Genomic DNA, 71,537 nt, shown 5'->3' on the forward strand with positions numbered 1-71,537 from the left:
GAGATTAAATAGAAGAAAATACAAACATGCATTAAAGCAGGAACTGCACACCTAGCCATCAAACATTTATTAAAGTATCTTGATGCATGCTCAATCATCCAGGAAAGTAAATCTCCAAAAGTTGATTCTGTTCATCTGGACGCAGCGTTTTGTGGGAGAAACGTTTGGTCACTCATCCAGGTGACTTCTTTAGTCTCAGCTGACTGCAGGTTTCAAACTTATAAACAGTACATTTGCATGATGACTGAAACCAGCCCACTGAGGGAACAATGGGCTGGGAGGCCAGTTCCTTAGTCTTAATTATGCAAATTCTCATGACCATTGATCAACAACCACTGACTGTTCCAGAAACACTTCCCTTGTGCTTTTGGAAATCTGTTTTTTCCTATTTCCGTTGTGTTTTGTATGCTTTTGCTGCGTTTTTCTTAGTGCTGGTGTTTTCTCAAGTTGCAGTCTGTTTGGCCTCTCAGGGCCACCGTATAAAACAGTGTGATCATCGAACATTTTAGTGCAAAGAATAACAAACCCATTGGACTCACAATACCTCCCATGCTTATTTACTCTCCATCTCTTTCAGACAGTTACTTAGACAAACTAGCCTGTTCACATTTTCAGGGCAGCTCTTTTTTGTTACTATGTGACCTGTAAGTGAGAAGAGTCTGTCACATGGGACAGAAGTGGCAGGACTAATCAGATACTTACAGGCCAGGACAGACAGCTGTGGGTGGTCTCTGTTCGACTGGACCACCACTGCAGCGGGCAGTCTGTGTCGCTGATGGTGGATTCTGCTCTGTACAAACTCAGGGCCCCGTTACGCAGAGCTTCCTCATCTGAGTCTGAAGACAATGAAGAGAGGAGGACGATCTTTCTTTGCTGGCTCCTTTGTGGTGGCATTTTTACACTGTTCCTGCAGCAGGGCCTCAAGGCTGGTTCAAACTTCTTCTTGCTCTCCCCTTACAAGCAACTTTAAAACCTTAAAGTGTGGGTTAGTAGGGGAATTTTTTAATGTATGTATATGCTCGAACCGGCAACCTTCTGATTACAAGGCGAACGCCCAACTCTTGAGCCACGATCGCCCTTAATTAAGCGAAACAAAACAGTCAGATAAGTCAAACTTTGCTCAACTCATTCTTCTTGCTTCCTCCACTTCACTAATGTTGAATTTTTTCGCAGCTGCTCTATTCCCATGTTGTTGCAGTATATGAATGACTAACCTCGTATTGTGGAGGGATTATCTCAGTTGTTCTCCTGACTGAAGTTTGGTCTGTTTACAGCATCCTGCCATGAGATTACATTTGTCCCTAACCATCTGTACGTTTGAATTTTTTCACAAATCTCTCAGTCAGAACATGCTATATCGTGTTGACTCGGAAACTAGCGAGCTAACTTCCTGCTAACCTCTTACTCCTTTAAATTTGATAAATTCTGTTTTCATGGATGCCTGGATGTTAAACTTAATTGTTACACCTGGTAAAGCAGCAACGCTGATCATTTTATTAAAGATGAAAGAATTAAGACAGTTTTTAACTCTCAGTGATGCTGCAGTGTTCGTTTGACTTTGGGACCTGAAGCCCCAGATTACTCCGCGAGGCTCCTGACTTCGGTAGCCGTAATGCTCCAACAACCCATCCAGCGGTGCGGCTTTGTAGCTTATCAAAGTCGTACTAAAACATTTTTTAACAGATTTTTGAGAGCCGTGTAGCACATAAAATCAGTTCAAGGTCAGTAAGCACAAACAGAATTCATGCATAAGGCGCGCTGTCAATTTTTGAGAAAATTAAAGGATTTTAAGTGCGCCTTATAGTGTGGAAAACATGGTACTTCCTGTTTTATTTTATCTCTAAAAACTGAGGTTATAAACTAACATATAAATAAAAATGGAAAAACAAATGTATATTTGAAACAGCACCCGGCTGACGTCTTTGCACAAGTGTTTTCATGATCAGACTGAAAGATCCCACAGTGAGTGCAGTGGGATTTGTGTTAATAAGGAAATCCTCTTCCTCCTTTACATGACAGGAAAAGGGTGTAGGACCTCTGAAACGTGGTTTGCAGTCACTTCTGCACTGATCTGTGAACATGAAGACATCGGCTGGTTTCTGGATCCTGGCTGTGCTGCTCTTAGCTGCAACCAGCTTCTCTCAACCAGATGGAGAGTGGGAGGAGATGTGGCGATCTTCAATTTGTATAAAATACAGCATGTTAAAAATGCTGCCTACTCACCCTGAGAGGAGAAATCATCTGAGAGCACTTCAGATACTGCAGGAGTCTGACTCTGTCTGTCTTTTCTTACTTACTGCAGAATGAAGAACTGAGAATGTGAGAAAGACACCTGGAGAATAATCCACAGTGTCCACTTTCAGTTTCAGTTGCTGTGACGAGATCCTCGGTGATGCTGCCAGTTTCCCTGGTGGTCTACTCTTTTTTTTTTTTTTTGCATCAGACACAAAAGCTTCAGAGGCTGTTGGATTGGTGTGCAGACAACACCTCGGACCTCAATACCAGCAAGACAAAAGAGCTGGTGGTCGACTTTAGAAGGAGGAAGTCTGAGCTGCAGCCCAGACTGAATTATAAAGCTAATAAACATGATCATGACTCGAGTACAGGAGGTGAAAATACTTTGATCATGCATGTTCAATTATAAGATTAAAACACTGGAAAACCTGCAGCTAACCAAATAAATACCTATTTTTTTTAGCCATAATGATTAATGTTTAGTAGGAAATGTTTAATATCTCATGAAAAGCAGAGGCTACATTCATACTCTCATGTGTGTTATGCGCTGTGCTGGTTTCCTTTTCACAGCTATGACACTCACTGCACTCACTTAGTAAACCACAAAGAGTAGAGAAAAGTAAAAGAGTAACACCGTCGAATAGTTTGTGTCACTTCACTGATCTGTGAACATGGAGACGTCGGCTGGTTTCTGGCTCCTGGCTGTGCTGCTCTTAGCTGCAACCAGCTTCTCTCAGGATCAGACTGTGAAGTACTTCAAAGTTGGTGACACACTCCAGCTCAGCCCTCAGCCGGTCTCTGAACAGATCTACAGCGTCGTGTGGAAATACGGCAAGAACCTGCTGGCTGAGTGGGTGAAAGACCAGATTCCTCTGACATATTGCAGCAAGTTTAAAGGACGAACCACTGTGAACACTGACACAGGAGTGTTGGAGATCAGGGACATGACTGCAGCGGACACTAGACTGTATTCAGTGGAGATCAACAACCAAGTCCAGAGTCAGGTATATCAGATTGTGGAGATCGAAGCAGTGCCCCAGCCTGAGGTGAAAGTGACGCCGCTGTTGTGTAATTCAACCTCAGAGAGCTGTAAACTGGTGTGTGACGGAGTCATTAACAAAGCCGGGCCTGTCGAGTACTTCTGGAAGAAGGATGAAGGAGAGTGGGATCAGTCAGGAAAGGAGATGGAGATCCTGAATGATGGCGAAACACAGCGTGTGAAAACTTTCTCCTGCAGGATGAAGAACCTGGTGAGTGAGAGCGACAGCGAGCCCATCGATAATCCGCTCTACCAGGAGAAAACCCCCGACTGTGGACTCTGTGTCACACTTTCAGGTGCTGTGATGAGATCCTTGGCGATCCTGACTCCGTGTTGGGCGGCTGTGTGTTTGTGGACAAAACGAAAGACTCTTCGTAAATGCACAAACACACACAGCTGAAGCTGAACCACCGCCTTAATTTCCTGGTGTAGTGTGTTGATAATATTTTGCCTTTTAAAGCTGACGTTCAATAATTCTGTTGTAATAATTATCAGATAAAGCTCAGTTTGGTCTGTCCTGTGCAGACTGTTTGCTGTGGTGGTTTTTACAAGCTTGGGTTTCTGTTGTAACAGCTTGGTTTGGCTTCATCGAGGAGTCAGCTGTTAAACACAAAGTGTCCTCTCCTGATCTAACAGTGTCCTCAGAGAGAGAACAGCTCCACTCTAGAGTTTTATTTGTGTGGCCCAGATCACACATACAGGTTCAAACAGCTTCACTGGCAAAAAATGTGTCTAAAACAATTTCCTTTCTGAAGCTGAAAAACGGTTCATTATTCGAAGCTTGTCAACACAGCGCTCTTTGGTGACATCTGGTGGCCAAACATATGAAGCGCAGCTTGAATCTACAACATAGTGAACTGCTTCATTATGATTTCCCACAGAGCTGAAGTGACAGCTTCTGTTTAACATCATGACAGTTCTGTGTGAGATCGGGCTGATGTGCTGCTTTGAGCATGTGTAAAAAAATGATGTCTATTTTAATAATAACTAATTTCAATGAATAAACCTTCCTTCTTTAAACATGTGCCGTGTTCTGCCTTTGCTTTGACTTCTTGCAGTTTTTTTTACCAATAAGAAAATCTCTTTATATAACAATGTACAACACAGTCTTATAATAAACTGGAAGTATGCTTGTGCTGTGGGGTCCCTGCAGCCATGTGATAATGTAATTAACCAGTGGTTATACGTGTATGGGTGGTTAGCACTGTTGCCTCACAGCAAGAAGGTCCTGAGTTCAATTCGTCCACCAGGCCAGGGTCTTTCTATGTGGAGTTTGCATGTTCTCCCCGTGTTTGCGTGGGTTCTCTCCGGGTACTCCAGACACGCATGCAGTTAGTAGAAACTGTGTGTGAGTGGCTGTCTGTGTCTATGCTCCCTGCGAACCTGGAAAGGATAAACAGCTGGACGTATAATGTGGTTCTTAAGTACATTTTAGACCTGGGAACAGATTTGCTCATGAACTGGTTTTTATTTAGGAGCGTCCTCTCTTCCTGGCTTAAAAAACAGGAACAGGGTGCAGGACCTCTGACGCTGCTGTTACTTCTGCACTGATCTGTGAACATGGAGACATCAGCTTAACCAGCTTCTCTCAGTCTGTAAAGAAGTGCTTTAAGGTTGGCGACACTGTGGTCCTCAAACCTCTCAGTATCTCTGGACTGACCACCAGCATCTGTCTGTGTATCTGCTCTGCTGCCTGCTCTGAGCACAGGAATAAAATCTTTTATTAGACTTTTGTTCAAACACCTGGTTAACTCCAGCAGGTCATCAAGGTTACTGACAGCTTATTCTGAAACCGTGAACACTGCTTCATGCCAAACATCTCTGGATCGAATCTGGAAGTTGTTATCTGAACACAACTCGACCAAGAGCTGATCTAATAACTCCTGCTGTTTGTTTGAACAGCCCTCAGGATTGGGATTTCCTGGAGTTTAAAAACACTGTAGTACCAAAGAGCCAAAAGTCACACCCCACCACAAACACACTGATGTAAAGGAACATGCAACAAACACCAAATTACCTTCTATCCACTTTTACAACCAGTAGAACTTAATCTGGTTTGTGAATTCGGGATTGGCACCAGACAGGAACATTTACAGCGGGGCAGTCAGCTTACTCAGTCTACTTCTTCATATAATCACAGACACTATATTCATGTCCTCATGTGTGTTATGCACTGGGCTGACTTCCTTGTCACAACTGTTTTCATGATCATGCTTCCCACAAAAGAAAACCACAAAGATTAGAGAAAAGGAAGCTTTAAGACTGCTGCAAAGACTCACTTCTGCACTGATCTGTGAACATGGAGACGTCGGCTGGTTTCTGGCTCCTGGCTGTGCTGCTCTTAGCTGCAACCAGCTTCTCTCAGGATCAGACTGTGAAGTACTTCAAAGTTGGTGACACACTCCAGCTCAGCCCTCAGCCGGTCTCTGAACAGATCTACAGCGTCGTGTGGAAATACGGCAAGAACCTGCTGGCTGAGTGGGTGAAAGACCAGATTCCTCTGACATATTACAGCAAGTTTATTGGCAGAACCACTCTGAACACTAGCACAGGAGTGTTGGAGATCAGGGACATGACTGCAGCGGACACTGGAGTGTATTCAGTGGAGATCAACAACCAGGTCCAGAGTCAGGTTTATAAGACAGTGGCGGTCGAAGCAGTGCCTCAGCCTGAGGTGAGTGTGATGCCGCTGTTGTGTAACTCAACCTCAGAGAGCTGCACGCTGAGCTGTGACGGAGACGTCAGCGCTGCTGGGCCTGTCGAGTATTTCTGGAAGATCGGAGATGGAGAGTGGAAGCAGTCAGGAACGAACATGGAGATCATCAATAATGAGGAAACACAGCGTGTCCCAACTTTCTCCTGCAGGATGAAGAATCGAGTAAGTGAGAGAGAAAGCAAACCTCTCTTTAATCCACTCTTCCAAATAAAACCTGCAGACTGTGGACACTGGATTATAGTTTTAGGTGCTGTGATGAGATCTCTGGCGATCGTGGCGCTCTTTGTTGCCGTCGTCTACTTTTTGTGCCAGAAACTTCCTTCTGTCTGTGTCTGTAAACACAGAAAAGGTCATAATGATGCAGTTTAATGTTGACCATCACCTTTGGTTTCCTGGTGAAGACTAAAGCACGTCAGTCCTGAAAGTTCACATTTATTTGCTCATAAAACTGTTCTGCTTATTTTCTATAGCAGTGATAATCACCAGGCTGTCATGGCCATGGTCTGCCATGTTTGTAGTTTTCTCTGTTCTTGTGCCTTTTACAGTATTTGTATTTGTCTGTTTCCCCTCTTTAACAGTAAGTATTAAAAGCTGACGTTTGTTCATCGTCTCTGCCTCCAGCGTCTTTGCTTCATCAAACAGAATCAAGTTTGATAAAAAAATCGATGATTGAAGAGAAATGCTTTGTGATGCAGTCTAACATCATTATGGCTTTTAAAAATTTGACTAAAGCAACACCTGGAAACATTTGCAACCAGTCTTTTTCCTCCAATCAGAAACAAGATTGAATGATAACGCTCACACTGCACATGCTCAGTGAGACCTGCCACATTTATTTAAAAAAGTGCAAAACTAGATTTTTGAGCTCCATTTTTCTTCTTAAGTTCTTGAACTTCTTCAGGAGGATCCTGAGGAGTTCGAGGTGACGAAGCTGTGACTTCTGTCTCCACCACTGCTCAGACTTCCTAATGTGGGTCTTTAAAGCGGGGCTGTTATCTCATGGCGGTCAGTCAAGGCTCTGACATCAGCCTTCAGTGGTTCAGAGGGATTATAAAAAGGTTTTTGGGACTTCCCCTTCACAAATGTTTTCATGATGAGGCTCACCACACATCTACTGAAGGAAACCACAGGAAGCACTGAAGGGAAAAAGATACCTGCTGATCTGTTTCCGACCCTCACCTGTAGTCATGAGCTCTGGGTGATGATGGATACAAGCAGGGGGTGAGCTTCCTGGTGGCTTGTTTGTAGTTTTAAAGCTGTTGTGGTTCTGGGTCCTGTTTTTGAGTTTTGTATCTTGTAAATAATTAATCGTTTGTTGTGTTTAGACTTCTCAGTGTTTTTCATGTTTCCTGTTTTATTTTGAAAGTGTCTTGTCTCTTCTGTATTCATGAGGAGGGTCCGTCATCATCCCAGTTCCTCCCAGTTTAGGTTTTCTGTTTTAGTTGTCTTGCAGGGGGACGAGCTGCCTGTGAGCCTTCTTGCATTTGTAAAGCAGATTCAGCAGCAGAAACACAAATGTGTGTGTGTGTGTGTGTGTGTGTGTGTGTGTGTGTGTGTGTGTTATTGGGAAGCTTCTCTGGGAAATAACTTTATCTGTTTATCTGTTCTAATTCTGAAATGTTGGGAGAGCAAAAGCCAGAGCAGCTGTAGCTGTGTGAGGGAGGCAGGATTAGGACCCGATTAGCAGGACGTGGGCTCAAAGCAGCTTTACTGCAGGACTACAAAGACCTACAGCACATACAAGACAAAGGCTCCTGACATGTGTCATCACAACACCATGCACAGCTGTGTGCACTCTTTATATTTCAGCTTGGATGGCTAATATTAGAGTGTTCAATTATAAACTACATTTAGTGTTAAGTAAAATGTGGAAAAAGACGCGTACAGACAGTGCACAGCAGCTCTGCATCTCAGCCCAAACACTGCACCTTCTTATATCTTACTGAGGCAACTGTTTCTGGTAAATCACTGTCATGCAGTGGTGAAAACCCGAGTACAAGTGTGCAAACTCAGTTAGCTCCTTTTGCGTGTTGAATTGTCTTCCTGAGTGAAAATGTTTACGTTTTTCTTGCTAAGGTTGTTGCATGCTGCAGTGTCAGTGAGGCTCAGTGTGAGGGGGTGCTTGGCCAGGAAGCTTGAGGCAGAGGTGAGAAGTTTTGCTGCACATCAAAGTTTCCCTGAAGCAGAAACAAAATAACTATTTGAATTTGGGGTTTGACTTCTTTCCAGTTTTCGCCACAGGTCTCACCGCAGTCACTGAAGGGAAACACAGCAGTGCAGAGAGTGGTTCAAGCCCTTGCATACATCTGTCACTTCAGTGCTGATTGGTGGACATGCTGTTTGCTGCACTGAACTCTTCTGGAGCCCAGATTTTTCTCTCATACTTCAAGGTTGGTGGCACACTGGTCCTCAGTCCTGCCTGGGCCTACGGTAAAAACCTGCTGGCTGAGTGGGTGAAAGGCTCGATTCCTCTGAGATATTAAAGCAGATTTAAAGGCCGCTCAGACCTGAACACGACCACCGGGGTGTTGGAAATCCACAACATGACTGCAGCGGATACTGGAGTGTATTCAGTGGAGATCAACAACCAGGTCCAGTGTTGGTTTATCAGACTGTGGAGATCAAAGATGTGCCCCAGCCTGAGGTGAGGGTGCAGCCGCCAGCGTGTCGCGTGAACTCAGAGGACTGAGCTGTGATGGAGACGCTGATCAAAATGGGCCTGTTGAGTACTTCTGGAAGAAGGATGATGGAGAGTGGGAGCAGTCAGGAAAGAAGATGGAGATCCTCAATAATGAGGAAACAGCGTGTGAAAACTTTCTCCTGCAGGATGAAGAACCTGGTGAGTGAGAGCGACAGCGAGCCCATCGATAATCCGCTCTACCAGGAGAAAACCCCGGCTGTGGACTCTGTGTCACACTTTCAGGGGCTGTGATGAGATCCTTGGCGATCCTGACTCCGTGTTGGGCGGCTGTGTGTTTGTGGACAAAACGAAAGACTCTTCGTAAATGCACAAACACACACAGCTGAAGCTGAACCACCGCCTTAATTTCCTGCTGTAGATAAAAGTGAATATTTTACTTTTTAAAGCAAAATAGTTATCAGATAAAGTCTGTTTGCTGTGGTTGTTTTACAAGCTTGGGTTTCTGTTGTAACAGCTTGGTGTGGCTTCATCAAGGAGTCAGCTGTTATACACAGTGTCCTCTCCTGCAGCAGCAGTGTCCACAGAGAGAACAGCTCCACTCTAGAGTTTTATTTGTGTGGCCCAGATCACACATACAGGTACAAAAAGCTTCACTGGCAAAACACAGTATTTAAATCAATGAAAAACAATTTAGAAACAATTTCAAACAAATAAAAACCAGAAATGTTTGCAAAATATAAAGATGCATACAGACACAGAAGAACAGAAAGGAAGCAAAGCTGGTGCTGCTCTCACTGCAGACTGCAGCTTAGTTACAGCTCTGCATCCTCCAAGTACGAGTCTGTTGTGTTTGTCAGAATTTATTTGAATTAAAACTGAAAAACAAAACCGAGAAGTACCAAATAACTGTGATACAAAGCAGAAAAAATACTATGATTGAGTCAAAATTTGAAAATGCTGCAATGATTCAGTGAAATGTACAAACGCAGAAGTGCAGCACACAAGGTGAACGAGTTTGTACAACTCTAACAAGCTTGAAACTGAATCTTTGTTGTGAGCAGCTCTGTCAGCATCCTCGGGATGACGTCTCCAGGCTTCTTCTTTGTTCTGGTCCCTGTCAGGATGATCCCACACTGCTTCAGTCAGGCTGAGGTCGGCTCTGTGGAGGCCCTTCCATGACTGTTGGTGTCCTGCGGTGTGTTATTATATCCACGTGTGCTTTCACTGCACTGAAGTGTGTTTGCTGGAACAGGAAGCTGCTGGTATTGTATGGCAGATCAAAATATGATGGAACTTTCTGTGTTAATAATTCATATCTCCAACAGCCATACTGACTATAATCTGAGCCAAACACGTCAGATGTGGGTTCATCTCTCCGTCAGACCTGTTCCTCTGATCTTCGGTCCAGTTGACAGCCGTCCTTCACTGGATCCTCTCATCACCAACGATGATGACACCGCCTACAGAGATGAGATCCAGCGGCTGTCAGATTGGTGTAACTACAATAACCTCACCCTAAACACCAAGAAAACCAAGGAAGTGGTCATGGACTTCTGCAGAACAAGAACTGATCCCCCTCCCCTCTCCATGAAAGGTGACTATGTGGAGAGGGTGTCCTCCTTTAAGTTCCTCGGCACCCACATATCTGAGGACCGATCTTGGTCCACAAACACATGAGCCCTGGTGAAGAAAGCCCAGCAGCGCCTCCATTTTCTGAGGGTCCTGAGATGGAACAGGCTGCAGACTGACCTCCTGTCCTTCTGCCGTGCCACTATCGAGAGCATGCTGGTGCACGCCATCCCTGTGCGGTACGCTAGTTGCACAACAGCTGACAAGAAGAGCCTACAGAGGGTCATCAGAAGTGCAGAGAAGCTGTCCACTCCCCTCACTGGACTTATTTATTTATTTATTATATTATATAACTGCCCTTGTATGCAGCCCCACAATGTTTCTGTTTCAGTGTTTCTTACACATACACCATGTGTATAGTTCACTCACATATACGTTTTCTCTTCTTTACTTTTGCACCTTTGTGGTCCAGCTACCCAAATTTTGCTCTAAGTCTCTCAGGTCCTGTGTCAGGTCTTTGCTGGATGCTTTCCTCTTTCTGAAAGACGTGACCTTCGCTGCTCATCTGCTGTAGAAAGTTTTTAGACCTCACACATCTTCTTTTGTCCAGTTTCCTCAGATTTTTTAACAACGTGGTGCACACCTTTATAAATGTGTGTTGGTGCAAAAGTGTTATTTTATCTCAAAGTGTGTTATCTTTGGCTCAAGACTTTTGCACAGCACTCCAAAGCACTAAAAGAAAACGGATTCCCCCAGAATCCCCAAACATGGTTTTAACCAACAGCCCTCATTCATGGTTCTGTGAGTGTTTCACTGATGAGCTGTGGGAGGTTAACAGGTTACTGTGAGAGTGAAAGAGCAGGAGGTTATGCAGAGCGGTTGGGCCAGTCTGTCTTTGCAGCCAGTGTTTCCTGATTGAAGGTAAAGATAGCACATTCTCTGGTTTCCTGTGCAGCATTTTTCCTGGCTGAGTGGATGGAAGACGCCATTGACCTTGTTGATCTCTCTGCAAGAGTGACCTGGTCAATATGCCAGCAGACATTAAGGATAAACAATCAGATTTGACTGATGAACTATGAAAGATCAGGACAGCATCATTGTAGTTTTGATTTTTTCATTAGTTTTACTTCATTTTGAATTATTATTTTTGTTTCAGTTAGTTGCTCATATCAGTTTAGTTTTTATTGTTCCAAAACATTTAGTTTGTGTGAGTAATGCTGAGTGTATTTGTCAGGACTGGATCCTCCTTGTGATTTCTGGCTTGATAAATTTGACCACAATGACAAAAGCTCAGGTGATTTCTCGAATAGTATAATTTCAGTTTTTTTCTAGATTGTTAAAAGCACACAGAGCATAGTTCTGCCAGGCGCTTGCTCAAATGGTGATCATCTGATTACAGGGTTTCTCCATCTTTGTATTAATATAACGTCTTACCTTACAACATACTGTGTCTTGAGACAGTTGTTGTTGTGATTTAATGCTATATAAACAAAAATTGAACTAAATGTTTTCCAGTCTAGTCTTCAGATTAGTATTCGTTAACTGTAATAACTCTGAGTTTGTTTGAGTGTTTGTGTGCCTTTTTTTAATGGGGTCAACAAAGGTTTGAGGTGCAGTTACACAGATTGACCACAGGGTGTCACTGTAAACCTCTTCAGCGAATCAAAACACAGTTGTGGTGAATGACGTCATTGTTGGGGAATTTTCAAGATGGCGCTGGACTGTGGCCGGGATGCCACTGCTGCTGCGACTAGCTAACAGTTGGGGGATTTAATTAATCTTCTGCCCGGTGGCGACGCAAGAAAGCGGCCGTGAAGCGTTCCTTTGTCTGCATTAAACACCTGAGACGGAAATGTTGCGCCGGGTGTGTGTCAGGTAGCGTTAAACCGGCTCTGAAAATGCAGGTAGCCCCTTCCTCCAAGAACAACAAAACCTGCTGCTGCGGAGCTCGGCCCACCGGGCAGGGGGACTCGTTGCAGGAACTTACGCCCGCGGCAGAGGCTCGCTTGGCGGACTGAGAAGTCATGGAGACTGTGAGGGAGAACGGAGGGTCGTTCGGAGTCGACTTGAACGAGAACGAAGAGGGAGAAAGAGGTGGCGGAGCGGGGAAATCAGCACTCAGAGACCGCAGCATCGCGCTGCTAGCCGGGGTCAGCGCGGTGCAAGACGCTGGGAAGGCTTTCACCGGCCTCGGCAGGGATGTAAACACTGACGCCTCCTTGAAAGGGAAGATAATGCTGGAGAGGCTGTTCCCCGGCCAGGTTTCCGGGGTCTGCGGGGACCACAGTGGCCTGAACGGGTTCACTGAGGAGGAGCTGTCGGTGGTCGAGTTGGAAGTAGGAGGAGGGCTTGGCCTTGAGGGCACCACAGCTGCTTCCTGTCCAGCTGTGTTCTCAGTGGAGAAGATGCGGGGGGACAGCAAAGAAGAAGCCCGGGACTCAGACTGTGTTAGCCCGGGGGGAGAGGCCACAGGAGGCGGGTGTATCAGGACTGCTCTGCCCGGCCATGAGCTGGTATGCGCGGTGAGGGAGCACCGGCGGAACTGCGCCTGCACCGCGGGGGTAAACATGCCCAACGGGGCTGCTGACAGCTGTGAGGGGGAGGCAGGGTTATTTCCCACCCAGCAGCTTTGCGTTTGCGACTGTGAAGAAGTGAAAGTGGCCAACGGGGGTTTCCACACACATGACCAGGACCTGGACTCGGGCTGCTCACCTGAAAACACCCCTGACTGTCAGTTTAAATCGAAGTCTAGGCATGAGAAGAGGGTAGGGTCCCCTGGATTAAGTGCCAAATCCCCCTCTCCCTGCCCTTCATCCAGTGGCAGCCCGCTCTCTGAGCGCAACACCAGGGATGAAGAGGAGGTGGAGGACGATGAGGAGGGTTTCAGTGACCCCAGCTCACCTCCCGTCAGGCCGCAGAGTCTGAGGACTAACCCCAACGTGGCCGTGTCCCTCAGCTGTGACGCCACCCCGCTGTCCCCAGAGGATGAGGAGGATGGGGGCTTTTATTTTGAAGGGTACGACGAAGACCTGAGGGGCGTTTTGGAGGCGGGTCGCCGGCAGAGCGCTCCGGACACGCTCCCGGACCTGAACCAGGACAGCTCGGACCCCAAGCAGATGCCAAAGAGGTTCGGCATCGCAGATTTCTTCACCAGGTAAAATGATCACGTGGTCTGCGGGGCAATAAAGAGTGCACGTGCTAACTCCCAAGGACCCCCTCCCTCCTCGTATGGTCTTAAGGCTTTAGTCTTACTACTGTATTAAAATATAAGTAAACAACACGAAGACAACTGAAAAGGATAAAATACAAGGTTTTAATTCTCAGTCAATCCAGGCTCAATTATTTTAGTAAAGAAGCTCATAATTTAAAGAATAAAACAGAAAAAAATAAAGATTTAAAAGCTGATTGGACTTTAGTTAGCGTTATTAAAATACATTTTACATATAGGAAATACCTTCTTTTATTTACTTATCTGTCCTTAAGATTCATGGAAATAAACAACATAAGGCTGAAAAATATAAAACACACTTTTATTAATTTGTGCTTCCAAATGCAGATTTTAGGAAATAAAGCTCATGATGTACAGATTTAAATGCTCGGTGATGAAGATGCATCCTTGCATCCAGCAGCTGTCTCCGCCTACTCTTCTCGCTCCACCTTTCCACATTAAAGGTCACTTATTGTATTAAACAGACGACCTCTCAGAGCTGCTGTCTGGGGCCTGTAACACTGTAAAATCCTGCACGTTAATCACATCTCAGTTCTGTATGTGTGACACAGCAGGCATCAGCGAGCATCGACTCAGAGCTGCCTCTTTCCCCGGGGCTTCACCGCTCCCTTTGCTCTTTTCCCGGAGCGGTTTCAGCCATTAGAGGCGATTGATCACGCCGTGTAACCACCGTGCAGCTGCCCAGATGCTGTGACTGTGTGCTGATCAGGCACGAATGAGATTACATGCTCTCAGTTCCTGAAAAGCTGATTTTTAGACGTGTCACATCGACTTTGAATAAACCCCACACGCACAGTTGGTTGAACTAAAAGGCTTTGAAACAGAGTCTGGGCTCTTTAGATGGAGCTTTTTAGCCTCTGTGCTAGAATTAAGGCAACAGAGCAGCAACACAGGAACACGTTTCCCCTTTTTAACCAAAGAAGCGAGTCACGCTGAAGCAAAAGAGAAGGTGAATAAATGAAGGAGAGGCTGAATTACTAAGCTTTAGCTCTTAATGTACAAAACCTCCAAACATATAAGAGCAAAGCTGGAGAGATTTGAGCTGTGGGTTACTGGATTATTTTCAGATTGTTGATGACTTTGTGATGATTTTGCTGCCGTCCTGACGCAGGGACAGCGCTGTCTCCCTCTCACTCTTTGCCACATAAACAGGGCAGTGACTCAGTGACCTTTGAGGTTTCACTCCTACAGTGTTGGTGCTAAAAAGCAACGCTAGTTCATAACCTGTGTGAATCTGTGTTATCTCCACCTGTTGGTCCATTATGAGCCTGCTATTGAGTGCATCCTGAATTTGATTGCTTTGTTTCGGTCTTTTATTTATTCAAACCAAGATGGCCGTTCTTTGGTCATTTTAATTTGGTTCTTGTTGTTCCAAGAAAGAGTCGAGTAGATCTTCAATGATTGCATGAGCCCCAGGCCGAGGGAAGTGGGCGCTCTCCATATTCCCAATGAAACAGGGGGAAACGCCCTCCTCCTGCTTTGTCTCGTTTTGAGATGACAGATTGATGGCGTCATTTCCCATACACGCCACACAGACCCTCTTAGCAAATATACAAGTAACCTCCTGTTGTTGGACTGGATAATGTTAGCTGACGGGACTAAACACGACATTTCAAATGAGATATAAAATCAGATAATGCGGTTTTATGTTGCATGACGTAAAGTGTTGTCCGTCTTCTCTTAAAGGGAGACGGCACTGGTCCTGCGATAAGTAATAAGTCAAAGTTTGAAGGTATATGTTGATTAAATGTTAAACTTTTGAATAAAGCAACAAAGAGAGTTAATTTGCAGAAATGGCGTGCTGGGAAAGGAGTCGTTCTTTTCAGCTCTACCAGACTCCTGACAAAAAATGATCATTTTATTTCACAGGAAACAAGAGTTTGTTTGTTTTAAAAACCAAAGGCGATTAGACAACAATCTCACACATTTGTGGAGGTAAAATTCCCGTTTTTGTGAATGGAGTCTGGTGGAATGTGATGGCTTCACATCCTCGTCAGAGTGAAGCACTGAAAACGCAGCATCCACCTTTAAATATGCAGCATACGAACACTGAAATCATTTTTTTTTTGCATTTTATTTCAGTCAGCTGTTTGTAAAGTCCCCCTCTATGTTCTGTATTCTGTTCTGGTCCTTATCACCTACTCCTGCTATGTGCAATCTTTTTTTATTGTAGTGCATCTCTTCCTGTTTTGTAACAGCTGGAAGTACACACTCGTGCTTTGCATTAAAAGTCAGATTTCCGGTCAAATACTTGACAGAATTCCTCAGTTGTTGGAGTCGGTCTTCAGACAAGAAACGATTACATTTATCAGATTGTCTGCAGTTCAACAGGAAGCACACAGGGCCTTCTCAGAAATCAGAGGAGAGCAGGTTGGGTGAGGACCTGAAAGCAGCGGCCTCCTGCAGGCTGATAGCTGAAGGGCTGTTTGTTCAGAGCTGAGAACGTCTAAGTTTGTATCTTTGCCTGAAATGCGGTCCGTTTTTTGTCATTCGACTGATTAGATTTGGTCTGGAGTCAGTTTTCTTGTTTGTCCGCTGTAACCACAACACCGCAGGTGGTTAGGACATCCAGACCCTGCTAATTTGGTCCCGATGCTGAGCCCTGCTGATTTTAATCATGCTCGGTGCGGTCTGGTGCCACGCTCATTGATTACTGCTCAGTCAGAGCCAGGAAGTGTGGATGCAGGTGTGCGCAGTATCTGTTTGAGAGTACGGAAGAGACACTCTGTCGGTAACTGATGATTAACCCAGAGCACCCAAACAGAAAGCAAACTTGAAGTCTCAAGGTTGGAGATTGATCTGCTGGCGGATATGTGCTCATCCATAACCTCGTTAGTCAAACGATCCTCGGCAGCGGTGGAAACCCGCCGGGCGCTCCGGGACATGGCTCGGTTTATCTAACAGCCCAGTTTTAGTTTGTTTTGCTGAACTTTGTGAGTGCCGTCGTTCTCTTTGGCTTCATTTGTCTCTCCTGTTGGAACAGCTAACCTCACTTCAGTGTTGGTGCTTTAGGGTTATGATCTGAAATCATGACCATTGCTGCTCCACGTTGAGTTCATATTTGCTTGAAGTCGTCTGTAAATGGCAAAAACAATCATCGTGGCTTTTTGTTGTTGTTCATCGACCGGTGTGACTCATTGAAACCAGCCGTCCACTCTGCCCCTCACACCAGAGACCACAGTCCCACACAGAACACATCATCTCTGCTTCATATGACTTTAACACTAAGATGCACTAATTCAGTATTTATTGAAGTTCTGGTGCCGAAACTACTCTGATTGTTTGTGATTTTAGGAAAAAAAGCACCAGGACATTTTGCATGCATGAACAGATGGGATCATTTTCCATCACTATTCTGCATTTTTCCACGAGAGCAGGCTGAAACATCAGAATGATAACCGTGGAATTGAATCTCTGGGGGCACGAGGCTGCACTCAGTTCACATGATTTAATATGCTGCAGATATTTGCCTTCTACAGTTACTTATAATTGCTTTGAGCAGATAAGGCTGCAGGTGAAGTTCGGTTTCCTGTTTTTATTGTGCTGTAAAGGAGGATTGCTTTGTTTCATCCTGAACTGACTGCATGATTTCCTCCCTCGTGACTTGAACAGTGACTCCAGCAGCAGAATAAAGATGTTATATTACGTTGATAGTTACTGGAAGAGCTCCAACGTTCCTCTGAGCCACACAAGGAAGTGAAAAAGAGAGAAATGCAGCAGCAGAGAGTTTCCCTAAAGTTTGGTCGCATTCAGAAACTTGAGCGTTGGATTTTTCTCTGTTTGATTAATGAAGTAGTAAAACAGTCCCCGACTGGCAGGTGCAGGAAAATTTATGTTTGTTAAATCTGCATCTGGGTCTGGGCTGGTTTTTTGGGTTGGATGCGAGCCCTGCAGCTGGCTTGAATGTCACAGCGTCTCAGAGGAAATCCAGACAGACGGAGGAGGAAGGCCAAGGGGAAAACAGCCCGGCTGGAAAAACTCCACTCTGGCCGTGTGGCCCACAGAGCTCAGGCAGGTCAGCCAGGGTCACATACAGGCAGCAGTGCTACTTTAAAGTGGACCTGTGCTGTTCCTTATTTCCTGTCACCCACCTCCTCTTCCAGAGGTGGATGTTAAAGTTAAGCTTATGTACACGTGCGTCTGGGTCAGTTTTAGTTGGTGTTTTCCCACTCAAACCTTCTGTTTGTGAGGGGCAGCCAATCAGAAGAAAGATGGCTTAAATGAAAGATTCATTTAAACTATGAAAGAGCCCAAGATTAAACAACAAGTGGAACTGCAGCTCTGAACATGCACAGCTTTGTGCTCACGTCCTGCTTCTAATCAGCTGTTGGAATAACACCGAACCAGCCTTTAATTATTTAAGGTCTTTGTTAGATGTGCTCACCTCTGCAGTTAATTATTAATGCAGTGTGTAGTGCAGCCTCAGTGTTTCACACAGAGTTGCGCTCTATTTGTGATGGCAGCACGGTGTCTTTTAAAAACAAAGTCATAAAAAGACCCTCGTATACTTTTGCAGGGATAGATAATAGATGATAAACAGCTGCGCCTCCCGTCAGTGACCCCCAGCACATCCAGGCCATCTGCTTCAGGCTGCAGCTTGCAGCAGATCAACAGAACAGAGCAAAGCTTACGCTACAAAAACTGCTCGGTTAGGTTTGTCTCAGAATAATGTTTACCCCACAATTTACTGAATTCTCTTCTACAGCCTCTGACTTCTACATCAGTCAGGACAAGCTCGGGAGAGCGCCCTGTGGAACAGGAAGTCAAGAGTCTGGGATTATTTCTGTCAAAATAAACACAAATTGATACTTGAATGGCTCCCACTACTGAAGTTTGTGAGTGAAACACTGAGGTTAGGTCTTATCACACATAAACACCCACAGAGGCTGAACGTCACAGCAGCCACAGCTTTAAACGAGGCTTCTGATCTGAGGGACAGTTTGATGTAACCAGCACAAAGCTACGCGTCAGCTGTTCTTCTGAGGAAGGAGCAGTGACAGTCTAACCTGCTGCATTTCTTCTTCTGCATGATTAATGTGCGCACTCCTCGGCGGTTTGGAGAATCCTGGCAGGACGCTGTGAATGAACATTTCACTTTCTTTGTGTTTGTGATCTTTCTTCTGTAATTACACCAGAGTCACATTGTTGCTCAGATAAAGAGCCTCTGCTGTTAGTGAGAAAGCAACTTCTCCTTTTTCTATTTCTGGAGTTTCTCTCACTTGTTACAACTGCAGCCGCAAGAGAGGAAGAAGATCAACACACAGTTCAGTTTTTAACCAAAGTCTGTCAGCATCTACGAGTTTGTTTGGTTTTAAAACTGACATCAGTGTGATAGTGGAGTTTTTCCATCAGTTATAAAGTTGTGTTTATCTGTCATTTTGGCATTAAAATAATAAAAACAAGGATTTTATTTCACAGAACTGCTAAAACACTGTTGCTTACACCGAGAAGAAAATAGTCTAGTTTTAATTACACTTAAGTCTACAATTACCTTCTATTACCTTTTAAATGACTGAAAGTTTTGAATGAGCCACAGACGCTTCAGCAATAGCATTTATCTCAGCTGAGGGAGTAAGAGCCAAGTTTTCTGTAATCAAAGTGAATGAAAGTGTAGGGACACGGCGATTGTGGCTCCGCTTATTCTTTTCAGCTGCTGCAGTGGTGCACAGACAGCTGAGCTGCAGCAGATGCAGCGTGTGGGTCTTTGAAGCTGTGAACAAACTTGACCTGCAGAGCGCGAGGTGGGATAATATTTGCTCTGCCGTCTCTTCGGAGCCGGCTCCCATGCATATCTGTGTCTGTTTGTTCTCTTCCCGCCGGCTGACCAGCAGACTCTCCCAATGAAAACTGTCGATATGGCAGCTTTTCCTAAACAGTCTTTTTTCCTTTGGCATCATCTTAAAAAACTGCTGTAGCTGCAGCATTTACCGCATTACGTCTTTGCTGCGTGTCTTTCCTCGTTTGTTTGAGGAACTGAAATCGGCCTCTGCAGCTTTTCTGACCAGAGTTTACATTCTTCACAGATGGCTGGACTTCTAATGAAATGGGAACCTGCCAGTGTGTTGAAATGTCTGAGTGATAGGGAACGCTTACAGGAATCTCTTTAAGGGGAAGACGTTTTATCAGCACACTGAAGGAGGTCAGAGGGACACTGACCATGTAACCTGTGTGAGGATGAGCAGAGTTTTATACACTGACTTTAGTACATTTAATGACGCCATGCAGAATCTGACCTTCATGAATATCTGCACAGTTACAGGCCCTCAGATATGTAGGGGGTGCAGTTTGTTTATATTCATGACTTCATAATTACAGCACATTAAGTTTTCAGTGCTGAAAAATATTAATGCTCAGTTAAAAACTAAACTTCACAATCTAAAGCCAAAGTCTGGCTAACGTGGAGCGTCGCTATGATGGGATCTGTCAGATGCAGCGGAGCAGAAAGCAGCATCGATAGTCTGCATGTTTGATCTGGTTTCTGATTATTTCAAACGGTGCCAGCTTTCAAGACTCATATCAACATGCGGAGCAGGTGCTGCTCAGGACAAGTTAGAGCAAATGAAAGGTCTCCTTTTTATCTATGTTCGATACCAGGATTCCTTCTGACTGATTTATGGAGCCTATCGCATAAAGCAGTGCACACCCTGAACAGGTCATCAGATTAGTGTGGAGCTAAAACGAATAAATAAACAATTAATGAAAAAGGTAAATAGGTACAGAAGCAATGTCACAATTTACATTAATGATGTTTTACTTTTGTGTTTAATATTAGTGATGATTCATTTTATTAGTTTCTAAGGTAGATTAGTGAAATGTCTAAAATGATTACAATTACTAAATAAAACTGTAAAGGAAACTGTAGAGTCGATCAAAAGGCATCAAATGTAAAGTTAATTTTATTCATTCATTTATTTTCCCTCCTGATTAGAAGACACCATCTCTGTCGTCGAGGCAACACTCTGACCTCTTGTCACCCTTTGAATTTGCAAAATGAAGCAGAAATAAGCAAAGAAACAAACAAGAAAATACACAAAAATACGAGGTCAAAACTGTAAATTAGGGAAGTGAAATAAAACGAGTTTATACACAAGTTAATAATAATAAGAAAATCTGTAACATTTTATAAGTTTATTAAAATACATCAGCTAATGCATAAAAACTCTTATACTTAATAATGAAGAGAAGTTTTATTTGTAACATTTTGCTTGTCCTTCATATGATTTTGAGAGATGAAGTTTATTTCCTTCCTGTTGACTCTGATACATGTTTGCTAAGCTCAGTCTGTGCTCTCTTTCAGGAGCCTGTTTTCTAGGAAACCCAAAGAGCCCAAAGCGACATCTCACAGCTCAGCAGGGTGGCGACTGTTTGGCAAGACAGCAGCCAGAGAAGGCGATACGAGCAAAGACCTCGCCTCCACGCCGACCGCGGAGCAGGTTGGCTCTTTAAACACACACAATCATATCATCATCATCCTCCTCCTCCTCCGCCCAGGGTGTTTAATCTGCTCCCAGCCACAGTCGGTCCTTTATAAGGGCATGAAACTCTCCTGGGTGAATCATCTGAGCAGAAACATGAGCTGCTATGTTGGAAAATCAGATAAACAGTGGAAGGTAGAAGCCTTAGGACTCAGAAACTGCGGGCGAGGCGTTAAACGAGCTCCGCAGGCACAATAAAGGCTCTGTTTGCTTTCAGCGTTACTCGCTGTGTGTCCTCCATGTCCACTCGAGGTCTTAACAAAAACGCTGATTATTTTAAAGCACACCCAGCTGTGTCCACCTGCAAACTCAGTTGTCCTCTTTCCTTCTGTCGGCACCTTTTCTTCATCAGTTATTGAGATTTTACGTTTTTCTGAACCGTTTGCGTTGTGGGAACACGAGCACTTCATTTTCTCAGGGCAGGCTGCAGACTGTACGTGTTCATGTTCAAGTCAGAGTTTGAAGCCTCGTCAGTGAATTCTGAATGTCTTCATGTAAATGTTGCCTCCAGCACAGAGAGGGGAAATAAGCTTCACACTGTGAGGTAAGAACTAATCATCTGCAAATAACTGACATCCAATTTATAAACGTAAACAGACTGCAAAGTGCTGCAACTCACCTGCGAATTAGCTGAGGTAAAGTCTAGCAGGCAGCTAGCAGCTATACCCACCTGTTAGTCAAAGAGGCCACACCCCCTAATAATGCAAACTTTTAGCTGTAATGCAGTTTAAACAGGTGAGATATAACCGTACCCTCAGTACAGTTGTTATTAAGCAGAAGTCACCTATAGAGACCAGAACAGTTTCTTTGCAGGACTTCTGGAGCCAGCCCCTAGTGGATGTTAGAGGAACTGCACTCTGGAGCTGTCCTGGGGGTTGCTGCCTGCTTGCTGTTGGAAAATAGAGCCATGAACACTGCGCCTGCAGTCCCATCCCATGCACTTTCTGCTTTATTTATGCACTTGAGCAAAGTTAAACTTTTTTATTTTGTTTACATTGAAGAAGCTGTGAAGCAGCTCTCAGCAGTCACATTCAGAGATCTTTAACTGGAACACCTGCTGGGGTTTTTCCTCCCATGCAGCTACGCTAAAGTCCAGTCGATGCTGGATGGAGTTTTTGCTCCGGCTTGTTTACCACAGGTTGCAAAGCTTTTTCATGCACGTTCTACCAAACCAAAGTGGGAAAGCACTTTCTCTGTGGGATCTGGCTTTGTGCATGAAGCCATTGTGACACTTTGGGGTGGCTGTAGCTCAGGCGGTAGAGCAGGTTGGTGGTTTGATTCCTAGTCTGCATGACAAATATCCTTGGGCAAGATACTAACCCCAAATTGCTCTCCGATCCATCCATCGGAGTATGAATGTGTGTGTGAATGTTAGTGAGAAAGCAAAAAATGTGCTTGTGCGAATGGGTGTGACTGGGTGAATGAACAAGTTATGTAAAGCGCTTTGAGTGCTCAGAAGAGTAGAAAAGTGCTATTTAAGAACCAGTCCGTTTACCATTTACACTGAAACAGGAAACAGCCAAACCTGAAAGCCAGGACTGTTTCCACCGAGCTGGACAAACACACTATTGTCTGAAATATCGCTGCAGCAGGAAGATGTCCCAACAACATCTGTGCTATGGAGCACGCAGCAGACTGTGACAGTCGCAATGTGAATGTCTCCCTGCTTTCTGGTACAGAGACTGCAGAGCTGCACCGGGCTGGATTTACTGGAGTCTTATTTAAGGAGCCAAACCATGATTAAACCATCAGTTAACAGTTAGCATCATTTGGCAGCTTCAGAGCTGTCCTTCTGCACTATTGAAAGGAAACAGTTTAAGTGAAGTCAGCCTTCCTCCTCCTCCTCCTCCTCCAGCAGCATTGTGTCTGACGTGTCAGCTAGCCTGAGCCAGGCCACATCTGGCCAACTCTTTTCCCGATGAATCATCTGACTGCTGCTGCCGTCATGTGAGCAGAGCGAGGGTAGAGGCCAGCAGCTGTTGGCAAAATACCTTTAAGGCTCCAATCAAAGGTCAGAGGTCACACAGTCATGCTCCATGTTACTGTGGCAGCAAAGAAAATCCCGCCAAGTGTGACGTAGTTTTTTATCCGGCAAATTGATGTGATAATGTGTGTAATTAAACTCAACTAGAGGAGGAGGCTGGTGTGTGTCTGCGTGTGTGTGTGTGTGATCATCATCTGATCAGCAACACAGGGGCACCACAGGGGACTGTCCTCTCCCCCTTCCTCTTCACCCTCTACACCACAGACTTCAGCCACTGCACAGAGACCTGCCATCTTCAGAAGTTTTCTGATGACTCTGCGGTGGTTGGATGCATCAGCAGGGATGATGAGACAGAGTACCGGGCTGTGGTCGACTCCTTTGTCACGTGGTGTGAGCAGAATCATCTGCAGCTCAACGTGGCAAAGACCAAGGAACTGATCGTGGACTTCAGGAAGACCAGGAAACACTTGACCCCTGTTTCAATCCAGGGGGTCAGTGTTGACATTGTGGAGGACTATAAATACCTTGGAGTACACATTGACAATAAACTGGACTGGGCTAAAAACACCACAGCACTTTACAGGAAGGGCCAGAGTCGTCTCTATTTTTTGAGGCGACTGAGGTCCTTCAACATCTGCCAGAAAATGCTGAGGATTTTCTATGAGTCTGTTGTGGCCAGTGCGATCCTCTATGCTGTTGCATGCTGGGGGAGCAGGCTGAGGGTCGCAGATGCCAACAGACTTAATAAACTAATCCGTAAGGCCAGTAATGTTGTGGGGACGGAGCTGGACTCCCTCAAGGTGGTGTCGGAGAGGCGGATGCTGTCCAAGATAAAGACAATGTTGGATAACACCTCCCACCCACTCCATGACATGTTGGTCAGTCACAGGAGCACGTTCAGTGAAAGACTGAGATTACCGAAAAGCACCACTGAACGACACAGGAAATCATTCCTGCCTGTGGCCATCTCCCTGTACAACGCATCCACTTAACACACTGTTTGCTGCTACAGCTACACATGTTTCTTTTCCAACTATTTATTTATGAGTGACTTATGTATGTATGTATGTATATATATGTATATATTGTACTATTCTTAGTTAGCGTATTGTCTGTCTTGTCTTAATGTTGGTTTAAAATGGAGCACTGTAACAAAAAATAATTTCCCCCAGGAATCAATAAAGTATTCTGATTCTGATCTGCCTCCGCAGCTTCAGGCTGTGTACGTGTGGATGTTGCCCAGCACACTACATCATTTTACAGACATCGTGTTGTACATAAACACAGGCAGGCTAACAGTGTTAGCATCAAGCTGGTAAACACGTGTGCAGATGCAGCTCCTCTCTGCTCTGCAGCATCTGGATTTTTACTGCTCGTAAAAACTCTCCTCAGACATAAATACCATGATTACGTGGAGCTTTTCTGTGCTCACACAGACACTCGACCTGCTGCAGACCCACTGATCTCCTGATCGTCAGTATCGCAGAATTAGGAAATCACCTTTGCGGAGGTTGAAGGATCTTATCTGTCTGAGTTCTTCATTTTTAGTTCTGTAGAGTCCAGCTAGCTGCTAACGTAAACGCTCTCATCCAAATACATCACTTCTGCTTGCTAACATGGATGCTTTTAAATGTGGAGGCACAAACCAGTGGGTGTGATGTCACTGTGGCTGCATGCATCTTTTATTTACAGTCTGTCTAACAAACCATAATATGCACGTTGCTGTAATGTAAAGGAAAGGTGAGCAGCATGTTTCACGTCAGTGTTTCCTCAGCTCCGTGTTTTTATATCTCGGCTCTTTGGAAATCACCAGGACGGTCACATGATGCGTATCTTTTTATGACTCTCACTTCATGTTGAATCTGATGACAGAGTAGCCTCAGAGGGCGACCTCTGTCTCCCTCTGCTGGCGGCATTCACGCCTGAAACCAGCTGATGAAAGACGTGTTGTTCTGTTGACCCCACAGCTGTCCTGCTCCTGTGGATAAACGGTTTATTGTACGGGCCACACACACACACACACACACACACACACACACACACACACACACACACACACACACACACACACACACACACACACACACACACACACAGAGTGATTCTCTGTGCTTAAGCTGATGAACGAACGCTCTGTTTATTCTGAAACTGCAAATAATCTGTTACAAACATTTTTACTAAATTCAGAAACGATGCTTTTACTTCCGTTTGTACTCGAGAGAATTGTGGAAAGAAAAGCACCTTCTTTACGTTTCTTCCACCTCTCATCCAAGAAGCTTTTTCAGTTCTAAGATCAATTAGTGGAGAGTGATCTCCACCATGTGCCTCCATCTCACCCTATCCCAGCATCCTCCTCTGCTACCAACCCTCTGCATGTCCTGCTTCACCACATCCATCTTCTCTGAGCTCTTCCTCCTTTCCTCCTGCTTGGCGGCTCCATCATCCTTTGTCCTGTAAATCCACTCTCCCTCTTCTGCACATGTGCAAACCCTCTCAGCTTCTCTACCTTTGTCTCCAAAGCTCGCCTGAGCTGTCCCTCTGACACTTGAAATGATCAGACCTTTGCAAAAGCAGTTTTTGGGTCTCAGAGAAGAGTGAAACTGAGCTGGAGGCAGATGTTTATCTGTGTATAAGGTGGAATGGCTTTTTATGATGTTCTCTGGGTGGCGCTTTTACAGCTCAGGAAAATAAAACTTTAAACACCCACAGCTCAGTGAGGACCGTGGGAACTGAAAAAGATGTGAGATGGCTCTGAATTTGTGTAACTGCCAAAAACACCCTGTTGAGTTGATGTTCAGGTGTAATTATTCCTCTGAGAGCGATGCTGTACTACATGATATCTGTTTCTTTCTTTAGTCTCCTCAGCAGGAGCCGATGAAGGACTCCAGCGTGCCCTCGTGTCCTCAGCGCCCCCTGCTTGCAGGGAGGAGGAAAAACCTGGAGTTTGAACCTCTTTCCACCACGGCTCTCATCTTGGAGGACCGCCCTTCGTAAGTTCTGTGGTGGCTTTAAAAATGCAGTTTTAAGAATGTGCTTTTGTGCCTGTGGTGGAAAAGACTGCAGCTGGTTCTAGATTACACGCTGTGATGTTGGAAAAGGCATAAACCTGCTGATGTGTGTACTTCTGAAGCGAGTGCATCTGCAAACAGGGGATTTTGTGTTATTCCCACGTTTAAGCTCAATGGTTCCAACTGTGAGCCGAGCGGTGTAGGGGATCCGTGCTGGTGCCGATCTTTTTACCAGTACACTCTGGAGTGTTTGAAAACCAGCCTGCATTGGTGCTGGTTTGTTTCTCACCTCAGCTGCAGCTTCTGACTCAATGTTTCCAACTTTGGGCTCAGCGGTGTTGGGAAGTCAAGTTGCTGCTGGTGTTTATTCTCTGGAACCAGCTGGAACTGGTTGTTGTTATTATTATTATTGGCAGAATGTTGCTGAATGCACTTGCAGATTAAAATGTTATATTCCAATGTTTCATAGCTGCAGAAACAGACACCTGAGTCAGTGAATGACATGTTTTATTTTTGTGAAAAGCAAATGAAAGGGCCGAATATTTCCATCACATACATGTGTGTGTATCAGTAACACATGCTTGGATATGGATTTGCATTGGAAGACCACACGTGGTCCTCCATGACTATTTTTCCTGCCTGTATGTGGAAGTCGGAGGTTCGACTGTGCAATGCAGTGAAAACACTGAAGCTTTTTATCAAAGGTTTAATATCAGTCTTTATTGTTCTTTGTCCCTCTGTGGTGAACAAAGATGAGCTAACAGTTTTACATTAGAGTCAAACTGGTGTAAAATGTCAGATTAATGAGTTTTTTCCTGAGTGAGGGGGATGCGAGGCGATCCTCGCAGCAGAAACACTTCAGGATGAGGTCACTGTCACAGAGAGACAGAGCCGCTGTGTGTGATCACCTGACAGGAAGTAAAACCAGAAAACCCCAACAAGCTTTCCAGCTGGCTGAGAGCTCGTCTGTCTGTCCTTCAGGAACCTGCCGGCTAAATCTACGGAGGAAACTCAGAGACACAAGCTGGAGTACGAGGAGATGGTGGCAGGAGCCAAGAGGAGAGGTACACACACACATACACACACACACACACTGATGTCACTGGCTGGTTCTGTTCTTGGATTTGATTGGCTCGTGCTGTTGCGTCTCCTTCAGAGCTGAAAGAAGCCCAGAGGAAGAAGCGTCAGATGAAGGAGAGACACCGGCAGGAGGACAGCATCTCCAACGCCATGGTCATCTGGAACACCGAGATCCTGCCTCACTGGGACTCCATGTACGTCTCCACCGCTGTGTGTGTGTGCGTGCGCGCGCGGGTGCTTGTGTTTATTTAATGCATTGTGTGTGTGCAGGAAGGGAACGAGGCGGGTCAGAGAGCTGTGGTGGCAGGGCCTTCCCCCCAGTGTCAGAGGAAGAGTTTGGAGCCTCGCTATCGGCAACGAGCTGAACATCACACCAGGTACAAACACGCGATCCTGGACACTCTTTTGACACTTCTGTTAAATATTAAGTACATTTTTAAATGCTGCAGTGACTGCAGCTGTTTATTTAAACCACCATGAGTCCCACAGGAACCCTAATCTGTGCTCTCTTATATGGAGAGATGGAGGCGTGCAGAGACAGTCAGTTTAGATTCTGGTTCACAAACATTTGCACAGTGGGAAGAACACAGCTGGGCGTTGCACACTTTTAATGAATCTAACGAGAATTTTGATTGCATGGTAAAAAATTGTTCTGCACACAAAACTGTGACTGAGGCTCAAAGAGATTCAAAACGATGGATTTGCATAAAAACTGAAACTCTAACCTTTAAAAGTTGCTGATTGAGTCTAATTTTCTGATTGATGGGTGTTTGTCTCGCTGCAGAGCTCTATGAGATCTTCCTCTCCAGAGCCAAAGAGAAGTGGAGGAGTTACAGCGAGACCAGCTCGGTGAACGACAGCGAGAGCGGTACGACGCCCCTCCTCTCTTTGACCCTCACAGCTCCAGTTTCAGCGACTGAAAACTACTTCTGTGTGTTTCTCCCGTTAGATGGAGGAGCATCTCTGGCTGACAGAGAGTCCAGCCTGGATCTCATCAAACTAGACATCTCCAGAACCTTCCCCTCGCTCTTCATCTTCCAGAAGGTAAACACAGATAACAGGCAGAGGACCATTCAGGTTTGCAGCACTGCAGCAGCAAATGCAGCAGTTTGATTTCTGCTACGATGAGAAAAGAATTTGGTCGGATTTTCAGACATTTGTTTTTGGACTTGTGACGTCTGTGTGGGTGTTTTTGTCCCGAGGTTCTTCAGTCTGCCTGCAACAAACAGCCAGCAGGTCAATCACATCTGTGTCTCACATGAATGTCTGCTGTGTCTTCCTCCTGCAGGGCGGTCCGTACCACGACCTCCTCCACAGCGTGCTGGGTGCCTACACGTGTTACAGGCCTGACATTGGCTATGTGAGTAAAAGCATTATGGCAGCTCTTACCAAATATTTAAAAATCATTCAGTGTCTCGTTAAGACTGATCCGAAACCAAAGCGTCTGTGGACTTTCAGGTGCAGGGCATGTCCTTCATCGCTGCTGTGCTCATCCTCAACCTGGAGGAGGCCGAGGCCTTCATCACCTTTGCCAACCTGCTCAATAAACCCTGTCAGATGGCCTTCTTCAGAGTCGACCATGAACTGGTACGCAGTCTTTGTGATATTTCATAAGAGGGAGGAGGGAAAACTCAGAAACCTCCTGAAGAACTCAGAGTTGGTTTGTGAGTAAAAGTGAAAGATTTTTACTTTTACACAAATCACTGTGAACATTTAAAACCTTTTCCTCTTTGTTCTCTCCGTTTCTGACAGATGTTGAAGTATTTTGCAGCCTTTGAGATTTTCTTCGAGGAGAATCTTCCTCGTCTCTTCAGCCACTTCCAGACCAACAGCCTGACCCCTGACCTCTATCTGATTGACTGGTGAGTTAATACAACTGAAGAAAAAAGCAGCCAAGCTGATTTTTTCTGTTATAAATTTACAGCAAATCTTTTAGATGTTTAACACAGATTAGATTGTCAGTAAGATTTATCGACTTAAAAATACCTTAAAGTTCATTTGTCTTAAAAAAAAAAAAAGACTTTGGATGTAGCTCACCTGGTTGAGCAGGTGACCCACGTAACAAAGGTCACTGCAGGTCACCACAGAGTCATGCAGAAGCTGTTTGCGTTGATTTGGTTTTAGCGGTGCATATTTCCATGCCGATCTTTCATAACTCGCCTTGAGTTGGTGTTTCATCTTCATACGCCTGCAGATTTCACTCAGCATGTCTGTCTCCCTGCAGGATCTTCACTCTGTACAGTAAGTCACTCCCTCTGGACGTGGCGTGCCGGGTGTGGGACGTCTTTTGCCGGGATGGCGAGGAGAGCTTATTCCGGACGGGTCTGGGCATCCTGCATCTGTACGAGGAAGTCCTGCTGCAGATGGACTTCATCCACATCGCGCAGTTCCTCACGCGCCTGCCGGAGGACCTGCAGTCGCACACGCTCTTCAACGCCATGGCCAGCACGCACATGATCAGCAGGAACCGCCGCTGGGCTCAGGTCAGGCTCACGGTCAGAGCGCAGGGCGAGGGCGGCGCAGCTCACTCGCAGAAAAAAAGCTAACAGCTGTGTTTCCTTCCAGGTGTTTTCTGCCTTGATGAAGGACGGAAATAAAGAGGCGGATAAAAACACGAGTCCAGCTTTGAGAAGCTAACCCCGACGCTAACTCCAGCTGTACTCAAACTAACGTCTGGCTTCGGGGATGTCGGAGCTCGCGCTAGCTCCCCCTGCCGCCGCTGACGCCAACCACAGAGGCTAGTTGTGTATCTTGAAGCTGCGTAGCCTGAAGCTAAACTCAGTCCTGGGCTCAGCTACGAAGCTTGAAGTGAAGACGAGGCAGCCGTGGAGGTGGGGGCGGAGCCGCTGACCAGTCTTGGGAAAGGAAGCGGCAGCTCCGGCGATTCCTGAAACCTCTGCTGGGACCAGAAGCGTTCGGTTACTCCTGATCTTCAGCTGCCAGTCAGTATTTCTCACAGATTGTGTTCCACAGCTGGGGAGTCACAGGTGGCTGGGAAGAAACCCTAAAAGCAGTCCGACTCGGCCATCGTTTGGCTCCTCCAGGTCGAGACGGCGCTAACACTGAGCGTCACGCCCTGCGTAATTCTCCAAGACTCTAAATCTAACTGTAGGTGCTAATGAGTTTCTCAAGGCTTCAGAAATGTCCTCTGTGGTTCACTTATTAATGTGAGTCCTTGTGGTTCGAGTTCACAAACACTCTTTTACTTTGATGCTTTTGTTGTAATATTAGCTTCAAGAATGACGGCAGTCTGCACTACTTTAATCTGCTAGCAAAACAAACTCACAACACGGGAGATTTGGGTGGAAGTAAAACTAAAGTGTTGCAGTTTACTCGCTGCTTCTCTGTCACCAGTTTTGGTGGGAGCTGCCCAGTTTGGGAGATATCTGCTGCCTTCTCAGAACTAAAATCAAAAAGCATTTTTAATATAACTCTGTCGTTCTGGGAATCAAGACCACCTTCCTTAAAAAAGGATTCATGTACCCAAACTCACTGTGAGCATGTTTCAGGATCTGTGCAGAAGGAAGCGTCGATCTGTCACGTGTCGGTCCGTTAGCTTAGCGCCCCGCTGAACAGCAGTCATTTTACCAGAACCAATCAGCAAACAACCTACAGGTGACATCACCTGCCCACACTCCCAAGTCAGCCGGCCAACGATGTGGTTTGACGCTGCTGCCCTTCATTAAAGTCAGTCTAATGTGTTTTATTAGAGCCTGTAGATGTTACCTAGCAACCACCACTAGAGTGCAGTGTGTGACAGGAAGCTGTAACCGAGCAGCACGGAGCAAAGAGGGACGGCATCCGTGCTAACCTTTAACATCAACGCTGAGCCTCGTCTGATCGGCTGTGCTCGACTTTTGTTACGTTCAAACTCGTCCACTGGTCCCACGCACAGGTTTTGTGGATTTTTGTGATTAAGTCGGTCATGATTTTTGGAAAAACACTTATAGACGATAGTCCTGACCAGACGCTCAGAGCTCCTGGGACTGAGAGCTGACGGCAAATTCAAAGCGTCACCTTCTGACGCCGCACTCTCTCCACCTCACGCTCCGTGTTCCCGTCACTTGTGCACAAGATCCTGAACTCCCTCGTTTGGTGGAAGAAGCAACAGCCTGCTGTTTTCTGGCTCATTCATTCGATTCGTGTTCAAGAGAAGGCAGCCTTTATCTGTGAAGTTAGAGCGCTCTCACCAGTCACTCGAAGGAAACCAGGGCTGAAATGGCCCTTTAAGGACGAGCAGATGGTGAAAGTGATTACAAAGGATGCAGTTAATGAAAGAGTATGTGTTTGTTTTTTTTTTTTAAACGTTAAGATAATGATTCCACTTAAGTGTTTAATACTTCTAAATATATTCTAAAGGTGGGAATATTAGTGCTGGTGTTTAAGCAAGAATTTAGAAGGACATTCGTGTTAGTATTTGACGTAATTGGCTTAAAATATCCACAAAAACCATTTTGGGTAGAGCGTAAATGTTTGTGCTGACAAATGGGGCCATCGGGGTTTTAAAGCCAGCGTTTCCCAGATCCAGATTTCCATTCAGAGCACTTTATCATGCAGCATTTAAGCCCCACAGTGAGGCCTCCAGCTCTACGGCCGCGGCTTTTAGCTTTTAGTAGTTCGGGCTTGAAAAATGACGCTTTTATAGGCTTTGCATTAGATTATTTCTTGCTTGTTTATTAAAACTTAGCTAAAAAATTTGACTGAAGTTAACAGAAGAAACTGCTGCATGTATGCAAGCAGCGTGTTTGAACCCGGAGGCCTAAAACCGAGACCAGAGGTGTTGCTGTTCACTCCCAGAAGATCCTTGAAAACATTATTTCCTTTTAAAGCAAACATCCTCCAAGTCGCCATCTTCTCAAATTTGCAGTGTTTCTTTGTCATCTCTTGTTTTGGATGAATTCGATCGTACGTTCTGATTTTCTGTGGATCAACCGTTTGGTCTACATAGATGCCAGAGGGGAAAAAAACTTGCTTCCAGCCGCTCGGGCTGAAAACTCTCTGCCGACTTTTAGACTGTTTGAAGCTGCTCGGACCAACACTCCAACGGGATAATGAAAGCAATTTTTATTTATTTTTTCTTATATTACTCGTTTTCTTTCAAAAACAAAAGTCTGCTCAAAAATCGAGTTAGTGCTGCTTTAGCCTGCCTACAGGCAACTGCAAGCCACTTTGCAACCCACCGTCACCACCTTTGCTCCACCTCCTCCATGTCGTTCCGTCTGCCAGAGCAAACAAACATAACACAACAGCGTCGTCCTGAAATAACAGGAAAAGGAGTTTGTGGTATTTATAGTGAAAAATGATTGTTTTTGGATATTAATTACTTTTTACACAGAAGAGTAACACTAATCTGAGGATGCAGATGTTACCAACACACTGACTGAACAAAGCTTCGCACTCACAGCCGTCACTAAAAACACAACAGCGCTACAATAATGAGCAGATCAGCAGCGTCTCTACAAGTTTCTACACTCTTTGTTGCTCCTTGAGCTCATGGAAACACTTCTTTGATTTCCACTCACTACATCAGCCTGATGTGTTTGCACAGCCGATTAAAGGCAGCCAGAGGTCACCACCTCCTGTGAGACGGGCAATGATGGAAATATGTGCCAAAAAATAAAATCAAGATAAAATGTGTTTCAAAAATATACTGGACTATAGAGTGAACTCTGTTTTGTGCTGCCAGACTTTTATATAATTCATGGATGGTATCTAATGGATGTAATAATAAAGTTAAGCAATCTCAACAGGTGAATTTTAATCAGTTGCTGATCTATAAACTATTCTTTGTATCAGGCGGTAAACATTTGTTTCTGCTGTGACGTTCGATGTTTTAACCTGGGAGTCTACGGCTGCTGTTGGAGCCCCTAGTGGGTGTTAGACGAAGTGCAGCAAGAAAATGAAGCTTTGTTTTTGTAAAGAGCTCGCTCTATAGTCCTCTGCACCGATCAGCAGTGAATGATTTAGGGCTCAAAATAAATGCAACCGCCATCTCGCCATGACCATCAAACTACCGACAAGCACTACTGAGGAAGTCTCCACTCAGCCTGCAGCGAATGCACAGGCCGCCACTCTTTCCATTTAAAGCTGAAAACTCACCAGAGACGACGAAGATCCCTGGATGAGGAAATGGTTCATGTCCTTTACAGGCACCAGCTAATCAGTATTTCTGAGGTGGTAAAGATGGAGGTCGTTTCCAAACTTCAGGGTTGTTGCTTCTTCTTCTCTGGTGACTGTGTCAGCGTCACACCTGTGTAACACCTGAATTCTCCACAGACAGTTATGATCAGTGTTCATTAAAACATCTGCAAAAATTATGTTTAAAAAGTTAAAAATGCAATTAGTGTTTCCTTCAGGAAAACTACAGACCGTCCCTTTAAAATGTCTGTTACCTTCCACCGAGCCTTACAACCCAGGAAGTGTCACCGCCTTTCAAAATAAAACTCGACCAAAGTGTTAATGAAGCGCTTCATTAAACACGGCTGGAAACAGAGTCATGATTTATTATTTTTAAACACACGATCATCCAGCATTTAGTTTTTTTTCACAGTGAAGCAAAGCGAAGCACCCAAAAGGTAAAAACATTCATTTCTAGTTGTTACTATTATTGTTATTATTCGTCTGCTCACAAATATTTGACCATTTTAAATCGTCAGACTTTGCAGAAGACGCAACACCAGGTTAATGCGTGTTGAAATTTGAATCTGGAACTTTATTTATAGCAGGTCTGTCCAGAATTCATCATCCTTAGAATTTGATGAGTTTTCCAGCAGATTTACTGAAAATCTGTTTGTATTTCTAACAATTATTTTTCTCATTGTTCTCAGATTAGTTCTTGACAAACGCTCCAAAATACTTTTGATGTTTTTGTTTTATTTATTTTCTTTTTAACAAACAAAGAACACATTAAAAACTCCAGTTTTCTAATTTTTTTTTTAAAATAAAGGCACTTTTTGAAGACAAACTTGTTTTTTCTACACTTTAAACACACTCAGTAACAAAGCTGCACTCAAAGCCTGTTAATGAACTTTTCTTCTACTTTTACATTAATTCCTCTCGTTTGAGATTCAATGACAAGTATTTGTTTTTGTTTGTTTTTATCTTGTAAATTTACAACTTTAATGTTCAAACTACATCAGGATTCGCCCAGCCCCTCGATTCTTTTGGTTCTTTTAAAAATGAAACCACATTTTAAACATTTTTATTAATGTCTTTTGTCTGCTTTTGCAATTTTCTCCAAAATGTCCGATAATCACCCCCTTCTTGCTTTGCCATGTAAGTGTTTATTCATCATGTAACATCTCCGTATGATTATTCTGACAGCCGAGGTTGTCCCGAACACGATCTGAATCCAACCTCATTCACGTTTTTGGGCTCGATAGAAACTTCTGGTCATTTTTAACTCAACACAAAACAAATGTGTGAAAACAAATCAGAGGAAAGTTGTATTAATGGATTTAGTTTTGATTTAAATAAAGGAAGTTAAATATGCAAGTGAAAAGCAGTTAAATATTCAGAGCTGAATGAAACAAAAGTGCAATAGAGACGTTGTTTGTGCAGTTTCATTACCCATAATCCTCAGCAGGTTGATTACATCACTCCAGATTGCTAACAAACGTTCAGATGAGACTCGATAGTGTCCCCTCTGACTCTTCAGCGTATTCCTTCTTTTTAACTTGTTTTATACTTTCATGTAAATCCATTCAGCTTGTTTCTGTTTTACTGTCAGATTTTAATATTTTAATGTACAGTTTTCTTTTGTTCCATAATGCCTTACAGGTGCTGTAAATACACTGTAAAAAATAAATCTTTTCATATAATGGCCACTAGTTAAATGTGTAAATAAATATCTCAGCAAACTCCCGCGTCTCTTTCCTCTTTACAGTTTTTTTGAAATAAATTCAAATGTTCGCCGACTTTGAGGACTTTACAGTCTTTTCTCATTGAGTAGTTGCAACTGAAGAACAAAAGTTGATGCAGAGTTAATTATAAAATATAAGAGCCTGTAGTGGTACGACTACACACCTTTGGAGCAGAAGTCATAAGTTCAATTCCCCCCTGGGGCATCAAATCCAGCTACACCTTCCCCTAAGGGACTGCTCCCATGCTTACAGATTGATGAGGTGCAACACACATGCTACAGCAAGGCAGAGCCAGGATGGGGGAGTTATCACCTCTAACAAGCCCCGTTTATTTGTTAGGTAACTGATATGACGCCTCGTCATCCTCTAGTGTTTAAAATGATGCAAGTTATTATTATAGAGTCTGTTAGTTATAACTTCAAATTTTACAGTTGAGCTTAACAAGGTGATACGTATGATAAATATGTGTGACGTTCTAGGGGTGCAACAAGAAATTGGCCCCACTCACGCACCAACCGTGAAAGGTGATCAACTAATTACCCAATCATGGAGCAGGAGTGAATTCCACCCACGGACTCAGCAGGCACTGGACTCCAGTAAGCCACACCCAGGTGTCTGTGCCTGAGAGAGAAAAGAGGGAAAACCCAGAGCAATCCTCTGGTGGGAGGAGTCACAAACAACCACAACACTGAATCATAACATATGCATGTCCGCAGATGATTTTTACTACTGCACTTTGTGATCTTTTTATCTAGAAAGGTGCTATATAAGTACAATTGTACTTACTTTTTACTTCTTCTGCATGATTTCTTTGTGTGCTGCTCAGACCACCAGATGGCGCCTGAGGACCAGTTTACTCTGACACGTCTGTAGTTCTCCGCAGCCTCCACGCATCTAAACCCACTCTGGATTTACATCTACACTTCCAGCTTTCTGCTCCACGCTCACTATAAAAATGAGGCCGTTTTTAACGTAACAAAAATCCCCAGAGAGGAAACTGTTCTGTGTCCACGTCATCATTCAAGTCAATAAGTCAACATTTACTCTGCATTTAAACAAAGACAAAAACAGAAGACGGAACCAAAAGAAACTGAACTAGGTCTTCCTCATAGCCGACACAAACATGACACGACTCCGACTGACTGACATCACCAGTAAATTCAAACCGACTCCCCAAACCTGATGAAACTCGTCACAGAACAGCAGAGCTTCAGTTAAACTTCCAGGAAGCAGGAACCATGTATTTGCACCTGTGCAGGTAAAAAGTGACAGCAGGGAAAACAGCAGGGCACCTGGAGAGGCAACAAGATGAGCCTAAAAAGAAATGGCTTGGCAGGCAGTGGTCAGACCATCATCTCCTGACCTCTCGCTGGTTTTGCTTCAGTTAGCATTAGACGAGCTTCTCCAGGACGGCACATCCACGCGTGCCGTCACCAGAAGGTTTGCCTTGTCTGCCAGCACAGTGTCACGAGTGTGGAGGAGAAGCCAGGAGACAGCCATTAAACAGCAGGAACTGCAGCAGGTCCAGTATCTGCTCCTTTACATGAGGAGGAGCCCTGCCAGCAAACGACCTCCAGCGTGCTCCTCATGGGCAACCGGTCAGACTTCATGAGGGTTTTTTCCTACTGTGAACGTCATGAATCAATAAATTGAGATGTTTGAACCTTGTGATCAAAATGTGAGTATAATGGAGACAAAGACGGCTCGGCTTTTCAAACCTGTCAGGTGAAGCCTAAGAAGAGAGATAAAGTAGATATGCTGACAACATCCGTCAGCTGAGTTTACGACTCCTACACAATCAACATCGTTTTATCTTTCCAGCCTGTCAATCATCCTAATGCATCACACAATAACTCGTTTCCATGAAGTCCAACGCCTGGAAACGGGAATTTGAAAAATTTAATAAACTTTTTGTTTTTAGCTGGAAAAAAAAAGCCTCTGTTTGTAAAATCAGAGTTACAAATGTAATTTTGAGCGCGGAGGTCACGGGAGGTGAACTCGGGAGGTGAACTCGGGTCAAAGTGGGGAAGAGGAGCGGCGCGCGCTCTCAGGTATTTCCGAAGCCTGCGGCGAACGATGCTGCGAGGGGCCTCTTGCCGCATCGGAGCGAGGGGTTAGAATCAATGTGCGGAGACATTTGGCGGCAGTCTGCGGGTTTTCCTGTGGAGGTGGGGCCGGAGGGGAAGGAGGGCCTCTGGGATGCCACAGCAGGAGGCAGGGAGGCCGAGGTCACAGCCGAGGAGGAGAATGGAGGAGAGTTTAAAGAGCAAGAGGCAAAAACACAGATTCAAATGTTACATAAATGAGCTGCGACATCTTCTTCATTTTAAATAATGTTTGGAGGCTTGTGGAGTTTCTCCTTTTAACATAACGACAAAAACAACAACCCTGCTGTCTGCACTGAGCGTGACAGCCGGCTGGTTGTAACGGTTGTAAGAACAGCGGCTCTGCAGAGGTTAATGTGGAGGGAAACCAAACAGGCTGTGGTGACGGAGTGATGAGTGCAGGACAGATGAAAGGGTGCAGGAGGAGAGATGAGTGATTCAGTCATCCAGACGTCCCAGAGGAGAGGAAACGCCGTGTTGACCGACAGTCTGCACCTCCACCTCCTGCTTCTTCATTTTCATCTCCTACAACGGTTTCCCTCTGAAATTCATAAAACATGCTTCAAAAACTGCTCGTGGTTAATCGTCCAATTATTTTTGCTTCTAATTGTGTATAAAATGGCTTTAATTCCCAAACAGTTGATGCCAAACTTTAAATCGGGTCATGGAAAAGTCACAACAGCTAATCTACTGATTTGGTTTCTGGAAATTAGACAATTTTTTAAGATTTAGTTCAATTTCATTTATATAGTTCAATGTGTTTAATATTGTGACATAGTAATCCGACAGTAAGAGTTTGCAGGATGATTTGCAGGCTGGTGGGGTTTGTGGTGGAGCAGATCATCTTTAGGTTCAGGTTTTTAAATCTTATTTTTAATGTTACTGTCACTGGAAATATCTCGGTTAACATTAAACATTAAGAATTACCGAGGGTCAGAAAAATATGGCAGTTTGGTTTAAGAGAAGACCTCAGAGTCCAACATTGTTTCAGCATCATTTTCTCGACTTCCAGTTAATGTTACCAGGTGTTGACGTGAATTACAGTTTTACTAAATTTCTCCCGAGGCAGCAGTTTTAAATGCTGAAGTGCACCTGTGTCATGTTTCTAAGTACAGAATCTCCAATAAGCGGAGTATTTCCCACAGTGGGTGTGATGCAGAGTTGAGGGTGAGCTGAGGGACAGCTAACCAGGGCGGAGCTACTCTAACCCACACCGGCTACAGGGGTCTGGCTCTCTGCAGGGTTTCCTTCAGCGGTGCAGAGCTGTGCCTCTACACCAACTAAAAGTCTGTTTGTTGCTAGCAGCATTAGCATTAGCAAGGAGTAAATAACATGTGACGTAGCTGCAGGTCGCTATAGATAGTAGTTAAGCTAAAGGTTCAGCAAACAGACCCAAAAGAGTTCAATAACTGAACACTGAGCCAAAGATTATGTGCTTGGATAAAAGTTGTGTAACTTACAGTGTGAAATAGGTCGCAACATAAAAGATGGGCAGTAATAGAGCTGGGATGATCAACTAGCAGCAGAACACCAGAATGCACTGAACCACAGGAAGTGATACAATACCACACCTGCTATTTGTTATGCGACCACCTACATTTGGATCATTTCCATGGATTTGCTTCAGCTTTAGCACCAAATCACAATATACAGTCGCTTCAAGGTTCTTTATAGTTCAATATTAGAGCGAAACCCCAACAATCCAACAACCGTTTGATGAGGAAGCACTTTGTGACAGTGGGAAGCACCTCCTGGATCCCTGGATCCAGTTTCCAGCACCCGGAACAAGAAAATGACTTGACTCATTTATCACCCTCCACATCCAGTAACTACAGTTTTTGTTGGACATGTGAGGAACTGGCTGTAGCTGTGGCACCATCAGGAACAGAGATATGGGTGTGGCTCTCCATATTGATGTCAGCCTGCTGGAAAATTGACAGTGGAGATGCAAACGTGTTATCGTGGGAGATGAAAGAAAGCCAAACATCAGATTTAAATTCTCAGCTGCCTGATGATGAATTTCCTGTTTTGACAGAGTTTCATCTGATCTATTATCTAATAACACAAACACACAATCTGATCTCGAACTTCTTGTTCACCTATTCCACTTAATATCTTTCCATGTGACCGCTCGCTGCCTTTACAGAGCAGGTTGCCGTTAATCTTCCGTACACGCTTCTCTTCACGCCGGCTTTTATCGTGAAAACAAGTTTTGCATTAGGCTCAGTCACGTCTGCACTGGCTTCCCCGTTCCCCCCCTGAGCCGTACACCTCGGCGTCCTCCTACACAAATATTCGCAGCATTAATTAAAATCCTCTCTGTCAAAGTGTGACTGACATGTATTCGCTGAGCGTGACACAAAGCTGGGAGGAAGTCATGTAAAGGTTACATTTTCCATTTATACCCGAGGCACTGAGGCTTATGTTAACAGCAGGATTATTTCTGTCAGGTGATCAGCACACAAAACAAATGAAGTCATTAGTTTGAAAACATCCACATATTTTTAAAGAAACACATCAGAATCAGCTGATTTTCACTGTACAGTAACTTCAGTATGTTTAATGAAGCCATGCAAAATTTTACCTTCATACCACAAATATTTTCAGAGTTACACGCACTCGAAGCTGTCAGTCAAATGTGGTATTTAAAATGTAATCTGACTGAATCAACACTGCGTGAGAAACAAACACCTGTTTGATCAGGTAATGGACCAGAAACCGAATTTTTACACACGTGTACAAAAAAAGGAAAATTAAATTAAATCCCAAATCACAACAACTGTTGCCTCAGGTGCTTTATATTGTAAGATAAAGACGCTACAATAATACAGAGAAAACCCAACAATCATGAGACCCCGTATGAGCAAACGCTTTGGCAACAGTGGGAAGAAAAATCTCCCTTTTAACAGGAAGAACCCTCCAGCAGAACCAGGCCCAGGGAGGGGCGGCCAACAAGGAGTGATGTGCACTACGTTGCACATTTACCAATTTTTTCTTGTAAATTTGCCGCATTCGACGTAAAGCAGTCACACACTCTTGTGTGAAGGACTTTTATTGTGAAAGGAAGAAACAGGAGAGTTTTAGAAGGGTTTCCAGTAGAGATCGGTTAACCATGTTGGATAGATTGTCTTCAATAAATCTCAAATTTAAATGTAATTTAAATGAATTCTTTTATAGAATAAAAATCCGGCCTGGAGAGTCGTCGCGCTAATAGTCCCTGGACATCACAGGCGTCGCGAATGCCAGAGAACGAGATTCACACCGTTGGAGTCTCGGGGGTGCCGACCTCCAGCCGTCGGCACCGAGACGCTTCAGGACGAAGACGAGGAGAATTGTTGGACCAAACCGAGCCACCTGCAGCCACCGTGCTGCAGGGGTCGACGTGTTCAGGTCTCGCAGCCGAAGGTTTACATGTTTAAAAGCTTCGGGGGTCGTCACCCTGAGCGCCCCACCTGTGGAAAGCCTCGAGCCTCCAACAGCGTCACAGACTAAAGCTCGAGCCGGTTTCCCATTAGGTCAGTGCTTGCCCCCAGAGGGCAATTGTTTTTAGCTCCCCTTTCCCTCCTCTCACACCAAATACCGCCGGGTCAGACGGAGGGAAAGCTGCTACGCACAGAGCTGCAATTAGACACTCCATTATATAAAGGCATATTCAGATAACAGGGGCACCAATGAGGTCAGTATGTGCCCTTTGTTGTGGGATTAATGAGTTTTTTAATAAAACAAAAAAAAATGCCCACTTCTTTATTGTCATGACCTAATGAGTGTGCCGGTGGCGCCAGGCCATGTTGGTGGGAAAGTGCCGCGGTTGTACCCGTCTCTCCGTCCTTTCCGTGCACCTGCATCCACCCCCTTCTCCCAGCGCCGGCCCGTGCTTTCCGGACCCCTCCTCCAGTGTTTGTATTCAAAGCTAGGAGCCAAACAAATGTTTAATTACCATAAAATGCTATCGGCATTTCGCCCTCTGACTCAATGAATGGCAACATAGAGCTCATTGAGGTTATCAACATGGGGACCAGTGGTCAATTGGGTCATTGATTTGGATTGTTTGACAGACCCGGAGCCAAGGCTGCAGGAGAAAGCAAAGTTCAAAAATCCCCCTCAGTTGAATCGAGAAGTTTGGCACAGAATCTGTTGGAAGGGGCTGTCAGGAGCGATTAGGGGGCATGAAAGGGCTCAGCGATCAAACGGGGCCTGTTCCAACGCTGCGCATTTAATTAGAATTTGCATGCCTTTGTTCCTGACCCTTCAGCGGGCATGATCTGATTACAAGGGTGAACAGTTACCGCCGGGGGAACGGGGAGCTTGCAACGTGCGCCCGCGCTTTTTCGCCTGGCAAAACGCGGCAGGTATTCTACGCAGGTGCAAATGGGTTGTGGGTGATGGCGACCCACGGCCGGACGCAAACTCAGAGCAGCTGGAGGGACGGAGGTGTGCGGGGGGGCAGCCGGAAAATATCCGACCCCCAAATGCTTCTGCTTCATTTCTGCCTCCTGCTGAATTGTGGGAGTTTGGGGAGGGGAGGGGCTGACTGAAGCGCTCCGTGGCCCATTAATTGGGAGGCACAGCGCCCTTTGACCCCTATGATGATGCAGGGTGACAGGGCAAATGGCGAGAGGTGATTGGCTAGCAGCTACAGCAGTTGAATCTGCCACCAGTGGTGTTTGAGGGTGGAAAAGGGCAGCGTGGACCCAAACTCTGCCCCCCCCCCCAATTCTTTGCTCCTCCATCCAGTTTTATTAGTTTTTGTGGCAGATTTTTTTCTGTCATTTTTGCAAAACTTTTCTATTAATCGATTAAATATAGATATTTTACTCTAACAGCATGGCACAAAATAATCATCCCTTAAGTCAAATTTGCATATTTATTTCCCTACTTTACTGTAACTCCTCATAGCCTTTAATGACAATCACAATTCATATTCATGTCTCATTCTGATGATAATTAATAATACCTGAAATTCATTTGTATTCCATGCTTTTTGCTGTTGTGATTGTTTAGATGATCGGGAACTGTGATGTGAAATGCTGATATTTGTTATACCAGTAATAATAAAAGTACACATTCATAATTTATACATTTATATTGTTAAGTTACCAAATTATTCCTAAAAAACCTTAATAACTGCCTTTAAGAGTCAATTATTATTAGTCGTAATATTAACAGTAACAAAGGAACTTGAATACTCAGAGTATTTATATAGATTAAGTTGTGTTAAATATTACAGAAACAACTTTTTACTCGAATATTTTGAGTTCCCGACACATTTTGAATTTATTAAACTGTTTCCAGTTAATCTGGACTTTATATGAGCATCACATATTTAATAACATGACCTTCATGATGTGAATGTTTTCCCAGTTCGTACATTTACAGATTTTCTAAGTGTATAAAATTGATTGGTTGTGGTTTTTAATCAGCTGTACTTATGAAGTTATGCAGGTTAAAAAGTGCTGCAAAATTATTTTTAAAGCGTCAGATTCATTCATGTACATGCTGGGAAAATATTCTTACTATGAGGGTAAACTTTTGCATTTGTTGTTCCACAAACACCCTCCTCCTCCTCCCGTCTCTGTCCCCCACACACATTTTGGGAATTGAGACGTCCTCTGACATGCCGTACTCGGATTTCCGGGTCACACTCAGGAAGCACAAATTAGAGAAATGAGGAAAGCCAGTAGAGTCCAGGTGGAGTGACGGCTGTCAGCACAGACAGCAAAGTGCAGAGTGATGCTCTGCTCAGAGTACAAGGAAAACTTTGTGTGTGTGAGAGTTTATTTTTAAGCAACTTTAATTCAATAAATTAGACTTTTTTTTAATGTAAATTTGATAAATTAGTAAAACTTAAAACACCTCATGTGCTCATTTAACCATTTATCAGATCTGATGCTTAGTTTAATATTCAGTGCTTTTTACTGGAAAACGCTTTTATTTCAATAATAAAGCCATAAATGTGTTTCAATAAAATGAAAACTCACTTGAAATTATTATTGCTTTGATTCACAAACCCACCACCTACTGACCAATCAGACCTCTGGGATCCTCCAGACCCTCAAGTGAGGACAGTAAGAGGGTTACGGTTACAAGCTCCGCCCCTTTTATAAGCTCGTGTCTACACTGATGACTCATCGGTCGATGAGCAGCGGGGATGGCGGCAGTGAAAAGATGATTTAATCATTTAACAGTTATTGATAACTGTGTTGAATCAAAGTATCAACACAGTTATCAATAACACCACATTTCAGGACACGGTAGGTTAACGACGAACACATTCCTCTCAGTTGTTTGCAGTTTTGTTATTCTGTCTTAAACGTTTTGGTGCATTACTCTGGAATAAATATGTTATTGCTTTGATTTTAGTTGAAGCTTTTTCAGCTGTTTCCATGATTTTTGTCTTCATGATCATTTTTTCACACTGATGTTTGTGATTTTCTTGTATCCTTGCCGGGACTGAAGGATGTGAGTAAAAACAGCTCCGGCGAGCTTTCCTGTATCAGGGAAACATGATGTGATGTGATCTGAAGGACTGGTGTGTTTTTGTGTGACGGAGGTCATTAGCGTGTTGTTTCTTTGTTAAAGTGTCTCCAGTGTGTCTGGGATGACGGCACGCACCCCATCCTCCTCCCACGTCTCTGCACCTCCACCCAGCTCTTTCTTGTTATTTATAGTATTCTTGTGTTTCTTTATGGGAGAGCTGCGCTGAATGAGAAGACTGACAATGTGACAATAAAAGCTTCTTATCCATTTTTCTCCTTAACAGATGTTTTGGTTGAAACATTTACTAAGACTTTACGTTTCGTTTCAGTGGATTTTAACTTAAGTCTGATTATTTTCATCTTCAGTACAGTAGGGCTGCTCTTTACAGTAGTAAAGATACTTTGGTGCACAAAAAGGCCGACAGGTTTTGGCCTGTGTGATGTGCAGATGTTGGTTCCTGCTGCAGGTCACGCTACTGTGCCACACGGACCAGCAAAAAGCTTTAAATATTTGTTTTTGGTTCATTATGTGCATTTTTGTCTGGACATCTGATGGAACAGGGACTCAAACTCGTGACCCATCTGTTATTGGGTTGGAGACAGGTGAGCAGAGGTGAGTCTGTCTCTTAGAGCCGGAGCTCAGAGATTCACAGCAGCGATATGCGAGACTGCAAAGCTTGGTATCAATCCAAAACCAAGCAAACACTGGGCCAGTACTGATACAGATACTGTGAACTTCTGCAGGATGGAGCAGTGTGTCAAACACATCTTTAAACTTGGGCACTGATGCAGTTGACGGCAGTAATTCGGGCGTGGCTCTGCGTCAGTATGGACAGTTACAGTTACAGGGCTGTGATGATGGCACTGCTGGAACATGTCACAACCAATGCAGGGCGCCCGCAGCAGCCTAGAAACGACGCTGCTGCAACGTGAAACAGGATCACAGCGTCTGCACCGTGCCTCGCACTCAAAGCACTTATATCTGATCTCGTCTTACGTACTCACCCCCTCGTACACTCTTCTTCAGCTTCCCCTCTGTCTGTTCCACCTGCTCGCCTGACTACCACAGGACTCAGAGCCTTTAGTTGTTCTGCCCGAGACTTTGGAATCCACTTCCACCAGACCTCCGGATCACAAACTCTCTACTTTTAAATCACATCTTCAAACCCATCTGTTCATAACTGCATCCCCTTCATCATGACTCAGTCTTAGTCCAGTTTGACCTTCTTTAGCTTTTATACTTTCATACTCGTTTACCTTATGTTTTTATTTGGTTGCACTACTGTACTCTGACCTTGAGGGTCTTTAAAGGTGCCTATAAATAAAATTATTACTATTATTGTTATTATTATTCAAAACTTTAACCAGGAAAAAAAAGGTGCTTAATGTTACTCTGTGTTAAACTGTGACACCCAGAGGTCCAGATGTTACTGCTGAATTACAGCGTTGAAGCTGCTACTCAACAAAAGTAATGCATTACAGTGGCCTGTCAGAAGTAATCCAGTACACTGCTCATTACTTTATTCCTTTGTTAGTCTTTAACATGGCCTGAGAAAAAATATAAAGCTGACATCCTTCATCCACGTGAGCTAAAAAACGGTGAAATAATTACTTTTATAACTTTACAAACTTTTCTAAACTTGCCTTCTGTCAACAAAAACAAAAGAGGAAATGAATCTGTGGAAGCATCAGACCGACGTCGCCTGCTTCACAGATAAAATGTGCTGAATCCAAATATGACTATTAGAACAGCTGATTTCTGAATCTGTATGGTTTCCAGTACATTTCATGATTTTTTAAATCATAACTTGTAAGTTTCTATATTCTAATGTGTTTATGTTCACTTCATATATGATAGTATTTCACCTTTAGTTAAACATAAGAAAAAGAAAAATGATATTAAAAACATCACAGTATTTTCTCCCCCCTCAGTTCACATTTAGAGCTCAGCCTGGCAGGTCAGGGTGGGATGATGATGATGAAGAAATGTGGATACTCAGAGACATGAATGTGTTTCTTTCATCACATTATGTCTCAACCAAACAAAATGTTTGCTGTAACAGAGCAGCAGGACAGCAAAGTACTGTCAACAGCTTATTGGGAAAGAAAATAAAAAATATGACCAATTACTGGACGTGCACGATTACTTTTTGATACTCGGATGGTCCGAGATCAGAGTAGACGTCAAAAGATCAAACAGAGATAACATAAAATTACGTTTTTTCCTTTTAAATGTAACAGTTGCAGTGGAAGGATCATTTAGGCAAAGTGAACAACTTCACAAAGAGACAAAGTTTGACTGCATCTGTTTCAGCAGCAGGTTGCTGCAGGGCCCCGGAGTCGTCTGTGGATCGCTCGACTCACATTCAGCCGTCAGCTCTGACCGTCGCTGCCATAAAGTGAGTCAGGCTGGTTCTCAGTGCAAGACGAGGTTTACGGCTAAAATCATCCGGCGTCAGGACAGAGCCGCAGTCTGTTCATGTACACGTCTTTCTTCCATTTATTTTTCATTTGAATTATAAGCAAAGAGAAGGAAAATCAACTTTTACAAAGATGCTTTGAACTACATTAAATGTATGACGTTCAAAGTTCAAGTAGTGAAGCGCCATTGTGGCCTGCTCAATAATAAAATGAACGTAATGTTTCTGTCCTTAAACTTTCCTCCTCCCTCTACATGGACCAAAGTCCGTCAGTAATTCATTGAGAGCGTACTGTACGTACAGCCACACCGGCGTCACGTCGAGCTCTGCGCTCGTGTTGTTCTGCTTCAGGTCACCGTTCCTCTCTGGGGGAATCGTGGGGGGATCATGGGATTTCATGTGATTTTTGTTAACTGTAACGTGCTTATGTATTTACGTAAACACCGCACGCGCTTGCGTCTTTGAGAGGGCCTTTCTTCGTCACTGCCCGCCATCTGTTGGAGCTGGCAGTACAACCTGCCACTGTGCTCAAAAGGTCGCAGTTCACTGTTCGGCTTTTGATTCCACCGTGTGATTTACTGATGATTCACTAGAGGGACAGATGGAGAGCCCTGGGAATCACTTTATCGCAGGTCATTTTCCAAATGACAAGGACTGACGTTGGGATGACGAAAGTTGAAATGATATGATTTTGGTCGGCGAGCTGGAAGCAACGAGGCGGAAAACGGGCTTCTTGTGCTTGGCCGCGGTTTCTGTACTCCCTGAACCCTGAAATAATGACCCTTCCTTGTTCATTAATGTCTACTTGGTCAATCATAACACATCAGAAATGAGTTTAGCATTCAGGCGCAGGACAATTGACCTTGTGTGTGCCCTTCCTCACCAGCGAGCTGTCACAGGGCTTCATCCAAATTGAGGCAATTAGCTCCGATGTGTCTCCCCATTAAGCTGAGTATCTCCACTGTGTTCTAATGACAGCAGAAAAACATGGCCTAATCATGCCCGGCGTTTCCCCAAGAGTTCACATCCACTGCTAGCCCGAACACCCATGGTGAGCTGAGAGCCGGGGTTACGAGCCCGAAACCATCTGCAACGAGGAAAATGTTCAGGAACAGCAGCAGCAGGAGGGCGACGCTCGTGAGAGGACCACAAAACAGCTCTGCAGAAGCAGAAGCAGGCCAGTTCGTGGGAGCGAAATCGACGCACGATGTTCGGGAGGAAAGTTTTCCCTGGAGTAATGTTAGTACGAGAATCTGGAGCTGCAAGTCCCAAAAATCAAACACTGAGGCTCACTGAGAGTTAAAAAACTGCCTAAATTATTTCAGCTCCAATAAACTGAGCAGTACATCAGGCTGTTCTTCCAGCTGTTAGGGGGTTAGGTTTGATATCCTGACGTCCATGAAGAAGAAGACTTATGAGGGTTAGTGATGCTGGGCTAGCTTACAGTGGGCACCATCTACAGCGCTACAGTGAAGCTAATACGAAGACAGCACAACCAGTGTTGGTTACTTGAAAATAGTAATTAGTTACTGATTACTTCACCAAGAAAGTAATCCAGTTACTTTACTGATTACATATTTTCAAAATAATTAGTTACTTAGTTACTTTTTAAAAACACGATACACAACCTGAATGCGTAATAAAGCCAAAGAGCTTTTAGCCCAATTCTACTTTTTCTGCATCATATAAAACTGAATCAAATGGAAAAGTCTCTTTTTAAAACTTGTTGTATTAGTTTTAAGGCTGCCACGATTAGTCGACAATCGTCGACGACTAATTTAATAGTCGACGCGTCGTTTGAAGCTTTGTAAGATCCCAAAAGACGCAGGAACAAGTAGCAGGATTTAAGAGTGTAATAACGGACTGAAACAGAAGATGGCAGCACTGCATGTACAAGGATGCCTGTCACTACCCGATCTGTACCGGAAACCCGATCGGTACCCCGCATGCGCGAAAGGTGTCTACTTCCGGTCGAAGCGTTTTACGATAGTTACAGGTCAGAGTATCTGTTAAGATGTTAAGAATAACAAGTATCTCTTAAAATGTTTCCGATAATGAAACATTTAATATAATGTAGACAAAAACAAAAAAATAAAAAGATAGTGACAGATCGGGTCTACCCAATCCGTACCGCGCATGTGCAGGGGTTTTCTTCTTCTTCTGTTCGTTTAATGGCAGTGTACTCCCCAGTGTACGAGGATACCGCCACCTGCTGACTGAGCGAATGAACCTTATTGTAAACTGAATTAGCGTCATTACAAACGTGTGTTAAATTTGATTTAGTGATAATCGAGTGTGTTTATGCTCGTCTGTGTGGAGAGGATTGACTGGAATAGTGATGATGATGTCCGCTATCACTGTCAATTGCCAGTAAACACTTCATCTGGCTGCTGAATCTTCACGTGACATATTATAAAGTCTGTATTATTAACTCTGTAATTAGGCGCCATTCTTCTTATTTTACGGCGCTGTTGTTCAATCGGGGAACGCTTTCTGTTGAGGAGAAAAGCAAAAATTTGTTGCGGATATGGATTATCCATTGTTTAAATGTCCCGGTAGTCGAAAAGGAGGCAGAGCTGTTGGGAAATGCTAGGAGCTAACTGGGCGCTAACCGTATCATTCAAATATATTGAATGTCGCAATGTTGGCAAAGAGAGGAAGTGACGTAAGATTTGCGCATGCGGGGTACCGATCGGGTTTCCGGTACGGATCGGGTAGTGACAATGCCAGCTGCTGTTAAACCCCGAAGAAGAAGAAGAAGCTGTGTCCCAGAATTCATAGCGCAGCCCAGCTCAGTTTCCAACAATGGCGGCAGCTAGTTAGTTTTAATATTACTCTTATTATTCTTTCTGGGTCACAAAATAAACGTTTAACATATTTTCAGGCGAGAATGTAGCTGTGTAAACCTCAAATATCTGCTCAGTTTATCAAGACACTACATATTTTCAAAAGCGCTCCGACGTTTTCGGAGACGTCTGTTACCCACTAGCTTGATAGCGAGCCGGGGGCTAGGTCACTAGAGCCGTGAGAACACCGGACTCCCGGCAAATCGTTTTCAAACCCACCGCCGTCTTTCGCTACTCAGGTTAAACATGATATACAGTGGGGCAAAAAAGTATTTAGTCAGCCACCGATTGTGCAAGTTCCCCCACCTAAAATGATGACAGAGGTCAGTAATTTGCACCAGAGGTACACTTCAACTGTGAGAGACAGAATGTGAAAAAAAAAAATCCATGAATCCACATGGTAGGATTTGTAAAGAATTTATTGGTAAATCAGGGTGGAAAATAAGTATTTGGTCAATAACAAAAATACAACTCAATACTTTGTAACATAACCTTTGTTGGCAATAACAGAGGTCAAACGTTTACTATAGGTCTTTACCTGGTTTGCACACACAGTAGCTGGTATTTTGGCCCATTCCTCCATGCAGATCTTCTCGAGAGCAGTGATGTTTTGGGGCTGTCGCCGAGCAACACGGCCTCTCAACTCCCGCCACAGATTTTCTATGGGGTTGAGGTCTGGAGACTGGCTAGGCCACTCCAGGACTTTCAAATGCTTCTTACGGAGCCACTCCTTTGTTGCCCGGGCGGTGTGTTTTGGATCATTGTCATGTTGGAAGACCCAGCCTCGTTTCATCTTCAAAGTTCTCACTGATGGAAGGAGGTTTTGGCTCAAAATCTCACGATACATGGCCCCATTCATTCTGTCCTTAACACGGATCAGTCGTCCTGTCCCCTTGGCAGAAAAACAGCCCCATAGCATGATGTTTCCACCCCCATGCTTAACAGTAGGTATGGTGTTCTTGGGATGCAACTCAGTATTCTTCTTCCTCCAAACACGACGAGTTGAGTTTATACCAAAAAGTTCTACTTTGGTTTCATCTGACCACATGACATTCTCCCAATCCTCTGCTGTATCATCCATGTGCTCTCTGGCAAACTTCAGACGGGCCTGGACATGCACTGGCTTCAGCAGCGGAACACGTCTGGCACTGCGGGATTTGATTCCCTGCCGTTGTAGTGTGTTACTGATGGTGACCTTTGTTACTTTGGTCCCAGCTCTCTGCAGGTCATTCACCAGGTCCCCCCGTGTGGTTCTGGGATCTTTGCTCACCGTTCTCATGATCATTTTGACCCCACGGGATGAGATCTTGCGTGGAGCCCCAGATCGAGGGAGATTATCAGTGGTCTTATATGTCTTCCATTTTCTGATGATTGCTCCCACAGTTGATTTTTTCACACCAAGCTGCTTGCCTATTGTAGATTCACTCTTCCCAGTCTGGTGCAGGTCTACAATACTTTTCCCGGTGTCCTTCGAAAGCTCTTTGGTCTTGGCCATGGCGGAGTTTGGAGTCTGACTGTTTGAGGCTGTGGACAGGTGTCTTTTATACAGATGATGAGTTCAAACAGGTGCCATTCATACAGGTAACGAGTGGGGGACAGAAAAGCTTCTTACAGAAGACGTTACAGGTCTGTGAGAGCCAGAGATTTTCCTTGTTTGAGGTGACCAAATACTTATTTTCCACCCTAATTTACGAATAAATTCTTTACAAATCCTACCATGTGAATTCATGGATTTTTTTTTCACATTCTGTCTCTCACAGTTGAAGTGTACCTCTGGTGCAAATTACTGACCTCTGTCATCATTTTAAGTGCGGGAACTTGCACAATCGGTGGCTGACTAAATACTTTTTTGCCCCACTGTATAAGTCACTTAGATAACTTAAAAATGTTATTGTTTGTCTTTTTTCAGTATTTTATTTGTTCCTGAGTAAATCGGTTTGGCTGAGATTAAAGTTTTTACACAGCTGAATAAACGTCAAGCAGACAGCTGATTATCAGAAGTGTGAGATGCTCGAGAATTTACTCCGGTGTCCCGTTATATTTTAGATAGCAAGGAGTTTATTAAACTTCACCGAAACAATCTGCAGATTTCATTAAAATGTAATAAACTATCATCTTGTCTTTATTTTTAGTTAGCACAGACCTTAAACACTTAAAGCTGTAAGCTAATGATAGTTATATAAGAGCAGATGCTGCAATAAGCTGTACGTTTAACGTCCAATGGATGATGATCTGATTAGTCGGCTAATCGCAAAAATAATCAGTGACTAGTCGACTATCAAAATAATAATTTGTGGCAGCCCTAATTAGTTTTAATCTTTTAACTTTATGCACATTGCATCAAGCAAAAATTAAACTATACAGCATCCCTCTGTGCTTACAGCTTTAAGACATGCTGAATACATAACGCACATGAATGGTGCTGATAAAAAACCGTGAGAAGAAGAGAATGACGATAATTATAATTAATAAGAATAATTCACCAAATTATATAAAATGTGGTGGCCCTGCAGAGCAAGTCTACCAGTAATAAAGCAGTAAAGCGGCCCAGCGTTCTGGTTTCCCTAAAAGACTAACAGGAGGGGTGGAAGTCTGAACTGGAAGCTCTCCAGCCATAACCCCGCTGCTGTAAGGTCACCATCCACCATCTGAGCGCCTAAATTGGATCTGCACTGATGAGATTCTTGTCCAGTTGACCTCATCATGTCTTCACCGTCCCATAATACACCTCGTTTTGTTCTCAAACTGTCTGAGGTGGTCGGGTTATGTAAGCTCTCTCTTTGGACTGTAGTTACACAGATTGTTGTTGAGAGAGCAATCTTTGTTTTCTCCCACTGGTTAAACTTGTGCATTGCTAGTTTGGGGTTTATTTCTGCAGCTTCAGTTCACAGATGTCCCTAAAAACTCATCACAGGCATTTGGATGGTGTTTAATGTTATTGTCCCCATCAAAGTTCTGCAGGACTGTGATCTGTGGGTCTGCAGTCACAGTAGTGGTGGCGTGATGTAAAATCATAGATCCAGTAAAATTAGAATCTGTCTAACCTGCTCGTATTTCTGATGTGGGCTGGAAACAGCAGCAACGTTTAAACATCTAGTTGTGCAAATGAACAACTGAATCTGCCAAACAGGTGACTCCCTCACGCACCAGAGCTCCTCATCTGCATTAGTAGAGTAAACTTACACTTCATTGGTTACTGTTTAACATAGTTACAATCAACCATTCACATTCACACCTGTGGGCAATTTAGGAGATGGTACCTAATAGGGCTGGGCCATATCATACCGTTCACGGTAATACCGGTGTAATTTTGGGCAACGATAGGAAAATGAAATATGGCGATAGAATATGGGTAAAACGCGCATGCGCAGTTCCTTTGTTTACATACGCACATGGCAGCGACGCAGAATGAGAAGAGCGAAAGTGGATCGTTGAATGAAACGATGAACCAGAACTGGTTTGTAAAAATGCTGCAGCTTCACTGGTGGAACTGGTTTAGCTTTCGTCCGTCAGATACACAACAAAGCACAATTTTTGGTAGAGCATGCTAGCGGGCCGCCGTTATTACCGTGTTGTTTGGAAAATACGGCGCACTTAAAATCAATCCTTTGATTTTTCTGACAGTCGACAGAGCCCCTTATAATCCCGTGCGCCTTATGTATGAACTCTGGTTGTGTTTACTGACCTCGAGACGATTTTATGTGCACGGCGCTCGAAAATCTGTCAGATGTTTCAGTACGACTTTGCTAAGCTACGAAGCCGCACCGCTTGATGGATTGTCGGAGCGTTACAGCTATCGTAGGCGGAGCCTCGCGGAGTGATACGTACTGTACTTCAACATAATATTACCGTATTGTGTGTGTATAACCTCTTTTTAAGTTCTGTGGATATTATACTTGGTTATGCTGAGGATGTGTCGGCCAGTTTCCACTGGAAATGCCTTTTGGTTAAACTGTCAGTGAGGAATTTGCACTGTTAAAGTTTATATAACTTTAATGCAGATAAAAAACAGCTGCTTGTTTCAGTGGAAATACATTGATGGGTTTTTTGCACTAATAAAGTTGAGGAGTTGTAAAGTATTTTGTCTAGTGTCAATTATATCGTCAGTTATATCGTTATCACAAATTTTCAAATATATATCGTGATAAATATTTTTGGTCATATCGCCCTGCTCTAGTACCTAACCCACCTCATAAACTTAGGTGGTTCTAAGGAGGGACGAGAGAGTCCAGACTCCCCTCAGAGGAGCTCAGTTCACAACTTGTGTGCTCGATCTCCTTCCTTTGGTTGTATGAAGCTCTTTGAGCAGCATACATGTGAAGGTACTGCAGACAAAATATTTAATGCAGGTACTTACAGTGATGAAGCCTTGTTTTGTTGCAGAGGGGAAATCCTATCCCAGGACTCTTCTTCTATTCTACAAACCAGGTGAAGATGAGAAACCTCCATTAAACCTTAGCATAAAAATAAACACAGTAAAAAGATCCAGTCAGACCTCAAACAAACAAAAAGGTGTGTGTGTGTGTGTGTGGGGGGAGAATCAGCTGTTTCATAAGAAACAGTAATTCACAACTACAGATGAAGTTTAAAAGGTAAGATCAGCTGCTCTGACCACAGCTGAGATCAGACACAAGCAAATTCTGGCACCGAAAAAACACCTGGACAGGTGATCAGGCAACTAAAAATCACAGGGTGGTTGAAGTGAACCACAAGTTAATCAGAGGGTTAAGCTAACACTGGCTATCAAAGCTAAGTTAATGCTAAATGAGTAATGTAAGCAGCTACTTGTTCAGCAAATCAATCTACCTGCCAGGCCTGCGTGCACGCTGGAGGATCCTCAGCCACCTCCAACTTTCCCTTCCAGGTCACAGAGATCCGCCTCTTAGACAATGCCATCAAAGCAATCCCCTAAAAGCTGGAAATGGAGACCTCCTGGCAGGGCCTCCTCACAGCTAGCCTCATGCTAATTACCTGCCTGTCTACAGGAAGCACCTGGAAAAAAGCAAAAGAAGCAAAACATGACTTACCCAAACATTAAGAGATGCACTCCAGAAGTCAAGCTGCCATTATTACAAATTCTTCTTCTGTATAGGGTTTACTGGCGGCTGGCAAACAGCAAAATGGTGCATTACCGCCACCAACTGGTGTGGAGTTGGACCAACATGACAAAAAAAATGTTTTAAAGCCTCTCGAACAAATGGGTCTGCCTTAAAAACCAAAATACAGCCCGATAACTTTCACTTACAGAGGTGGTGCGAAACAAATCAATCAAGGCCAACTTCACGTCCATATCGTCCAGCTTTTTGATCAGTTGTCTCCTTTCAATATCAAACCTCTGACAAGTCAATAAAACATGTTCTATTGTTTCCTGTTCCCTGCTGCAGCCACACTCCCCTGTACAGTGTTTACCTATTAAAACAATGTGCTATTTAAACCAGTGTGTCCGAATCTCAGTCGAGATATAATCGTCTCCTCTCTCCTGGTTCTTCCTGTACTTCTCATTTCCCCCCACCTTCCTTTGGATTTTATAAAACCATCGCCCTTTCCTCTCCTCCTCCCATTGCTTTCACCACCTTTCCTTCATTTTGTATCGTATTCTACTCTTGATCTCCGTCCTACTCACACTAATATCCATACCTACCATCGGTCTCCTTGTTGCGACTTTTGCTGTCCTATCTGTTTCATTTCCTACAACTCCATGATGCGCTGGTACCCATAAGAATGTGACCATAAGCCCCATCATAACAAGTCTGAACAATGTTTGCTGGATCTCTATCAGAATGTCAGTCTGCAGTCTGAGTGACAGTCTTGCAGACTGGCCAGTGACGAGCTCGAGTCTGAACATATCACAGATCTTAGTGGTTTTGTTTCTTCAATCCACTGGACTGCTAACAATACTGAAGCCATTTCACACTCCCTACCTTGATATTAAATTGCTTTCTGTCCCACTGTCCACCCAAAGCTTTTCAATTGCGTTTTCTCTTTTTCCCAGCACGGTTGGAAAACAGTTTTTGTCGGATGTTCCTGACCATGTCCTTGTAAACTTGCCCAGTAATTCAATGTCAGTTGCTCTCTTCTTAGTTGTAATGGCATTTCCCCCATTTCAACCTGTAGTGCTGCTGCAGATGTTGTTTTGAATGCGCCTGAGCAAAGTCTTAGTGCCTGATATTAGATACTATCCAACTTACGAAGACTTGTTCTGGCAGCAGAATTATATACTACACACTCATAATCCAATACTGACCTAATTAACCCAGTATATAAAGCTTTTAAAGATTTCCTATCAGCCCCCCAGTCAGTTCCCACTAAGCACCTCATTATATTCAACACTTTCTTGCATTTGTCTATTATTTTCTGAATATGTACAGTCCATGTCACCCTTTCATCAAACCACAACCCCAAAACTTAAATTGTTTTACCCTTTCTAATGCTTGTCCATATAACCTGACCCTGATGTCAACACCAACTCTTTTTCTTGTAAAAACCATTATTTATTCTTATCAGCTGAGAATTTAAAACCCCGTTTATATGACCATGTTCTATTTCTGTGATTGCCGCCTGTACTTTCTTTACCAAAAAGTCTAACCGTCGTCCTCGTGCCCACATCGCCCCATCGTCTGCAAAAAGTGAAAACCCCATCCCACCCTCTATGTTCTTAAACGCATCATTAATCAGCAGTGGAAACAATAACGGGCTAACTATGCTTCCTTCTCACGTTCCATTTTCTATTGGCAAACTCTCCGAATAATTCCTCCCAATCCTCACTATTATTCCTCGGCCTTCCAAAAAATCCTTAATCCATCTGAACATTCGACCATTTATACCCATTTCCCTCATTTTTATTAATAGACCTTCCCTCCACATCATATCATATCATATATCATACACTTTCTCTATATCAAAAAAGACCGCCAGCACACTCTCCTTACTTGTGCCTTAATATCTCATGTTTTAAACATAAAGCTGGATCCATTGTGCCCCTCCCTCTTCTGAAACCACTCTGATACTGAGCCAAATATCCTTTCTTTTCTACATAGAACACTAATCTTTCATTTATCATTCTCTCCATTATTTTGCAGACGTTGGATGTTAAATGATTACAAATCATTTTAAATAATTTTTGTAAAAGTTGAACATTTCCGCTTTTCTGGAGACAGAAATGACCTCAGTTGGATAAGGGGCGGGGCTAGAAAGTGGCACTTCAAGCCTGATTGGATATGAGAGGCGACCCTTCTTTGAGACCTAAGATCTACTCAGTTTTTTTTTTAAAGGAGCACAAACTAACTGTGCTTTTCTTTATTTCCTGTCTTATACTTCCTGTTCCACTGTTTCATATACATATCAAACGGCACCTCTAGCTCAGGTGACTCACCTGCTGAAAGGTTCATGCAGGTGCAGGTTGGCCCTCAGGCCATTCCCTGTCGTTTCCTTGGTCCAGCCTTGATCTCTTCTTTCTGAGGTCTTTTCACTATAAAAGCGAAAAACCCATCAAAGAACATGACCAAAGGTTTCAAATAATGAAGTTGGTGCACGTTTGACGCTGGCTAAGACTATTTTGAGTTTTTTCTGCATCAGTTTGTGTTGGAAATGTCTGATTAAATTAATTAAAAACGAAAAATCAGACACTAGGTAAAAGTTCAACAAGTTCTGAATGTTTAAATAAATAGTCTTTAACATTTCCAGATGCCAGTTGGAGAGTTGATTATGACTTCTGAAGAGAAGCGGACTGATTCTCTTTTGCTTGTTGTAACAACCCGATTAAATGTGTACATCTGATTCTAGTGACAAATTTAAAGCCAAACTTATTTGTACTATTTAGATAAAATCTGAATGAAAGGGTTTTACAGACGCAAAGAAAGAAAAAACTGCAAAAGACATAAAACTGCACTTATGATTTTATTGCTTTAATCACTAAATTAAAATCTACACCTCTGTGTAGAAGTGATCCCTTCACTCAGAAGCCCCACCCACCTGCTTACGAGGGACAGCCAATCATCAAGTCCCAACCTGAAAAGTAAGCTGAAAGCTGCAGTTCCTCAAATGTCCACTTGAGGCAGGATCGCTGAGCTGCACCTCTGGACCAATGGGAGTGAAGAACTGAATGACAATTTTGAACAAATTAATATTTTTGTAGCATCCGTATCACACACATCCAACAAGTCAGACAGTTGCTCAGCTGGACATGGTTTAAATACGTTGGAGGATTAAAAATCTACTTTTCAAGCAGCACCTAGTGGCCCTCGGTGGTACTGCACATTGGTTTAACTTTTCATGTTGATCTTTTTATACACTCTATGTTTTTACTAGACAAAACCCAGAGGATAAGAGCTGATTATTATCGTACCATGATCCTTTGGTTTAACTCTGTTTCTGTCTTATTAAATGCAAAGAAAGAAAGAAACTGCAAAAGACATAAAGCAGTCAGGGAAAAAAAACAGGAAGGGGGAAAGATAAAAGGTCAGTGTGTAATCTGAGTAAAAACAGCACAAAAGAGAGGGCCGAGTTAGCTTGTCGGAGTACAGCTTGTGCCTGCCTGGTTTATTTGTGCGTCTCTTTTTGTGAATGAAATAAAAGCTTGTCCTGTTTAGCGGGCTGCTAACAGTGAAAAAAAGGCTAATAGGGCTGACCTGCTGTTCACCCCGCAGCAGCAAAAACAGAATGAGGAAGAAAAACAGAGGGAAGAGGAGCCGGTATTCTTCTTGTGCACGAACGAGAAGAGCGAACGAGGGACGGGACCAGCGCCGGGTGGCGGATTAGTGAAGGTTATGCCCCTCTGAAGAATGGAGAGAGGAGGAAGAGGAGGAGGCGAGATGAAGGGAGGCTACTGTAGATAATAGAGCTGCTGCTGATGAGAACAGAGAGGAACAAAGTGCAGGGACAGAGGAGATGCACGTGTTTCACTTTGATGACGAGAAGAAATGGTCTAACAAAGCTGCACAATTATTTTCTCATATACCATAAAGTACTGTGCAAAAGTCTTGAGCTGCCCTCCCAGACTTAGTATATGTTGTTCAAGGAGGCAGACGTCCTTGGCTTGAAAGTGGTGTGGAGGAATCGTTCCCCAGGCTTCTCTGTGGACTCTGGCTGCTTTTTCACCCACTTTCAGCAAAGCTCCTTTTCAGAGGAACTACTCAACGCTGACCCATGACTCATTCAAGGCCCCGAACTCAAACCTTTCGCTGTGTCAACACATAAAAGACAGTTCAGCAAAACGACTGAGTGTCAATTCATTTCATCATAGAATTTCCTCTTGTGCGTTATTTCTGTTAGTTATTGTCTTGTTTTTAGTCAGAATAAAAGGTTGTTGGTGAAAATGATTGGTCAGTGAAACCAGCGCTGGCCCTAAAAGTGACACATCTTTGTTAGTGGCATGTTGGCCCCGCCTTTTCCTTCAGAGCTGTTTTAATTCTTTATGGCACAGATTCAACAAGGTGATGGAAACATTCCTCAGACATTTTGGTCCATGTTGATGCGACAACATCGCACAGCTACGGTAGATTTGCATCCATGATGGGAATCTCCCGTTCCACCAAATCTCAGAGGTGCTCATTTCAGATGAACCCTGAACTCTGTGTCGTGTTCAAGAAACCAGTTTGAGATGGTCCTGTGGCCTGGTGTGTTTACCTGCTGGAAGCAGCCATCAAAAGATGGTGCACTGTGGTCATAAAGGCGTGGACAAGTGTCTTCTGTTTGCAGAGGACACTTTTAGTGAACTGCTTCTCTTCAATAAATAGAAACATATCAAGTGAAAGTATCTGTAGGAGCAGAGGGAGTCAGAGAAGTGAGGGATTGTGTAAGAGAAGCTCCAAATCCAGACGGGTCTGAGAAGACTTCCTGCCGCCGCCGTTGTGTATTTGTTGTTCCAAACTTGTCAACCTAAAGCAGCCCACCTCTTCCTCCTCCTCTTCCTCCTCCATAGCTTCAGTTGCTGCAGGGATGCCAAACCAGGAAGTGACACCTTATAATAATCTCTGACATGTTGTTGTGGAAACAAGCTGTAGCACTTAATGATGGCTTCTCCTCACCCGCTGCCACCGCTGCAGTCACGCCAACTGCCTCGCCGCTTTCATCAGCTTCAAGTTGGGAAGAGAGAGGGGCTGCCAGCTACTGACAGAGCAGAGACAGCCGGGCCTGCGTGAGTGTGTGTGTGAGTGTGTGTGAGTGTGTGTTTAGGCTTTTACTCATGTTAGTATGGTTTGTGTGTGTGGTCAGTGGACAGAGCTGATCACAGAGCTGCTGCGTGATTTACTCACTCAGATATCTAAGAGCACACACACACACACACACACACGCACACACACACACACACACACACACACACACACACACACACACACACACACACACACACACACACACACACAGGCCCGGAAACAGGCAGCAGCACTTTAAGCGTTGATGTTTTAACAAGATGAACACACAGATTGCTGATCAGGCTGAACGCGTCTCTGCTGTGACAGGAAAACATGTCGGAGCCTTTCATTAGACGACAGCGTTCACATGTCTCAGAGGCATCTGAGGAAACGCAGGCGCGAACCTCAGTGTTTGAAACACTGCAAAAGATTCATATCAAAATATTAGCATGTATGACGGAGCATTAGGGACACTGGAGGTACAAATAAATAATGAAAAGGGGGCTGGCGGGATTCACAAAAACAAAAAACTCTACTCTTCCACAATGACGTCATAAAGTTTGGAGAAAAAGTGGCAGGTGGACTCAGTTTAATGAATGTAAGAGTTTGTTGTCTGCTTTAACTGCTTTACTACAAGCCAAATTCACAGAGTGCTTTGTTCCTTTCTAAAGAAGCAGGGTTCAAACCACTGACCACAAACCTCCTGAGCCACCTGCACGAGTCTCCCACTCTCACACTGATGCAGTTGTCACTAAAAGATGGCGCGCTGAAGTGTGCATTACAAATCTGCAAACTTCGGTGAGGATGTTCACCACTTTGAGCCTCCTGCATCAATGACTCACAGGCCGATATATTTAAATAGATGGGGCAGCATTAATATGTTAGCTGCACCGTGAACAGTAGTACCAGCAACGAGTAACCAGGCCTCACAGGAGGAGGACGTGAAATTAATGTGGTAAGAAAGTAGATCCATGGAGAGAGGAGAGATTCAAGGAATGACTGCTTTCACCACGAGCCACTGCTAACAGCTAAAGTGTAGCTTTACCCAACAACCTGATAAAACCCTGTTTCAATATCTATAATCAAACAATATATGCATAATATGTGTATGCATTATATATAATTTATATATAAAATGCCAGGGCTGATTTTTTTGTCCCAGCTCTGCCCTCCATCGACCCTGGAAGTAGTGCCATTAAGGATAAAGTGGACGTGCAGAAAGATCCAGTAAAGAGTCGACCACATTAGCGTCAATCAGATCAGATCTTTTACTGTGAACGTGCAGTAACACACACACACACACACACACACACACACACACACACACACACACACACACACACACACACACACACACACACACACACACAGCTCTGTGGTTAGCTGCTACCAGGCAGGCTTACTGGTGCGGAACAGAAGACCAGTAAGGAGGTCTGAGATGCTAACTGACAGGCCCAGTGTCTGAGAGGGGTGGTGGTCTTATTAGGCAGCGCTGCGTGGGCTTTGACCTCTCACACACTTCATGAGTTCACTTAATGAAGCCCCGAGCCTCAGCACCTCTTCCCCCCCCCCACACACAGCCTCACAAGTACAACAAAGGCCTGAGATTTAAGAACATTTCAAGTCAAAATCAACCCTGTGTTTCTTTTTGCTGACAGAATGAACGATGAAGAAAACTTGTATCAAGGTTCAGCATGAGTTCAGAGACGCTCTTCTGCAGACCTCGGTCGGTCATTTGAGTTGCTGTTGGTTTCCTTTCAGCTCGACGCAGTCTGGTGGTTCTCTGACGTCCACAGGGCGACGAACTCCCAGAAAACTGCTGCTCACTGCATTTTTGATCTTTTTCACAAAACTCTTGGTAAACAGCTGATCAGCAGGTTCTGAAATACGCAGAGCAACAACCATACCAAAATCACCTGTCTTCATGATTCTGATGGTTAGTTTGAGCTTCAGCAGGTCGTCTTCACCATGTGTGCATGCATTACTTAGATATTTGTGCTAATGAGCAGTAAATCGAATACCCCAAACCTACCTCGTACCTCACTAAGTGGCTGATGAGTGTTTCTGCTCATTAGGTCACTGCTGTAAAGTTGGACATTTTAACGTGCGAGTCTATGGGGGGTGCCTCGCTGCTGAGGACGGCCTCGAGTGGACGTTAGAGGAATTGCAGTTTCTGGCTTAGTGTTTCAGCCCTGGAGGTCACCCCTCCGTCTGAGCACATCCTAATTCATTAAGCAAAGCTTTGACTTCTCTGTATCTCCACTTATGACACCTTAGGCATTTTTGCTGTATATTAAATAGGACTTAGCAGCATGCCATGTCCTTCAGCCCACAGATCCATGGACACCAGCCCCCACCCTGCTGCTGGGAGAGGTGCAGCTTTATGGACACCCATCTCACTGGCAGACTAAAGTCCTCCACATTACATTATACATGAGGTGAAGGACTGTTACCTGGGGATATAAAGGAATTTAATAACTGCTCCTTTTCTGCAGGTGTGACCTCAGCGTCGGCCTCACAACCAGCTGATTTAGTTTCTCTACAATAACTTTTAGCACATTTAATAAAGCCGTGCAATTTCTTTGTAACCTGCTCTCATTTACTATAGTCAAGTATGCAAATAAGTGTCGATAAGCTTATGAAGTTTACATCAAGTCAGTTTAAATTTCAACATCAGCAAATAGGGAACAAATTTCTACCGACACCATCATCCCTTCACTCTCTAACACGGGGGTACGATTAAAGCTCTGCTCTGTTCATCGGGGTACAAGCTGCACCCTCACAGGTTCTACTTAAAGAATCAACTATTTATTGTTTTATTTTCCTACATTCATAGAAACCAAAAAGCTTCTGACTGTTATTTAAACACTTTGTATTGATCTGATCAGACCAAAGGGTTAAGCAGTGAAGCGCAGAGTGTCACGACATGACAGGAATGTTCATGAGAGCCAAACTCTGCTTTCATTTGCCTCAGGGCAACTCCGGCAGATTACTGATAATAATAATAAGAAAAAGTATACGTCTCTGTCAGCTATGTGTTGCACAATAACTGGATGATAACACGAATGAGTGATGGAGGGATGGAATATTTAACAATAACTTTAACGGCAACAGTGATCGATGATTGATTCATACAACTTATAAGGAGGAGATTTTAGAGAACGACAGAGAAATGTAAAGAAATGTCGACTAATAAAAAGAGAAATTAATCATTTAAATTACTGTAAAAACTTTATTTAGGGCTGTCAACATTAACGTGTCATCACGATTAACGCGATTACATTTTGTAAAGCATTTAACCCATGTGGAGCGCAGAATAGACAAACTGCCCGAAATGCGTTGACAGAGACATTTCAGGGATTTCAGTCATTCTGCGTTAATCGTGATGATGGATTAATCCACATTAACGCATTAACGTTGAGAGCGTATAAATGATGACACCGTTCGGGTGATGTTTACCAACTTTACTCGTAACCCGGAAGTTCCCCCACAGACAGCCTTATGGGAACAGTAGTCTATTGCTACACCTCCTCCTTTTAGCTAAAGACATACTTCATAACGACTCAAACAGCTCACAAACAGAAATGCGGAGCATCATCAAACGTGAAAATTATACACATCCCTCATTTGTTCACTTACATTTAAACGAAACACATTGTTGTAAACATCTCCAGCAGCCTAAGCCAGCTTTGAATAGGGCAGGAATGGATGCCTTCAGAGAATTACACATCCAGTTTTTCAGGAGTTCTCACCTCTCGACCAGATCTGGTAATAGTCCCTGTTGGTCTGAGGTGGCTCTTATTTCTCCTCAGAAAACCCCTGTCTGTCTCTACCACATAGGATCTGGGAGCACTGGCAGGTCCAACTGCTGCTCCAGTAGTTCCTTCAGTGGTAATCCACACTTTCTGTCCTGACGTGGTCTGACTCTATGCCTGCAGTTGTAGTGTTTTGCCTGCACACGCCTCCCCTCCTCATCTTTTTTGCGAAAAGCCTGTAGGTCAGGCCACTTTGGCACCAGCTTTGCCACAGCTTGTGGCAGCGAGGTCCGCAGGTGTCTCCCCATAAGCAACTGCGCCGGCGAGAGCCCATGTTCCAGTGGGGTGGCCCTGCACGCTAGCAGTGCTCTGCTGTAGTCACAGTCCTTTTTCCACTAGTCTTTAATGGTACGAACAGCGCGTTCTGCCTCCCCGTTGGCTTGGGGGTACCCGGGGCTGCTCGTGTGTGAACTGGTACTCTTTGGCAAAGTGCTTGAACTGTTCTGAAGAAAACTGCGGCCCGTTATCCGATACCGCAGTCTCGACAACGCCATGTCTTGCAAAGGCCTCTTTTATAGCATTAATAGTGACCTCTGCAGTTGTGTGTCTCAGTTCAGCTATCTCAATGTACCTTGAGAAAAAATCAATAATCAGCAGGAAGTGTTTCTTTGACCACTCGAACAGATCCATACCGACTTTTTGCCATGGGCGGTCGGGAACAGGAGTTGCCAGCATTGGTTCACGGCACTGTAACCTGTGTTTTTGACATGTTTCGCACTTGTCTACCATCTGACGTATTTGGGTAGAGATGCCCGACCACCACACCGACTCTTTTGCTCTGGCAAAACCTCTGCTCCCATTTGAGGTGGTATCACAAGTCTCTTCCCTTTCATGAGAAGACCATGGACTACATTGAAGTCCAGTCTGTATTGCCAGTACCCCTTTAACTCTGGATCTAGTTTACCTTTTTCTGGCCAGCCTGTCCCACATTGATACACCACCTTTCTCCACAGGTCATCCATTGCCTGCGCCGACTTAATCTCCTCCAGCCTTTTATCTGTGGCTGGGAGATGGGAAACTACACAGTCCACGAAAACCTCCACCTCTTTTTCCAGCTGAAGATCCTCAGCAGAAGGAGGCCCCGCCAGCGGTGCTCGTGAGAGGGCATCAGCAGTGACGAGGTTCTTCCCTGGAACATGGACAATGGTGAAAGTAAAGCGCAGCAGCCTGAGGCGGAATCTCAGGATGCGTGGAGGCAGGTCGTCCAGGCCTCTTGTGCTCAGAAGAGGGACCAGGGGTTTGTGATCCGTGATTAGAGTGAACTGTAGGCCCATGAGGTAAGATGACAGTCGTTCACACGCCCACGTTACAGCGAGCGCCTCCTTTTCTATCAGCGCGTAGCGTTTCTGTGTGTCTGTGAGACCTCTTGAGATGCATGTGACCGGTCGCCAGGAGTTGTCAGACTGTTTCTGAGTGAGAACAGCCCCGATACCATATGGCGATGCATCTGCAGCAACTCGTGTATCTGCTGAGTTGGAGTACTGAGCGAGCACTTCTGGAGAGCTTAATATCCCCTTTAGTCTCTGAAACGCTGTTTCCTGTGGCTCCGCCCATATCCACTCGTTTCTGTCTTTTAGCAGTTCCTTTAATGGTGTGGTGATTGTGGCTAGTTGTGGCATAAACTTGGCAAGATAGTTGGCCATGCCCATGAGACGGCGCACATCTTCCACACTCTGAGGCTGCGGCAGCTGCTGGACTGCTGTTACCTTGTTGGGATCAGCCTCAATGCCTTTTGCTGACACTTTGTGTCCCACAAAGATTATTTGACTTTTAGCAAACTCACACTTCTCATTCAGAGTGAGACCCTCTTTCTGAAACTATTGGAGGACACAGTGTAACCTCTGGTTGTGCTCCTGCCTGTCTCTGCCGTATACAAGCACATCATCGGCGTGACAGATCACCCCTTCAAAATCTTCCAGCATCTGTGACATTCGCCTTTGGAAATGTTCCGGCGCCGATGCAATGCCAAAAGGAAGGCGGTTGAACTGAAACCTTCCAAAAGGCGTGATGAAGGTTCTGAGTGGCCCCGACTCTGGCGTGAGCGGAATTTGCCAGAATCCAGACTGGTCGAGCTTTGTGAACACTTTCTCATCTTTCATCATCGCTAGTGTTTGATCTACTGCTGGGAGGATGTGCCGTTCCCTTTTGACTACTGTGTTCAGGGGTGTGAGGTCCACACATATTCTGGGGGGCTTTCCTGCTGGTCTGGGGACCACTACCATGCCTGAACACCACTCTGTAGGCTCAGTGACTTTGGAGATAACTCCCATTTCTTCCATTCTGTGCAGCTCATTTCTCACTGCATCTCTGAGGAGGAACACGTCTTGGGGCGGATAGGGCTATTGGTACAGCTCCTTGCTCTATCTCAATGTGGTAAGGCTCCCTCAGCATGCCTAAACCTTTAAAAACGTCGGGGTATGCTGCCCTGAAATCTGTCACCGATTCCGTTACTGTGCTTACTACACAAGACCCAGAGCCTCACACGCTGGCCTGCTTAGCAGTGGCTGTACTAGACCTGACACAAGGTAGATGTCTTGAGAAACACTGCGCCCTTTCACTGCTAACTGCGCCTCAAAGCAGCCTTTGACATTGAGTGGGCTACTGCCCGGCCATAGTAACTTCTTTCTGGGTCTCTGCAGCTTACCATCCCTGTCTGGACTGTACAAACCCTCTGGAATAGATGTAACATCCGCCCCTGTGTTGAGTTTAAAATATAGATTTTCCCCATTTAACTTGACCTTTTGCACCCAGGGCTGTGACCTCTCAGTCTCTACTTCAGCCAAGAACACACATCCTCACTGTCTGCATCTTTCTGATTTTCTGTCACTTCGCGTAGCGCAGTAGCTTCACTACTGCAGCTTCACTACTGCGACAGACCACAGCGAAGTGTCCTTTTTTCTGACATTTTCGACACTGTACCTCTTTGGCTGGACATTCTTTCCATGAGTGTTTGTTCTTGCGACCACAGCGGCCACATTCCTTTTCACTTTTCTTGATTGTCTTTTGTTCTTTCTTCTGCCACGTCTGCGTTTTCCCACGTGTTGTATTTGTCCGTATTGTGTCGATGTTCAGTGTTTTCTCCACTGCCACGCTGCTGTAAAGTATTGATTGTTGTTTCTTTACCGTTTCGCTCTGCCTAACTTTCTCAATGGCTTTAGCAAGAGTCAACTCTGAGTCCATTTGCAGCTGCTCGGACAGTCTTTTGTCTTTTATGCCAACCACAATTCTGTCCCTTATGAGTTCGTCTATGAGTGCTCCAAATGCACAATTTTCTGCAAGTTTGTGCACAGCAGTGATGAACGACTCTGTACTTTCCCCATCCTGTTGCCGTCTGGAGTTAAACTGTACTCTTTCAAGGATGAGAAAAGTCAAAGGTTTCTGGGGGTGTTATTTGTACAGTCGTCGCCATCGTGACGTGTGGATCCCCGGCTTCTTCGCGTTCAGAATCCAAGCTTTCCGCAGCGCTGACCCCGTCTCCTCCCTCCGACATATGAGAGCTCGCACACGCGCCTTGTTGCTAGCGCTGGTAACAGCCTCGGCCACGCTTCACCTGCATGTCTTGTTCGGGTCACTGATGCGAAAACTTCTCTCGTAACTTAACTGCACCGTACTGTACTCGAAAAAACTGTGGAGGCCGCCGTTCGCACTTCTGACACCACGTATAAATGATGACACTGGATGCAGCGCGTTCGGGTGATGTTTACCAGCTTTACTCGTAACCCGGAAGTTCCCCCACACACAGCCTTATGGGAATAGTAGTCTACCGCTACAGTTAGCCCTAGTTTTATTGGTTGTACTCTTTGAAGTTGTAAATTCAGTATTCAGAGGACACCAACCTCACCTGAAACACGTCACTGTGAGGTGATGCAAAAGTTCACACCGCAACCTCAGGCCATAAAAAATAAGCCAGGGTGGAAGTGCCACTGGAGACAGGCTCCAGCAGTTAGTCAGTCCCCATAGACTTCTATGTTAAAATGCAGAAACACAGAGATAAACGTGTGCACAGCCTGGGGGCGTGGCCTCTTTGACAGGTGGCTGTAGCTGCTAGAGGTCTGCTGGGCAGATGAGCTGCACTCATTGTTGCAGACCTGACTGCAATCGGTCCGAGTTGGTCTGCGCTTGCTCACAGACAGGTTGTCATCCAACCCGTGCAATCATTTAGCGATCAAATGAAAGCAACAACCCTCAACCTCGATCAGCTGACTGCGGCAGTTCTGATTTCTATTGTGTTGTTACTGAACTGCAACGTGCCTGCAGGTTTCAGAGAGGCTGATGAACTTTGCGTGCACCCCAACATTTACGACGATTAAATTACAGCTTTCATGTTTGTGTGAAACTGGCACAGACAGATCCTCTGTGTGTAAACATCGTGCTTTTATCTGCTTTTAATGCATTTTGGTTGCACTGAAACGCACGTTTGTGCTGCGCGCTGATACGTCCTCGGCTACAACGCGTCTCATTGTTTTCCCTGTTATGCGTTTTGTTGCACTTTTGTGTGTTGACAGTCACTGTTATTCGGCTCGTGGCAGCAGATGTGAACTGCCGTTGCCCCGGTGTTGTGTAATACTGTCGTACAGAAAAAAAGGGAGTGTGCGTGTCGAATGAATGTGTGGCTCAGGTCACTTATTCTGAGAATAGTTGATTCATTCTCATGCTGAAAGACACCTTTATCACCATGTGAAGGTTTTTGAAACACGAGATAAGCCGCTCTCAAAAAAGGGGATAAACTCAAAGTAAACGGCACAGAGACCAGGAAGACACTTCCATTAGTACCAGAGCAGGTGAAGCGGATTCATGGCGGTTTCGGCTTCCTAACTGGACAGAGTGATATCGCTGAAGCTTAGCTTGATTCCTGGAACTGTAGCTTTACAGTTTCAGAACTATAAAAACTCATTTCTGTTTGATTCACACACCTGCTGATGTGTCTCTGGCTCATCCAGTCCACAGGATGATGAGGAAACTGAGTCAGGACACTGAACTTTGAATGCACCCAGGTGTTTATCGCTTTTAAATTACAGGTTTGCACGTTTGCGTGGAAGCTGGCAGGAAAAGTCATGTTTTTATCTGCTTTTATTGCATTTTCATTTCATCTGAAATCTGGAAGCATGTCATGTGCTGACATTATCAGCCTTTCAAGACGGCCTCTCTGGTGCCAATCTTTCCTCCAGCACCTCGCCAACCGTCGGTCAGAAACGAGAGACAACCCACCGAATCTGTGCTAAAAATATAAGAATAAGATAAAAGTCGTGGGAAACTTGTCTTGGACCAGCAGTGTTACGCAAAACTGCATACACATTAAAAACAAAACAACAAAATAAATATGTGTTTCTCAGACATTTCACTTGCTCTACGTCTCCCTGGGGTAATCATTCACACTCATGCATGAATACCACCTCTATAAGCCCGATGAACAACTACAAACGACACCAGAATTTACACTAAACTAACTGCAAAGTTGCAGTTAAAGGAGCAAAATAGTCTTTCAGTGTAGATACAGGCCTGTGGATGTTGAATCATTTTGTAGCTTTATTTTTTCTCAGCTTGAATTTGATTATGTTTGTTTTTTTTTCCTTTTATTCCCCTTGCTGTGAAACACTTTGAATCAACTCTACTGTGATTATATGAAGAGGAGAGTTGATTATTGCACATGCGTGGTTATTAATATGCTGGTTTGAGCTGATATTTAACATGACCTGTGTCTGTTTGCAGAGACTGTTGCTTCCCGGTTCATAAGATAAGATAAGATAAGATAAGATAACCTTTATTAGTCCCACACGTGGGAAATTTGTTTTGTCACAGCAGGAAGTGGACAGTGCAAAAGTTATGAGGCAAAAATTAGAATACAATAAGAATAAATACAGTACACAACTGTACAGAATAGAATAAAATACTATATACAGTAGAATAAAATAAAATAAGATAAAAATAGAATACAAATACAAATACTATATACAACTGAGTAAAAATACAACGATGACAGAAAGGATTATTGCACTTAGTATTATTGCATATGTATGGATGTGTGTGCTTGTTCAGTTAAAGTCTTTATTATGGAGTCTGACAGCAGTGGGGAGGAAAGACCTGCGAAATCTCTCCGTCCCACACCGTGGGTGCCGCAGTCTCCCACTGAAGGAGCTGCTCAGTGCTGTCACAGTCTGCTGCATGGGGTGGGAGATGTTGTCCATCAGGGATGACAGCTTAGCCGCCGTTCTCCTGTCACTCACCACCTCCACTGGGTCCAGAGGGCATCCTAGAACAGAGCTGGCCCTTCGGATCACCCTGTTCAGTCTCTTCCTGTCCCCAGCAGAGATGCTGCCGCCCCATCTGTCTGTACCTGTTGCACGGTACGATTGTTTTGACGCACGATTTTTGGACATCGTGCGTCAAAGTCATTCAGCTCTCCTCTCGCTGTGGTTCTGAGCATGTCTATCACTGTAAACCACAGTCAGCATCAATTAGCACCAGACCGGGTCCCGGCTCTTGTATTTGTCGTTGACTTGGTGTAGAAATCTGCGCGTTTGCGTTTGTGCTTACCTCACTCAGTGTGTGCGCCTGAAGCCTGTTTTATGTTCCCAGATTAGACCTGTGTATGTGTGTTTGTGTTGGCTTAGATCTGTCAGCAGCCGGGTTCGGACCCTGGAGTCCAGGGGGGATTTGGTCCCCAGGTTTGTTGATTGACCAGCAGGTCTCAGGCTTAAATCCCGCCTTGACCTTTGGCCCCGACACTAATTGCATATAGCCCGAGTGCTGACGGCTATAATGCACCCCGGGGTGAGCAGAGAGCCTCAGAGGTTGGTACAAAAGACACGGAAGCTGCAAAGTCGCCTTGAACCTTTAAGCCGGGGCTAAAACCCGGGACTGTGAGGCGAAATGGTGATCACTGGAGGGTCGGAGGCGTTTCCCACAGCTTTACCGAGACCTTTGTTCCTCTTTAATCCCACAGACAAATAATATCATGCCAGTGAAGAGCCAGAGTTAGGAAAGGGGATCATGATTATGGGAGCTGCTGCTGAAGCCTCAGCTGCAAAATGTAAAGACAAATCTAGCATGAGATGAAACAAATCAGCGACTGTATAATAACATAAGATTGAAACGGCAATATTGTCTCCATTATTTTAATGTCTTACCTTACAATAAAGAGCGCTTTGAGGTTGTTGCGATTTGAATAAAATGAACTGGATTCAATACAGTTTTCCAGATCTGGTAATCGTGGCTGTAAGAATTAAATACATGCCATATACGTTTACTTTAAGGTGATCTGAACTCTTTCCCCCATAAAGACAACATCTAAAAACAATTCTAAGAGGAAGGGAAAGAGTTTAACGTACGAATCTTTCTTCTTACTATAATAACATAGTCTATGTGTATCTGTCTCCTCCTTGATCGGTGGGCCAGTCTCAACAAAAGTTCGCATGAACATTTTCACACATGTAACGATTATTAACATGTTTAAGAAAAAAAGCTGTTACTTATAAATACTATTTTTTACATTTTCATACATGTTCATGTCATCATTCCTCTGTGATTCTACATTATGTTGTTTTCGTATGTCACTTTCAACATACGTCAGTCTTATGTAACGGATTGAACAGGTTTGACAAAGCTGCCTGTAGGCGGGTTTTTACCAGGAAAAAACAAACTCGAGATCAGGACAAATTTTTTTTTAGAAAAGGATAAAAGTGTGAAAAACATGGAATTTAGTCATGATTAATGTTAATTAGGGTGTTAAATCTAAACGTGACTAACTGTATGACGATCAGGTTTTTTGTGTTATGGTTATTTATTCTTATTTTGTTTGGTCCTTATTATCTGATTAGCAGCGTTTAGTGATTTTAAAAATCCATAATGACTGAATATAAAACTGTAATCGTTTACATATTGGAGTCAAAGGAAAAAGGAGCGTGGTGTAAACACACGACATCAGTAAGTTGTGTGTTTTGTCTGGATGCACAGCTCTACACAAGTATACAAAAAGAACAATTAGAGGATAATTTAAGATATTTTCTGCATGAACATAAAATTAATGCCTGTATATTACGGCAGCTCTAAACCTGAAATTTAATAGCTGTGTTCATCTGGGATGACTCAAAACTCTGAGTTAAACACCATCAGAAAGCTGAGTGTGCTCAGGCTGCAGGTGGACCCTCAAAAACTCATCGGGAGGTTTTTCTAAAGCTCTTGGATCACTTTGGATGTAAATGAAGACAGAAAACGAAATATCAGCAACACTCGGAGAGTGAGTGACTAGCGCGAGCTGAGGGATAGGCTAATATAAACACATTGGCACAGGTAAGATGGAGGATGATGAGCAAGGAAGAAACCATGAGGCCAGTCATTAATGCTGCTGCTGCATGGTTTGAATAACTTACTGTGACAAAGTCCTAATGCTCATGGACTGTAAGGCCTAAAGACGTGTTGCACATGAACAGCTGTGATAACCAGCTGGAGAGGCAGAGAACGACCGTTCAGGAAAAACAGGAGACAAAGAACTGCAGTTAAAAAGATGAGAACCTTGGTCAGATTCCTGTAGCTGATACATGTTAAAGTTTACTGAATATATGGTGGAAGGAGATTTTTACACATTTCTATTTTCAGTTTGGACATTTGAAACTTATGTCGAGATATTGCATTCAAAATACAAGTTTAAGCTCAACACGTGACAAAGAGCAAGAAAATCACAAACACAAGCAATATAAAACAGTGGAAGTGCCTGAAACTGTCATTCTTTTAATGACCACCAGGGGGCGATACTTGTGTTGCAAGAAGACCTCCAGTCCTTTAAAAGTCTAGAAGAAAACGGCCTTTGATCTTTGAGTTTATGCGCAGTTACTAGTTTTTCCATGCTAAATAAAGACTTAAGCTCTGTGTTTTGTAAATTTTGGTCAGTATTAGAGTCAAAAGGAG

At 44.1% G+C, this 71,537-nt stretch overlaps 3 protein-coding genes and 1 long non-coding RNA gene across 4 annotated transcripts; 3 read left to right on the forward strand and 1 right to left on the reverse strand.

The window, feature by feature from the left end:
* Window positions 1-2,906: 2,906 nt before the first annotated feature.
* LOC106676030 (SLAM family member 9-like) lies at window positions 2,907-3,733 on the forward strand. The gene has a single exon (XM_024804702.2). It carries the CDS (start codon window positions 2,907-2,909, stop codon window positions 3,672-3,674), a length of 768 nt encoding a protein of 255 aa, XP_024660470.2. The 3' UTR covers window positions 3,675-3,733.
* A 1,793-nt stretch (window positions 3,734-5,526) lies between these two features.
* LOC143421853 (uncharacterized) lies at window positions 5,527-10,308 on the forward strand. The gene is made up of 3 exons (XM_076891971.1): window positions 5,527-6,168; window positions 8,647-8,829; window positions 10,040-10,308. The coding sequence occupies exons 1-3, from the start codon at window positions 5,574-5,576 to the stop codon at window positions 10,306-10,308; spliced, it is 1,047 nt and encodes a 348-aa protein (XP_076748086.1). The 5' UTR covers window positions 5,527-5,573.
* A 1,601-nt stretch (window positions 10,309-11,909) lies between these two features.
* On the forward strand, window positions 11,910-34,838 carry LOC101467556 (TBC1 domain family member 12). The gene is made up of 13 exons (XM_004570627.4): window positions 11,910-13,354; window positions 20,727-20,862; window positions 25,745-25,878; window positions 26,878-26,960; window positions 27,053-27,170; window positions 27,247-27,353; window positions 27,761-27,844; window positions 27,926-28,020; window positions 28,265-28,336; window positions 28,435-28,563; window positions 28,729-28,838; window positions 29,201-29,459; window positions 29,542-34,838. The coding sequence occupies exons 1-13, from the start codon at window positions 12,225-12,227 to the stop codon at window positions 29,611-29,613; spliced, it is 2,529 nt and encodes an 842-aa protein (XP_004570684.3). The 5' UTR covers window positions 11,910-12,224; the 3' UTR covers window positions 29,614-34,838.
* A 361-nt stretch (window positions 34,839-35,199) lies between these two features.
* LOC143421675 (uncharacterized) lies at window positions 35,200-53,740 on the reverse strand. The gene is made up of 3 exons (XR_013101234.1): window positions 53,713-53,740; window positions 53,043-53,102; window positions 35,200-37,484 (listed from the first exon to the last, which is right to left on the reverse strand). It is a non-coding gene; the product is annotated as an uncharacterized LOC143421675 (long non-coding RNA).
* Window positions 53,741-71,537: the final 17,797 nt, after the last annotated feature.

This window comes from Maylandia zebra, linkage group LG13 (genome assembly GCF_041146795.1).
Source record: "Maylandia zebra isolate NMK-2024a linkage group LG13, Mzebra_GT3a, whole genome shotgun sequence".
Classification (NCBI taxonomy): Eukaryota; Metazoa; Chordata; class Actinopteri; order Cichliformes; family Cichlidae; genus Maylandia; species Maylandia zebra.

Coding starts and splice junctions, on each gene's coding strand:
- LOC106676030 (XM_024804702.2), top strand. CDS start 2,907: ATGGAGACGTCGGCTGGTTTCTGGCTCCTGGCTGTGCTGCTCTTAGCT.
- LOC143421853 (XM_076891971.1), top strand. CDS start 5,574: ATGGAGACGTCGGCTGGTTTCTGGCTCCTGGCTGTGCTGCTCTTAGCT. Junction 6,169..8,646: donor TCGAGTAAGTGAGAGAGAAA/GCAAACCTCTCT, acceptor GTGAGGGTGCAG/CCGCCAGCGTGTCGCGTGAA. Junction 8,830..10,039: donor CCTGCAGGATGAAGAACCTG/GTGAGTGAGAGC, acceptor TCTTCGGTCCAG/TTGACAGCCGTCCTTCACTG.
- LOC101467556 (XM_004570627.4), top strand. CDS start 12,225: ATGGAGACTGTGAGGGAGAACGGAGGGTCGTTCGGAGTCGACTTGAAC. Junction 28,337..28,434: donor ACAGGCCTGACATTGGCTAT/GTGAGTAAAAGC, acceptor GTGGACTTTCAG/GTGCAGGGCATGTCCTTCAT. Junction 29,460..29,541: donor GGAACCGCCGCTGGGCTCAG/GTCAGGCTCACG, acceptor GTTTCCTTCCAG/GTGTTTTCTGCCTTGATGAA.